This window comes from Nannobrachium achirus, assembly GCF_963921795.1.
Source record: "Nannobrachium achirus genome assembly, chromosome: 15".
NCBI lineage: Eukaryota > Metazoa > Chordata > Actinopteri > Myctophiformes > Myctophidae > Nannobrachium > Nannobrachium achirus.
The window spans coordinates 48,259,858-48,331,946 of record NC_137822.1 but is presented as its reverse complement, the minus strand read 5'-3'; the positions used below and the strand labels follow the sequence as shown (position 1 = coordinate 48,331,946).

Here is a 72,089-nt window from a genome sequence, read left to right as displayed (position 1 = left end):
GCATTCAATACTATGCTATTAAAATAATAGATTTTAGATTAATATATTCATGCTTTTATTTTAAACATGCATGTACAAGTGGCCAAACGTACCACAGCCATTTATAAACATAAAACGTATTAACTGAGAACCAATGTCAATACTATCAATCTATCAATCTGTCAATTGCACAATAATCATGTATAGAAGCTATTCAAAAGAGACAGAATCATGTTTTATATATATATATTTAAAGACATTTATTTTTTCTTTCTTTAAAAAAAATGTACAACATGGCATTTATTATGGCATTTCATATATTTTGACATTTCCTCACCAACACAGAGTGCCGATGAATTACAGATCAGACTTAAACTGCAGGATCACCTAGTATCTGACTTTATCCTAACAGGTGTGTAATTGTTTTGAGAGAACAATTATACACCACAATGAGAACACGTATGTTGTTCTCATTGTGGGCTTGCTCCAGACCACTTATGTTATGCCCATTTCTACATTTCATTTACTACTTCCAAATACTTTGTGCTAGAAACTTTGTTCAAACTTCAAGTGATGTGTGCTTGTATTTGTCTTTTACATTTTTGTAATACTTTTTACATTTTTGTACACTTGTACACTTTTTTCTACATTCCATAGAAAATCAATGGGATCTAAATGTATCTTGTTTTTCAGCCTCGTTACTCTGGCATACTTTTGCGTAGGAATGTGCGGGTAGATGGGCGTTGCTAGGATGGCGCAGTCACCTGAGTCAACGGTCATAAATAGGCAGTGGTGTGTTCTGGACTTTTTGGAGGGCATACTATAATCTATGATCCGTGGCTATTCGTGTGGCCAGGGCAGAAGCCAGTGCATAATGCCTATCAGATATGTTACTTTGAAAGGTTCACGAGGGCATACGCTTTTAAAAAAGAAAAGTCTTCACAGCATACAGCGTATACCTGTGTGACAGGTAGAACACAGCACTGTAAATACCGTTGGTCATTTGTGACCTTTAAGAGCTCTGTCACAGTGCTGTGCACGGCACGAAACCCTGTCTGGAAGTCCTCGAGGAAAGCATTTTCGTCCAAGAATGATTGAAGTCGGGAAAGAACACCTTTTGACAGGAAGGGGAGTTTGGAGATTGGGTGGAAGTTTGCTGGATCTGTGGGGTCCAGGCCAGGTTTTTTGATAATGTGTTGGACTATGACCTGAGATCAGGGATCTGTTGGTGACAGACAGGACACTGGGGTGGGGCCTAGGCTGTCAAAAGCCTCCTTGGCGAGGTGTGAGGGGATGATGTCCACTGAGCAGCTTGTGGGTTTCATGAGGGAGACAGTGGTCAAACAGGCAGGAGAGGGAGAGTGGCTTGAAGTGGCATAGAGTGGCAGTTGGCATGGGAAGGGTGAGATGGTGGCTGGGGGTGGGTGGAAGGTTTGACCAGATGGTGCTACCTTGTCCATGAAGAACAGGAGGAGATGGAGATGGTCGCTGGGGGTGGGTGGAAGGTTTGACCTGATGGAGGCTACCTTGTCCATGAAGAACATGAGGAAGACATCCAGGTTAGTATTTATAGGGGTGAGAATGAGATGTATGGTGTCGAACAGAACCTTTGGCCTAAGTCTGTTTTAATGATGAGGTTTGAGTAGCAGTGGGTTCTTGTAGCAGTGACTGTGGCTTGGTAGGTGGTCAAGGAATCAGCCAGTATTTCATACCTGTAGGAGGTAGAGGTAGAGGAGGTAGAGCGGCCGCTTGGGAACAGGAAGGTTCCCAGTTTGATCCTGGACTCCCCCAGAGTTACTGTAAGAGTCCTTGAGCAAGACACTGAACCCCTAATTGCTCCCAATGTGCAGGTTGTTGCCTTGCATGGTTTCCTCTGCCATACAGGTGTTTTATAAGGGCTATAAAGCTATATGTCCACTGTTTATACTCAAAAGGTATATTGTACATGTATGCATTTCCAGTCTTCCTATCAGGATGTAACAGGAGTAGGTGGTACAGCAGTCTTCTTATCATGAATTATTTGCTAGCAGTGAGGAAGCCAGAGGGACATGGACCTCTGTCAGAACAACTCATGGTAATTGTACCATAACTCCCTCTTTTCCAGTAGACGGTGTTGAAGATATGGTCTGGGTTTATGAAGATACCAGATCAATATGGTTCTTTGAACCTCCCTGTGTCAGATTGAGCATGAAACCTCCTTAGGTCAGGGGGAGAAGGAGTAAGAACTTCCCTATGAGGGGGAATATGGAGTAACATGGCTTTCTGCAGGCATCCTCCTCTTGTTTCTCATGAGAGCACATCTGCATGCGTTGTCCAAACATACAGCGCTCAAAGCCCCACTGTGTGTGGGTCTGATCTCTTGTTAAGGCCCATATATTTACATTTTGCTGTAACTGTTTCAACAGCAGGTAATTCAGGAACCCCCTTGGTGTGGAGCTCCCTACCTATAAACATACGGCTGGTGATTAGTACAGTATGTGTTCACACACTCCACTGAACATTGTCCAGGACCTTCATCAGGTGTCTGAATGAACCTTTTAAAGGCATCTGTCAAATCTTTGTTTCCTGAGGTCATGTGTTCTCTGAAACAGCCAATCAGTGTCCATGTAACACCAGTAAGACTCCCTAATCGGGAGATAAGCGACCGTTGGTCGCTTATCTCCACAAATAGGGCAAAAATGTGTTTTTCCAAAATCTTCTTGATCCATGTTGATGACATGAGTGTAGACATACTGTGTAGTGATTCTTGATTTTAGGGCAAAATCTGTAGGAGCAGTGTCCAAAAATGTGTTTTTAAAAATCGGCCTGAAGGTGGCGCTATATGGGACAGATTCATGTTGATGGGATGAGTGTAGACATACTGTGTAGCGATTTGCGTGATTTTAGGGCAAAAACTGTAGGAGCAGTGGCCAAAAATGTGTTTTAAAAATTGCCTGAAGGTGGCGCTAGAAGAGGGCCATGTGAGAAATGAGGGGTGGGGTCTCCGCGTTGCCTTGTTGGACGAATAGGTACCGGCCCCGGCTCTCCCGGACGCTCCTAGCCCGAGTTACGGCATTTTATGTGAGCTGCAGTGGAGGGGGTCCTCCACTGGGGGCGTCACCACTTTTGCATCCGTTCTGGAGCACCAGGAGTGGGTGGTCCCCAGGAATTCCCCGTGAGGAGCCCCGTTGGGGTGGTCATTTGGTCATTTTTGCACATTTGGTCATTTTTTACATCTGGGGGTCCCCCAGGGACCTGGGGGTCCCTGGAGCTCCGGGAGTCCTTGGAGGTTGTAGTTTGGCAGGTAAGGAGTGTGTGTGCCAAATTTGGCATGGATGGGGGCAACGGTTGTGGAGATATGAGCAGGGCAAAAGTGTGACGTGTGACGTGTGACAGACGGACAGACGGACAGCCGGTGGAGGTTTTGATAGCAGCCAATCAGTGTCCATGTAACAATCAGTGTCCATGTAACATCATGTGTTTAATAACAGCCAAGGCATTGCACCTGTCATTGCTTGTTTACTCTGAAGTTGCTCTGGATGATCATGTTGTAAAAAAGATAACAGTTACTGTAAATAAAAAGATCCAACTTCAGTGTGTCCAACTCAAGTACATTGGTAGAGTTTCACATCAAGCCAAGATCCTCAGAGAGGGTTGGGTCGGTTTCACATAGAAAAGATATCAGTTTTAAACTGGCAGTAATGCCTTTGCTCCTCACTGTGTCGATGACACAACGTGCATTTTCATGGATCACTTTCTCCGCACGGGCTTCATCATACTCTCCTTGGCTTATCACCCTCTTCTCCAAAAGTTTGTCCAGGACTTCGTCGAGAATGGGACGTGAAACTCTGTTGATGAAGTCGCTGCGCACAGACAACAGCAGTCCGTCTTCTGCTGGATGACTCGATGGACGCTGAACTTGTTGTTTTCTTAAAGCAGCAGCTGAGAGTTTCACGTATCCTTCCCAAGCACAGACAGAGGTGCTACTGTTGCTTAGAAGCAGCCTAACATGGCTAAAAGGTCCCTCTAAATTCATGACAAATGTTGGCATGTAATTGTGGTAGGATGATTCGTCTACTTCAAATTCTGCCTTATTTGGTAGAACTATGATGGAATCATCTTGAGGGGAAGTGGTGAGGGTGTATTCTTGATTTGGGATTAGTTTACACGGAGGCACTTCAATGTAAATCTCTTCTCCATTGATCTCCCTCCTTTTGTTCTTCACTTCATCCAGTCCAACGTTCCGAGGCAGCAGCAACACTTTCAGAATTGAACTGGGATCATCTTCAATCGGTGGTGTATAAAACAGTGACACCAATGCCTGGACAGGACTGGGCCTGAACAACTTCTCGATGACGATACCAAAGAAAGATAACTCAGTTACATCTATGATAACATGAGTTTCAGTGATCATATGGGGTTTGATCAGCTCAAAGCCATCATCATCCATCACATGAATAACAGACAAGAATTTGCCTGCACCCGTGGAGAGGATCTCACAATGTGGAAAGCGTAGCTGACACACAGATCCCTGAGAAGCGTTTATGTCAAACAGTGGTCCTGCAGGCCTCTTGCCTTTTATCTGGGATAGAAGCCTTCTGTGCCATGGGACTGTCCTGTAAGTCACATCTCCCTCTGCCTCCATCTTAAACCCCAGGTCGGTCACGCTGCATTGGAACAGTCCTGCTTGGGTAGAGTGGAACCTGTAGCTTTCCTGGTTTTCCACAACAATGATATCAGGTGTAATTTTCTGAGTTTTGCCCAGTAGTGAAACATCATTTAAGCTGTGGGAGCGCTTTGCTCTGAAACCTGTCTTGTTCTCTAAACATGGAATCAGTGAGGGTAAGCTGTGAGAACGAGGCAGAGAGATGGATTCTTCTCTCCTCAAACTACTAAGATCTGTTTCATCTTGGAGCTCCAATGAAGGATGTGGAGAGGACCGTGGCTCTATAACAGGATGTTCTTCCATCTCACCATGAATAGTTCCCTGAAAACAAAGACAATTAAATATATTCAAGGATATTAAATATTCATAAATAAAGAAGAAACGCAATCGTTTTAAAGTTAGGTATTCAGCAGACGCTCTCTTGAGGTAAAAACACATGCATAGAATGCAGAGACAGTGTAGTGGCTCAGTATGCTAGGATCACAAGTAAACCAAGAACCTAGCATCGGTCTAAACCAGAGGTTCTCAAACTATGGGTTAGGGTTATAAATTGGGGCAGTGGGAACGTAGCCTGGCATGGCCAAGGATTTTTTTTCTTTCTTTTTATGTTTAGGGCCAAGCACGAAGTACGCTTTTTCCACAATCGCAGTTCAATATTAGGGTGTTTTGGGGTGTTTTTGGCGGGAAGCTCCTTTCTAGAGTGAATGATTAGCAGAAGCCAGAGTGAAGCTGAGGTTTGTTTTTGCCCAGATATTTTCTGCATACTGTATATCGTCCTCATGGCCAAAATATTCAACTGTCTTTTGCATAATAAAGAACAAAGAGAGCATTGCCTGGGACTTTGACACTCCAGGTTACATGTTTTATTTTCTTTGGTTTCTGTTATTCTTATTTCATATGAAAAAGTTGAATGCTGGTTAAAATCAAAACAAAGCTGTGAACACTAATATGTTAGGCACATTTTCAATGCTTTCTGACTGAAATTAGGGAATATTATTGATTTTGTACTTCTTAGATTAGAGCTTCATGCATGTTTTTTTTGTAATAGCCCTTTTCAGGTAGATATTTGTATAGAAAGGCCTAACCAGGGACTTGGGTTGCTAAGTAGCCAAGAATATAAACCCTATATACAATAAAACGGTTTCATGTTTTATAACTTAATACATTGTTTTTTGTATTTTCCCTTTAGTCTTGTGTTGATCAGGTGTCACTGTGTAACTGAGGTCAATGTGACTGTGATGAAAGTTGTTAAAAAGACATGAATCGGATTGGATTTACATTTTACACACGGTCAGAATAATGATTTAGGGGCGCCCGCTGGCCTAGTGGTCAAGGCGCACATCACATACTAGGCTATGATGCCTGCTGGCGTCGCCGGTTCGATTCCCGATCCGGACGACCTTTGCCACATGTCATTCCCCATCTCTCTCACCATTTCCTGTAAGCCTACTATCCTATCAATTGAAGGCATAAAAAAAAAAAAATCTTAAAAAAAAAAAGTATAATGATTTAAACATCAATGTTCTGACCTACAGTATATGTAACTTCCAAAGTACTTGAATAAATACTTTCTAATTAATTGAATGTGTGTACATAATTGTTGATATTGATTGATATTTTTTCTTTTCTTTTTTTTTTTCAATGTGTAAGTTACAATATCTTTGCATTACCGCAGGAAGTACAGTAGGGGCACTGTGTCTCAGTGTTGGTACCAAGAGATCCATATACAGTATACTGTATATATAGCCTATAACCAGTAAGACTCCCTAATCGGGAGATAAATAGGCCAAAAGTTTGTTTTACCAATTATTACACTCTGTGAACATTTACATCAACAAATCCCAAGTACGTTGAAGGTTGAATTTCCAGATATGGAGATAACCAACACATCCCTCCATATATGGAGATAACCGACGAATCTCACTAAGTCTGACCTCCCATGCCCCATATTTGGACACGAACAACATATAACTCCATATATAGAGACATAGCTGCTGACATCAGTATGACATCACACTGCTGACATCAGTATGACATCACACCGTACACAAATGACCCTTATATAAGACCGGCATTATATACCGACAGATTAGTAACAAGATGTCAAAATCGTTGAAGGTTGAATCTCCAGATATGGAGATAACCAACACATCCCTCCATATATGGAGATAACCGACGAATCTCACTAAGTCTGACCTCACAAGCCCCATATTTGGACACGAACAACATATAACTCCATATATAGAGACATAGCTGCTGACATCAGTATGACATCACACTGCTGACATCAGTATGACATCACACCGTACACAAATGACCCTTATATAAGACCGGCATTATCTACCGACAGATTAGTAACAACAAGATGTCAAAATCGTTGAAGGTTGAATCTCCAGATATGGAGATAACCAACACATCCCTCCTATATGGAGATAACCGACGAATCTCACTAAGTCTGACCTCACAAGCCCCATATTTGGACACGAACAACATATAACTCCATATATAGAGACATAGCTGCTGACATCAGTATGACATCACACTGCTGACATCAGTATGACATCACACCGTACACAAATGACCCTTATATAAGACCGGCATTATCTACCGACAGATTAGATGCAAGCAGGGTCCGAGGCAGGTCATCACTGCCAGCATGACTCACACCATCCTTCCTAGACGATTTTGACATATTGTTACTAATCTGTCGGTAGATAATGCCGGTCTTATATAAGGGTCATTTGTGTACGGTGTGATGTCATACTGATGTCAGCAGTGTGATGTCATACTGATGCGGAGATATGAGCAGGGCAAAGGTGTGACGTGTGACCGACCGACGGACGGACGGCCGGTGGAGGTTTTGATACTAAACTGCGACCTGACGGTCGCAATAATATCCTGCTAGCTGCCATCAGATCAGTGGCATGGCCACTGTGCGCGCCTTTTTTTATTCTCCACACTGTCCAGAGCATGTGTGGAGGGGCTAAGGGAATGTGTAGTGTGCAGTTCCTGATTGTGTAACATTTAGCTAAAAAATGAACTGCGGAAACACAAATAAAACACGAACAAAACCGCATGAAACCGGTAATTTTCAGTGTGCGCTGCGCAAACGCGAGTCGCATGCATGCGTGTTTGACAGCCCCTCCTGCTTTAAATGACTTCCCGCGGCTATGTATCTTTCTATGTTGTCGTAATGAGATCGTTGTCAGTTATATTGTAGATGGCATCATGATTGTATATTCATATTATTGGTGTGATAATTGTTCTTAACACCTTCTAAGCCTGGCCGCACTCCCTCGGACTTCCTACTGGGTCCCATCAGCCAATCGTCTATTCCCGTACTTCGCCGTAATTTATGAAATTAATCATAATTTTTTGAAAAATACAGTCGCAGGTCGTGCTCTGTCTCTTTAAGAGATGTTGTGCAATCGGATCACGTCAGAAACGTGATGACGTCATCGGCTGGCTCTGCCACTGGCTCCACGAGCGGCCATTACGTTCCCCTTCACTGTGTGTGCTGCAGCCTGGTTTAGCCCATCCCCCCTAGTATACCGACCAGACGACAGGCGAAATCAAGGCTTCGGAATGAGTGGAATACATGGAATTAGATCGATGTGCGTGCGACGAGGACGTAATGTACTTTCGAACGCTGTTTTTTCTCGCGGATTACCCCATCTCGCTCCATGCAAATGAACGGCAGAAATACAGCCAGCAGCAGCTTCTAAGTAAGTGGCCGCCCAAACACGTAGTGTGTGCACGTCCTGCTGGCTTGCACTGAACGACCCGCGCGCGTTGTTTATCATTTGGTGTGTTTGTTTTTTAAAATATGTTTATAAATAAAACGCTGATTGCACGGCAGTACCGGGGTTCAGGGGGTTCTGCCGCGGCTTAGAAGGTGTTTGGGGAAGACCACCATTTTCAATATTGAACTATATGTCATTAATATACCTTAGAGGAGTTGTGTGGAAATAGAAAAAAATTGATAGAAAAATAGAAAAAGTTCCCCCCCTTCTGTGTTGCCTAGAACTGGAGCATTGATTTTGGGGTTTGTATTGTAAATTACAACTTGATGACATCACACATTGTACTTTTACAATACAAACCCCAAAATCAATCCTCCAGTTCTAGGCAACACACCACTCCTCTAAGGTATATTAATGACATAGTTCAATATTGAAAATGGTGGTCTTCCCCTTTAATTGTCTGATTTCATATCTATGAATCATCTTCATCTCTCACACTCATCACCTCAAGCTGGCTGGCAACTTCACTTTCATATCCTGAAGAGGGCGCTATTGGTCCATGGTGTCCCTTCAGCTGACCATAAACCTTGTCACCATGTGGCCAGTGGTATGAAGTTCCTGCTTCAGATGGAGTTCCACCACTCACTGCAACACAAGACAACACACAACAATATACTGATTATTACTGTTATCAATATTAATATACCACCACTCACTGAAACACAAGACAACACACAACAATATACTGATTATTACTGTTATCAATATTAATATACCACCACTCACTGAAACACAAGACAACACACAACAATATACTGATTATTACTGTTGATTTGTACTTTTTAGATTAGAGCTTCATGCATGCACTTGTGCCATTTTTAGGTAGATATTTGTATAGAAAGGCCTAATGGTAAATGGTAAATGGTGCATTTATATAGCGCTTTTATCCAAGGCGCTTTACATAGATTGTGCATTACATTCACCCATTCACGCACACATTCATACACCGGTGGTGGAGGAAACCATGCAAGGCACCAACCTACTCACTGGGAGCAACTAGGGTTCAGAGTCTTGCTCAAGGACTCTTCGACATGAACTCAGAGGGAACCCTTCGTGCTCTAATAACGGTTTCTCAATCCCTGAGCTATGCCGCCCCTGAGCTATGCCGCCCTAATCAGGGACTGGGGTCGCTAAGTAGCCTAGAATATAAACCCTGTTAATGGTTTCATGTTTTATAACTTAATACATTGTTTTTTTGTATTTTCCCTGTTAAATATAAACATACAGTATAACTACAAATAAAACATACTACTTTAATCTTGTGTTGACCAGGTGTCACTGTGAAACTGAGGTTATTGTGACTGTGATGAAAGTTGTTAAAAGACATGAATCTGGTTGGATTTACATTTTACAGACGGTCAGAATAATGATTTGACATGTATGTAACTTCCAAAGTACTCAAATAAATACTTTCTAATTAATTGAATGTGTGTACATAATTATTGATATTGATTGATATTTTTTCTTTTCTTTTTTTTTTCTTTTCAATGTGTAAGTTACAATATCTTTGCATTACCGCAGGAAGTACTGTAGGGGCACTGTGTCTCAGTGTTGGTACCAAGAGATCCATATACAGTATACAGTATATATAGCCTATAATAATATCCTGCTAGCTGCCATCAGATCAGTGGCATGGCCACTGTGCGCGCCTTTTTTTATTTGTCTCCACACTATCCACAGCATGTGTGGAGAGGCAAAGGGAATGTGTAGTGGGCATTTCCTGATTGTGTTACATTTAGCTAAAAAATTTACTGCGGAAACACAAATAAAACACGAACAAAACTGCATAAAACCGGAAATTTTCAGTGTATGCTGCGCACACGCGAGTCGCATGCACACGAAATGACTTCCCGCGGCTATGTATCTTTCTATATGTTGTTGAAATGAGATCGTTGTCAGTTATATTGTAGGACATGTTGACATATTGTATCGGTCGTTTTTATAAGTAATATTAGACCACCATTTGATTACATTTAGCCACTCAGACCCAAAACTATTGTCGTTGCCCGTAAGGATCCATTGGGTTTCATTTTACAGTCACGAGTTAAAGATCTTATAAAGGGTCCATTTGATTACCAAATCTCCATCATTTTGCTGGAGACCACATGGAAACCCCTCAAGTTTTTAGAAATTTGGGCTATTTATTATTATTTTATATTCTTACAAAACATCGGTTAAACATCGGCAATCCGTGGTCTAGTGCTAGCAAAAAATATGGCATCGGTCGGGCTCTAATCCCTACATCTGTGATGCTAGGGGAACAAATCCCTTTTATGCCCACATGGAGATCCCTGATGTCCACCTCGCCCTTTAGGGCGAGGTCGCTTGTCACCCTGAGGCGTCTTACTAGTGCTAAATATACTCACTGCTTGGAGGAGTAAAGTCTTTGCTCTTCCTTCTTCTCTTGGCAGCTCTTGGTGTCTCACTCTGGCTGGGAGCTTCACTCATGGTGTCATATCCTGAAGAGGGCGCTATTGGTTCATGGTGTCTCTCCAGCAGCCAATCATAAACCTTGTCAGATGACCAGTATGAACTTCCTGCTTCAGATGGAGTTCCACCACTCACTGCAACACAAGACAACACACAGCAATATACTGATTATTACTGTTATCAATATTAATATACCACCACTCACTGAAACACAAGACAACACACAACAATATACTGATTATTACTGTTATCAATATTAATATACCACCACTCACTGTGTGTGTGTGTGTGTGTGTGTGTGTGTGTGTGTGTGTGTGTGTGTGTGTGTGTGTGTGTGTGTGTTTTCACAAAGATATATATATATATATATATATATATATATATATATATATATATATATATATATATATATATATATATATATATATATATATATATAAAGTGTGTGTGTGTGTGTGTGTGTGTGTGTGTGTGCGCGCGCAATATAACTGATCTGATAACACACTTCAATGTGATCGCTTCCTACAGTATAATAATTGTACTGTATTTTATACAGTAAATGTAACATTTCTTCATCAGATAAACTCACGCACACACATTGATGACCCCTGGCTGCCAGCCACACACACACACACACACACACACACACACACACACACACACACACACACACACACACACACACACACACACACACACACACACAGAGGGAGGGAGGAAGAGAGAGAGAGAGGGGGGGGGGGGTGTATTACATTGTAATCAGTGTTCAGTATCCCAGAACAGCAGTAGTGAAATGACTCAAAGTCATGTTAACAAGCTGTTCATAAACATGGTGTTGAGTGATTTAAAACCTCCAACACATAGAAGAATCATTATTGACAGAAAGTGTTTCATAACTAACATGACAACACATAGAAGAATCATTATTGACAGAAAGTGTCTCATAACTAACATGACAACACATAGAAGAATCATTATTGACAGAAAGTGTTTCATAACTAACATGACAACACATAGAAGAATCATTATTGACAGAAAGTGTTTAATAACTAACATGACAACACATAGAAGAATCATTATTGACAGAATGTGTATCATAACTAACATGACAACACATAGAAGAATCATTATTGACAGAATGTGTATCATAACTAACATGACAACACATAGAAGAATCATTATTGACAGAAAGTGTTTACTAACATGACAACACATAGAAGAATCATTATTGACAGAATGTGTATCATAACTAACATGACAACACATAGAAGAATCATTATTGACAGAAAGTGTTTACTAACATGACAACACATAGAAGAATCATTATTGACAGAAAGTGTTTACTAACATGACAACACATAGAAGAATCATTATTGACAGAAAGTGTCTCATAACTAACATGACAACACATAGAAGAATCATTATTGACAGAAAGTGTCTCATAACTAACATGACAACACATAGAAGAATCATTATTGACAGAAAGTGTTTCATAACTAACATGGCTACGGTGGATTTCTTTTAAACAAAGTCTTGACAGAGACAAAGAGGATAATCCAAGCTGTCTGTAAAGGTTAAATATTGATTATTTTATCATAATTTAATACAATCAGATGGACTTCTACGTTTCATGAAGGGCTGTCAGTGGAGGGAAGTACAACTTAGTGAGTTGTCACAGACTCTCTTCCTCCTTGTTTTAGACCCGCCTCCTCTCAGAACCTATTTTTTTTATTTTATTTTTTTACAAATGTGTCACTTTTTTTTTTTAAATAACAGATCTACAAGCTCACAGTGCAGTGTAATGTGGTGTGTTTTGCAATATCTGATGATATCAATGATCTAAATCTCTAAAGTAGTAGCCTAAATAAAGCTGTAAAAAAATATTGTAGTGGACTAAAAATTACTATATTTTCCTCTATGAGAAGTAAAACAATTAAAATAACCAAGTTAAGTAAAAGTAGGCCTGCCTACCATAATGTCAGAGTTAAGGGGAGACGTTGAAATGTGAAAGTTTGAGAAACACTGCTGTGTAGACCACACACTATGAGAGCATGCACGCACACACGCGCACGCACGCACGCACGCACGCACGCACACAAACACACACACACACACACACACACACACACACACACACACACCTCTTGCATTAACATGCCAGTGAACTCTCTTCCCCTCGCTCTACTCCCCCCCCCCCCCTCTCTCTAGTGAGATCATCATAATCTTACGCATTGACTTTATGCAGGCGCATATCATGGTATTGATAATTGTACTATCATTGTACTATCATGGTATTGATAATTGTACTATCATTGTACTATCATGGTATTGATAATTGTACTATCATTGTACTATCATGGTATTGATAATTGTACTATCATTGTACTATCATGGTATTGATAATTGTACTATCATTGTACTATCATGGTATTGACAATTGTACTATCATAGTCTCTATCATAGTATTGATCATTGTACTATCATAGTCTCTATCATAGTATTGATAATTGTACTATCATAGTCTCTATCATAGTATTGATAATTGTACTATCATAGTCTCTATCATGGTATTGATAATTGTACTATCATAGTCTCTATCATGGTATTGATAATTGTACTATCATATTCTCTATCATGGTATTGATAATTGTACTATCATAGTCTCTATCATGGTATTGATAATTGTACTATCATAGTCTCTATCATGGTATTGATAATTGTACTATCATAGTCTCTATCATGGTATTGATAATTGTACTATCATAGTTTCTATCATAGTATTGATAATTGTACTATCATAGTTTCTATCATAGTATTGATAATTGTACTATCATAGTCTCTATCATGGTATTGATAATTGTACTATCATAGTTTCTATCATAGTATTGATAATTGTACTATCATAGTTTCTATCATAGTATTGATAATTGTACTATCATAGTTTCTATCATAGTATTGATAATTGTACTATCATATTCTCTATCATGGCAGTGATAATTGAGTACCTGAGACGAATAACAGTATCCATATTTTAATTTTTTTGAATATATATTATATATTTGGATTTACCAGACTGTAAACCACAAACTAGTCATTTTTAATCTGTTAAATTGTTAATGCAATCTCCCCTCATTTTGTTTAATTGTCGGTTTTAATGTTATCTGCTCCCTTTGTCTGCTGAATATTGCTTGTATACGGACTTAGACTGTTGTTCCACAAACTGCTGGAGATATACTGTTTTTCCACTTTCCATAAGTATTATATCTTATAATTCCTAATATATATGATTTAACCCTTAAATTCTGTTCAGATTCACTACACCTTCGTTCTGTTCGGGTCATTTTGACCCGGTGGATATTTGGTTTAAAAAAAACAACACTAATATAAATGTTAACTTAACAAATCATCATGATACATTGACTTTGACTCAATACCAAACAATTCATATGATATATTTGGTAAATGTTTGCATTTCTGCTTTGCTATATCACATTAAACACTGAAAGAGCTAGGCGTTTTTACTGATTTAGCTGAAATCCATGTAAAAAAACTACTTCATTTAATACTGGGCAATATTGCTCATGCTTATAGAAAGGGGGGGGGGGGGGGAGGGTTCGGAATGGGGCTTCGGAAGGGGGGTGTTAAAAGTGGGGGTGACTGTGTGTCTGTGTTTTGGCATAATACTGTGTATTTCTGTGCTTCCGGGTCAAAATGACCCGAACAGCACTTAAGGTTCAAAAAATATGAGGGGGGTGTAGCATGGGTGTAGTGCATAAATATTTTTTTTACATGTTCATCTCAGAAGACTTTAAGGCCAGTGAGTTTCAGGTGGAAACATTTTTAACTTCTACCTTTTTTTTCCAAATGAAAATGTAAAACGGGTCAAAATGACCCGAACAGCACTTAAGGGTTAAGTAAAAAAATCTAATTCAACAACATGAGAGGGGAGTACATTAAGACTTTAAGAGATTAAAAACTTCTAGCTTGTGGTTTACAGTCTGGTAAATCAAAAAAATATCTTTATCCAAAATGTTAAAATACGGACTTGGACTGTTATTCGTCTCAGGTACACAATTGTACTAGTCATTTCTGTCTCTCTGCCTTTACCATAAAAGGTCGAAGCGCCTGTCAGCAGCAGCTGTGTGTGTGTGTGTGTGTGTGTGTGTGTGTGTGTGTGTGTGTGTGTGTGTGTGTGTGTGTGTGTGTGTGTGTGTGTGTGTTTGTGTGTGTGTAACAACATGCTCTCTATAGCAGGGGTTCCCAAATGTTTTTGTCTCAGGGCACCCCATTAATATTTATTTTCATCCGAGGCATCCCTACATTATATCATCGTTGTCGGGTGGAAACCTTGTATGTCCAAAACCTTCTCTTTTTGTGTTATTATTTAAAAAAGAAAAACGATTTAAAATAGTGAAAATAGCCAATCTACTCGCGAGACATTCTGTGCTTCCAGATGTGCTATTTTCACTACTTGTGTGACACTTTTGTAAGTAGGGCTTTTATTTTACCAAAAAACACACACATTTGAAATTTGGAGATACAAGGTTTTTGCCCGTCAGCGACAATAGCCTATTCATAGTTTTCACTCCCAGCACCTTATATTTATAGCATATTTTAGCGATTATGTTGTGAGGAAAACATTGATATGAAAATAACTTTGTACTTCAAGCTTAAAATGATACTTTATGTTCTTTTAAGTGTCCAAATAAATTCCAAATATTATTGAATTATCTCGCGGCACTCCTGGACTGCCATCACGGCACCCCAGGGTGCCCCGTCACCCACTTTGAAAACCCTTGCTCTAATAGTATGTGGTCTACACAGCCGTGTTTCTCAAACTTTCACATTTCAACGCATCTCCCCTTAACTCTGACAGTGTAGGCCTACAAATGGAACCAAATGAACCTGTTTTACGGTTCATTTGTACACTGTCAGAGTTACAGACTTGTATGGGTCCGGAACCCACAGTCCCTGGATCACTGCTCTAAAGGCTGACTTGATTTCATTACATTTATAACATATGTATAGAGGTTGAAAGATTACTGAAACATCCTACTCAAAGTAAGAGTATTGTTACTTGAGTGAAATATACTTGAAGTAGGCTAGGTTACAATTAAACTAGTCCAGGAAATTACTCACAGAGAAAGAGTAAAGAGTAGCCTATTTAAAACTACTCTTTTGCCCCCGTTTTTCCTTTTTTAACATTAATTAGGCCTATGGTTACCTAAGCTAGTGGTTCTCAACCTTTTCAGGCTGCGACCCCCAAAATAACCATATTTGAACTGGGGACCCCCAAAATAACCATATTTGAACTGGGGACCCACAAAATAATTATATTTGAACTGAGGACCCCAAAATAATTATATTTGAACTAACTGGGGACCCCCAAAATAATCATATTTGAACTGGGTACCCCCAAAATAATCATATTTGAACTGGGGACCCCCAAAATAATCATATTTTAAGCATGAAGAGAAACCCACTTTTAAGAAAATATATGTAAGCTGTATGTAGGCCTACAGTAGGTAAAAAAAACTGAATTTAATTTACTTATTTACTGAATTTAAATTACTTTACATGAAAAGCAACAACGTACAAATATTTACTATTTAAATTTCTTAAACTAAGAGTAAAAGCAGAGCACTAAAAAGAACTTTAAAAGAAAAGATCCTCAAAATAACCACTCTTGAGCAATTAGTATTTTTACAAAGAGTATTTTCCACCTCTACATATTATGTAGTATATTGTCAGATCAGTGCTTACCTTGATTACGGTCTACAGAGATAGAGTGAGTCTTTGAAGAAACAGAAGTCCAGACTTTATTAACTCAGGGCACGTTCTCACCCAAAGTCCGCTTAAAAGGTCCGGATCAGGGACCAAATGTTTACATTGTTGCATTTTGAATTTGGTCCGGTTAGCGTTCACACGGGACTTTTGTTAAAAGAACCAAATATGTAAACAACTGACACGTGGTCATACAGGCGGCTGTTGATCTAATAGGCTATTCCTATGGAAAATTACTTCACCTATTCCAATTAATTTTGTGTTATTAATCACAGCCGCTTCCTATATCTCTTTTTTTAAAAGAAGCGAAACCCGCATTTCAGGCAGTAATTAGCGATGGATGGGTGGAGGAATCTCTCTCTCTTTCTCTCTCTATCTCTCTCTCTCTCTCTCAAAACATAGCCTGTATAAAGCCTTCTCCTTGATTCATTTAACAATAAATAGCGCAAGAACGCGAGAACATAATATAAGCATCCCCGTTTCCACATCAAATCTCTCTCTGTCTGTCTCTTTCTTTCTTTACAAGCAAGTGAAGCAACGGGTCCGTAATGATATTTCCTATCCTTATCAGGTTGGAAATGTGAAGCTAAATGAATAAATAACCTAAATAAAAACAATAAAATAATGTATAATCCCAAATGTTGAATCTATATGCGTATGAGCCATAACTTTATATGCGGTGGCGCATGCTTACAAAGAATATATTAAATATTAATGTAACGGGATGCTAACCCACATCTCTCCTCATTTAGCCATGAAACATAACAGCCGTGCATCAGACACTCGGACAGTGTTGTAAGCTTTTAAATCCGTTATTTTTGTGCACCGCACCCGATGACATGGACATACTGCCGTCCCAGCAACAACGTGAAGAGTTTGACTCGTGCACGCCCGTCCTCAGGGAACAGCGAGAGAGCGAAAAGAGAGCGAAAATCCTAATGCCTCGAAAGAAAAGCCAAGTTTGACTTTATTTTGTGTTGTGGTCGTTTGGATGGAGGTTGTGCGCGCAGCGCGCCCGCCGCGCCGCCTCCTCCTCCTGTGTTATACACAAGATGGTGACCTTACTTTTATTTGTGACTGTATTTGTGTCAAAACAAACACTGATCACCGTGTTCGGAGAGCGACCCCTGGAGTCACCGCACACGATGGGTCACCAGTTTCCATGTAACCTCGCAGTTTCCATGTAGCTAACAAGACACCGCAGCGCTTGCTCACAGGGAGAGGAGATGATACAATTTTTAACGTGTAGCCTACTGCAGGTCATGAAGACATATCAGCGGTCGGGTCATAACTATAATGATTCCCGTAAGAAATTCATGCTTTTAGAACTAATTATTAATCCAGCTTCACAACTGCAGTTAACAAAGATTGATGAGTGTAGTCTCTTGTAGCCGAAGTTACAATTGCTTCACGAGTAGTCGTTTATTATTTTTTCCATATTGTTTTTCAATGAACAACACACAATGCAGAATGTAGTAGGCTGATCAGACATAAGTTTGGTCCTCTATAAAGTCCGGCTCCGTTCACACCAGCAGAGGACCGGACCATGGTCCGTTTGGAAGGGGACCGAGTCCTGCCTTTTCAAGAGGACCATGGTCCGGACCAAACAAAGGGACCATGGTCCCTTTGCACGTTCACACCAGCGGACCAAAGGAGAAAGAGGACCATGGTCCCTTTTAAGCGGACCAAATAACCCTGGTGTGAACGCCCCCTAAAACTAACTGCACTGCTGCTCCGAAGGAGAAAATCAGAAACTAACGGCACTGCTGCTCTGAAGGAAGAGAGTGTGAGTGAGTGAAGTGAGTGTCTGAAAGCCGAGTGTAAAGCCAGCCTTCTCTCTCCCTCCCACCCTAGTCTGACTGCAAACCAAAAGTCTGGGTTTCCGAGGCTACACACAAACTGAATGGTGTTTGGCTGGGGAAAAACATGTGGTATTACCATTGCTTTGCCACCTTTGGCGTGTGAATGTGGGAAGTGAGGACGTTGGCGTCGACTGTTCACCGATTCTCCTCCCAATGTATGAATAAATGAACCATTATAAAGCGCTTTGCAATTCATTAAAATAAATGTCAACATGTCCCCACTTCAGTTACAGTATAGACAAGACTCATAGTCATTAGAATTTATTGAACAGAATAATAATATCCTTTAATAGACATCGACTTAAATAGTTCCCAGTATTTATTTAAGGCCACTTGTGAGCTACAGTATCTCCTTAGTAAAACACAGGACGTTTGTACATTTTCATTTCATAGTTCAGTTGAGTCACTGATATGGCTTTGGTTTTAGACCTGCACTCACAGAAACAGCAGTACACAATGTGACATCTGCTATAGAAACAGCAGTACACAATGTGACATCTGCTATAGAAACAGCAGTACACAATGTGACATCTGCTATAGAAACAGCAGTACACAATGTGAAATCTGCTATAGCTCAGCAAAACAGCCAGTTATAAATCAGTGTTTCTCAACGCGTGGGGCGTGGGCCTCGAGTAAGAGGGACCCCAAAATATCTGCAAAACAATTTTAAAGATAATTTAACATAAATAATGTTTAAAACCATTTCATGGTGTGTTTTCTGTAAAACCATGGGGGAGAAAAAATACTTTTCATTGTGAGGCCAATAAATTAAAGTATTCTACTCTAGTGTCACTCACTTCAGCCTGAATGCACTCTGTGCCGTGCTGTGAGCTTGTATATCTGCTATTTTTCAATAGTTAAAGCATAGAATAATTCTGATGGGTGGGAGATTGTCAAGAAGGCCCTGATCCAAAAAGGTTGTTGAGAAACACTGCTATAAATTAACACTTTGTAAGCCGGGCCGTACTTGCCCGTACTTGCCCGTACTTGCGCCGCTTCCCTATTGCTCCTTTCCCTGCTTCGCCGCACGGAAACGAATGGAAGAGATCTCCCCGCCGCGTCCTCAAAGTAAGCACGTCGACCTCTCCAGGATGAATATACACGCTGTACCGAGCACTCCATTACGTGTTGTTATCATGTGGGCTTTGTTTTTTTAAAACATGTTTGTAAATAAATAGCTTATTTCTTCGGCAGTACCTCTGTTCAGGGGGTTCTGCCGCGGCTACCAACGTGTTAAATTAAAATTGAGAAATAAAATGTCAAAAAATGAAAATAGAAAAAAAAGAAAAAAAAAAACACAAAACAAGGCCACGTTAATAGAGCTGAGATGACAGGCATCAGAGTTTAAACGCCCCAAAAACTAACAAATAAAACACGTCACAGTAGTTTGATACCAGTTGTAGACCGCATCTCCTTCAGTGCATTGATGCTGTGACATTGATATCATATTCAAATTAAATAAGCTCTTCTGGGAGTGAATTATCATCGTATTCATCTCAAGATTTACACATAATGTAGCACTTTTATGTATCAAAAATGGGTCTGAAAAGTGCAAAAGTCCTCCGTCTTTTGAGAGAATAACAAACACGTGGTCTGCAGGAGTATCGTTTATAATCTACTGGACGTGCTAAGCACTTTCAAAATGGCGTCTCTATGTCGGGTATGTCATTATAGGCAAAACAAAACACTGTGATAAATAGCCCATGTTACAAGCTCACATCGCTTCACAGCGAGTTGTGAGCTTGTAGCTTGGCTATTGTAAAATGTCTTTGAATACAGGGCTTAAGTGGTTAAAAGGCTCTTTGTTATTGGTCTGTTCAAGACACAGTTATGACAAAACATTTTCAAAATGTCGTCCCAAACACGGACAAACTGCAACAATGTGCAACGGAAACATATGACTCACGCCAACATAAAAAAACAAAACTAACCAAAGGTTTGAATATCTTTAAACATCATTATCAGGGTTTCCTGAAGCCAGCAGAACATTGTGCTCTGTTGTCCTTTCAAAATGTCACAATGTGAGTAAAATCACATCATAGCCGCAGAGTCAGTGGATTCACTGAGGACCCCCAGGTTCACTGTTGTAGCCTGATGTTCACAATACACCACATTCTGTTCATTTCAAGGACCCCCAGAACGTACATAAGTGGAACCAAATGAGCCCTGGGGGCCCCGCTTCAGGAACCACAGGAACCAGACGTTGTGTCCTGACGTCATCGTACGGCGGACCCAACACCCGTCCAAACTCCCAGGATGCATCACTGTCGTCACGTCTTGGATGTTTCTGACAGGTTGACTTTAGATCTGATAGAAAAAAAATAAAAATAAAAACATGAAGGTGAAACTGACTCACTGCATAATCACGCACACACTGAACAGAGAGATTGCTTTAAATAGAAGGTATGCGCGTGACAACATCATCATACCCGGAAGTTATGCGGGAACGCCAACTGAGTGGCAAAAAACGACTTTCTGGCCTTGACAGCCCATACATACACACAGAAAAGACCTATCTGATAGCCTTAAACTGCATTAAACGACGTTAAACTTATTTTGCAACTCGATTTGCCACTCACTTTATGCATGTGCATTCCCTCTATTAGAGGTGGTGCAATCGGTCGCCCATCGCATTGATCAGCCTGATATGGAATGTAAAGAATGCCATCGGGACATTCTAATCACAGGTAAATTCACTGATCGGATCGTTAAAACAGTGGTTTTCTCTCAGGCTGCACTGCAGTGTTTTAGACAAATTGTGTTGCTACAATATACATAGTAAAATAAAATCGAAATGCATAAATAATAAAAAAAAAAAATTACACATGTGAGAAAAGTTAAATGAAAACAAGTTTACTTTAGGTGACATAAATGTTCTCGGACCTAAAACGATAGGTTGGTTTTGATCAGACAATTGTACAAGTCCCTCTGATCCGAGTCCAAGTCGAGTAGCAAGTCATTTGGTCCAAGTCTCAAGCAAGTCTCAAGTTTTTTCTGTTGTGGGCAAGTCAAGTCGAGTCGAGTCACAAGGTTATGTCAAGTCAAGTCGAGTCGAGTCACAAGGTTGTCATGTCAAGTCGCGTCGAGTCAAGTCGCGTCGAGTCAAGTCACACGCTTTTCAAGTCGAGTCACAGGTTATATCTCAGGTTTATATCTTGAAGAGAGAAACCTTTCTTCCTAAAGTAAATGTAAAAAAAATACCATGCAGATTAGTCTGCAAGCATGAATTAAACCAGTATACAGCTTAAAAGCTATTCATTTATCCATTACATGTCTGATCATTTAGAACCTAGGTAGATGGCAAAGGCTACACTCCATTAAATAAATGGCATGTTTGACAAATGTTTATTTTCAACATTTTGCAACATTTATTTAAATGTATTTAATACTGCTACAGGCCTATTGCTTTAAAAACAAAAACAAACAAGACACAATAGTGCAAAAGTGCATGCTTTGTTTTGTACTACTAGTACTGTATATTAATGTCATTTCTCATCAGGCACACATTTAGCTGCCTATACTCCACTACACGTGCATTTGTTTGGGGTCCCACCATGTTCCAAAAGGATACGGGGCAATCTCACTTTTCCGAACGGACATTATTTCGACCATAGAGTCAGGTGTCGAAAAGATGACATGTAGTAACAGCGACACGCTCCAGCGACAAACTGGAATATAACAGAGTGGAGTGGACTAAATTCAACTCTAGCTAAGCAAAACTTGTCGGAGGCTAAATGAGAAGGAATAAAGCTTTTGCGTGGGAGTTATTTAGTGAAGTTCTTAACCCTGCTGACAACTGGATGTATGTTATGAAAAGTGATAAAGTGTTGGAAGACGGAGGCTTGCTACAATGATAATTGGATATTATTTATGCAGTCATAGATCAACGTTCGTGACAGTGGTGAGTGACATTGTTGTCTTATTATTAATGTTCAAAAAATGTACGACCGACAGTATATCACGAACACACACATGCACACGCGCACACACTTCTAATAATGTTATGTTCTTATGTTTGGTTTCACTTCTCTTCATGCGCCGTCTTCAAGTGGCGGACAATGTTTGACGTCGCTCCCTCTTTGTCTTTGAGTTTAGCGTTGCATATCTTGCATTGAGCGATCCTCTGTTTACCATCGGAGTGGAAGTTTTTATATGCAAACTGCACAACTTTTGGAACTGCAGCAGCAGAACCGGCAGTGGCTGTATCAGGCTGGGGGGCAGCAGTAGCCATTCGTGCTGTGTGTGTGTGTGGTCGGTGCGCAGTCTGATCATAGTGCTTGTGCTCTTGCTTACATGCCTGTCTCCAATCAATCAAATCAATCAATCAATAAAAGTGTGAACCTATAGCGTGGCGTTCACGACTGCTTTGGTGAGTGGCGTAGCGGCAAGTCGTCCGAGTCGGCGTGTCTCAAGTCGAGTCGAGTCGGGAGTCATTGTCTTCCAAGTCAAGTCGAGTCTCAAATTTTTGCCCTTAATGTCCGAGTCAAGTCACAAGTCGTCAAATAGGTGACTCGAGTCAGACTCGGCTTGAGTCATCATGACTCAAGTCCAATTGTCTGGTTTTGATTGATTGAAAAAGAACAGTACAAGTATAGTCAATACAAAACAAAAGTACAGTTAAACACTTTGCCTAAAAGGAACATCCCAAATGAGTCGTTTTACGGTCTTTTTTATGTTGGAAATCCTTGGTATTCCATTCATGGACATGGTTGTCTATTGCAACCACACTACATGGTTGTCTATTGCAACCACACTACATGGTTGTCTATTGCAACCACACTACATGGTTGTCTATTGCAACCACACTACATGATTGTCTATTGCAACCACACTAACTGGTGAAATCGGAAGACAGAAAATAAATGAGCAAATACAATTGGAACTGAAGAATGATCTTTGTGGGGTTCTCTCTTCTGATTGGATGAAATTGGTATCCCGACTTACTATCACAATATAGAGCTTGAACAAAAACACTTTTCTATAGTAGTTTACAAACGCATCACTGTGATGTCATTCTAAGGAGACTACATCACTGTGATGTCATTCTAATGAGACTACATCACTGTGACGTCATTCTAATGAGACTACATCACTGTGATGTCATTCTAACGACACATACACACCTGTTGTGGGTCATGTGACTCTGTACCAGGTGACCTGCCGCCAGGGCAGCCATGAGTGACAGCTCTCCTGCAAGCACCGCCCCACAGACCACGCTGGCCAATCGCCTGGCGTTCCTGCCTGGGTGGTCCTGGACGCTGCCCTGGACCCCCAGCATCTACACACACACACACACAGACAGACAGACACAGACACAGACACAGACACAGACACACACACACACACACACACACACACACACACACACACGCACACACACACACACACACACGCACGCACGCACACACACGCATGCATGCACACACACACACACACACACACACACACACGCACACACACAGAGTTAACAAGTTAATACCCAGCATCTATATGCACGGACACACACACAGGATCTTCCCGAACAGATTCCTTTTCTTTTAATTAAAATTTTATCCCACGATTTTGCTGTGGTATAGTGTGCCAACGGTGACGCAATTGTAGTCCTAAAGCGGACATATTTTGGGTCAAACACAGGTATATGAGACTATAACCCACACCTTAAAGTTGATACACCATGCATTTAAAAAGTATTTATGTCATATTGTTTGTCCTAAAAACGTTTTTCAAAAGGTTTGAGGCTAAATTACCACTCCTTCGACTTTGTGAGGATAGAAAGTGCTAGTGGGACCCCAAAAAAAGGTTTTAAAATAGGAAAAATGACAATTCATGGTGTATCACCTTTAAATCAGTTTATATCAAACCCAGGTGCCTTATTTCCTTCCACAGTGTCCCACAGTGCACCAATTATCTGCACCTGTGTTGTTGGCAAAAAAGCTGGGGACTACTTTCTTGCAGACCATGAAGTGAATTATTAGTGAAACAGAACAGTTTTAATTGATACATGTCTATTTTTCATGTTGCCATATTGTAACCGTTTTAGAAAAGCAATAAGCCACAAGAGGCATGTGGTTACAAGGAGGCAGTATAGAGACCACGATTACTTTTTTGGAAGGTATCTACCCTAGGAGACACACAAGGAGAACATGCCAACTCCACATAGAAAGGCCCTTTCGCCAACCCCACCTAGGGTGTGGGCGCTGATGACGTGGAGGAGAGAACACGCCCCCAGCGCCACACAGCGTCCCCCGGCGGGAATCGAACCCAGGACCTTTCTAGCTGTGAGGTGACAGCAGTACCTGTAGACAGGCCTGTTGAGGTGGTAGGTTAACTCATTTGTAGCCGATCCCGAGTATACTCGCGAAATATACTCGAGTATTTATAGTGCCGATCCTGAGTATACGCGCGATATTTACTGTATATACAGTAAAGCTGGCAAGGGCTACGTACCGTCCGTTGGAAAGTGCTGGCACGGGTGGACTCGCCGATTCATCATCATCGCGCATCCACGTGCACACAATAGTGATCCCATAACATGGAAGCCAACGGTCATTCTCATCTTTGATGTCCAAAAAACGCTTTTGATGCCAAGGATGGCATTGGATTCTCGCTAAAATAGTACAAGCTGAAAGGCATCGATCCGCCATTACTGTTTTCGCTTTGGACGGCAAGACTTCCGTCAAGTAAGGAAATGTGAGCGCGATCTACTTCCGGCCTTCAAAATAAGAGACTGGCCGCGGACGGCGCAGGCGAACGGCAGCTTGGACTTTTAACCCGTTCATGTCTGGGCTCTGGGGCACTAAATGGGTTTAATAGTTACCTGTAGACAGGCTTGTTGAGGTGGTAGGTTGGTGCCTCCTCCCACCGTTCCCAGCTCTATAGAAGGCATGGTACAACTGATGTATAGATCCTCTCTATGAGGCCCTGCTGCTTCCATCTGCGTGATGCAGTTAGAAGAGCCTACCGTCTGAGCAGCGTCCTGGAGGACACATGACAATGTAAGGACTTTTCAGAGCAGTTTAATACCTACAGAATTTAAAAGGGACATTTACTGCATCAAAGGTAATCAACAAACACAACAACTATGGTCAAACATCGGCCAAAAAGGTCAAATAATAGATAAGAAAGAGACAGAAATTGTGAAAATAGCAGATATAGAATCTCACACCGCCTCGCTTTGATCTGCTATTTGTACAATATCCATTCACTCACTCACATGTGTTTCGGACCAGGCAACAACAGAGGAAAAAGAGAGGAACAAGTTGCATATCGTCGTTGTCGGGTGGAAACCTCGTATCTCCAAGTTTCAAATGTGTACGCTCTTTCGCAAAGTAAAGCCATGCTTCATCGTACAAGGCCGTCGCACAAAAGTGGTGAAAACAGCCGATCTGCAAGCACACAACGTGTGCTTGCAGATCGGCTGTTTTCACTAGTTTAAATCATTTTAAAAATGATAAACGCAAAAACGAATATTGGACATACAAGGTTTTCATCCGACAACGACGATATATCAGTTTTGGAACAGGAAGGGAGAGGGGAGACCCCTCCCGAGCGGAGGTGTGAGTGAGTTACCATGGCAACGGAGTGGCCTTGAGATATTACAAAGGGCCAGTGTGAGAGGAGACGCTACTCCTACTGATAGAGACAAACTAAAGATAGGTGAAGCAAACCGCCCTATGAACCAGTAGTCATAAACAAGTCACAGCAAAACACTTAAAGTTCACATCTGCATCATGAACGGAGCGTGACCTGTGCACACGTTTGGAGTTGATAGACAGAGGCCAAAAGGTCAGAATCTGTACTCCCTTTTCACTGGTGTTGTAATTAGAACATCCAAGTCAGTAGAACTGAGTGCGTAGCTTACAATCTACAGCAGGGTTCCCCAATAGGTGGCCCGCGGGCCATTTGTACTAAAGTACAACTTGATGACATCACACATTGTACTTTACAATACAAACCCCAAAATCAATCCTCCAGTTCTAGGCAACACAGAAGGGGGGGAACTTTTTTTCTATTTCCACACTACTCCTCTAAGGTATATTAATGAGTGGTCTTCCCCTTTAAGTACCAAAAGTAAAAGTACTCATTAGGCAGAATGTCCCTTTTCAAAAACAAAAAAACAAACAAAAAAAAAAAACATTTGAAAAAAGCAGATATACAAGCTCACGATGTGCTGCATCGCGTCGCATTGTGAGCCTGCAGATTGGCTATTTTCAAATATCCAAAATGTAAGTGGTCCGTTAATGTATGCTTTGTAATAAGAATTTAAATCTACAATCTAACTAGTAACCCTCAGCTTCTGGTCGTCTCGGAGGTGTGTTTGGGCCGTTATCATGTTGGAATACAAACTGCCCTGCAGCCCAGTTTCCGAGGGGAGGGGATCATGCTCTGCATCAGTATATCACAGTACATGTGGCCATTCATTATGGCAACACAACGTTATTTTGAGGAGACAATAAAATTACACTGTTATCCAAGCTGTAGACGGACTAATTTAAAGTTGTACTATGTAACTTTTTTTATAAAACAAATCTTAAAATTCTCCTAACTATTAAAACACAAAAGTTTTAGAAGATCCGCGCCGTGAATTTCAGCCTGTAAAGCCTTCTCTATATGTAAACTGAGATCCTTGCCGTGGACCGGATCTCGCGCCAAAATTGCGTCATCACACTACCGGCCAATCACAGCGAGGGTTATACAACTGCCGGCCAATCACATCGCATCTTGAAGTGGGGTCGCCATTTTGTTGTCGCCGGTTTGTACCATCCAGTCTCTAGGTAATTTCGCCTACCAGGCAGGGTGAAGGAGTGTATCTCTGGAATTACTGAACGCACAGGAACAAGGGACCCCTCCAAAGATAGATCTCAGCGAGGTGGAGGCAGACGCGGGGGTCTGAAGGTACGAAAAACGGCCGAAAGACGCGGACGCGACCGCGGTTCGCTATAGGGCTAATGACCACTAGGTGAGCAACTTACACAGTATGGCTTTAACTCGTATCAAAGTGTCATTTCTTCAGTGTTGTCCCATGAAGAGATATCATTTAAATATTTGCAGAAATGAGAGGGGTGTACTCAATTTCGTGAGATACTGTAGCATCTATGCACATATTAACCCATTTCGAACGGGTACACATTTTGTGTTTCATTATTTTATGCTTTAACTATTGAAAAATAGCAGATATACAAGCTCACAGCGCGGCACCGAGTGCCGCACTGTGAGCTTGTAGATCTGCTATTTTTGAAAAATCGTGAAAATTTGAATTTTGACCCGATTCTATAAGTGTCTTTTGAATCCTTCTAAGGTTTTTTGAAAAACCCGTGTTTCTATGTCAGCAATCTGGCCAGCCATCGTCAAAGAAAGGGTCCTTTTCACTTAACTGGAGCTCAGTTAGTCTGTTCTTGAGAGACTACTATGTCAGTGGTTCTCAAACCTTTTCATGTGAAGGACCCCCAAACTGATATTTATTTGGCCAAGGACCCGCATTTCAAAATATCTAGTTCCAGGGACCCCCCAGAAGCAACACTTTAGTTATAAACGTTCGCTCTAAAAATAGATATATTCAAAGATTTGCACACATTTTCACGACCTTTTTTCAAAAATAGCAGATCTGCAAGCTCGCAGCGTGGCACTCGGTGCCGCGCTGTGAGCTTGTATATCTGCTATTTTTCAACAGTTAAAGCAGTCAATAATTCTAGGCCTGAATGGGTTAATAAAAAAAACACAAGACAGATCTTGCTCATTGTTCATGTTTCAATATGGTACTGCTGCTCATAAAAAAATCACACCCGTGTGAACTGAGCGGTGGTTTACCCACAACCCCCCCCCCCCCCCCCTGGCAATGTAAACGATGTTTTCTCATGCCAATAAGCTCCTTTGAATTGAATTGTGTGTGTGTGTGTGTGTGTGTGTGTGTGTGTGTGTGTGTGTGTGTGTGTGTGTGTGTGTGTGTGTGTTGATGCACAGGCCAGGCTAGACTCAACAGCACCTCTCTGGTCACCCAGGGTACTGAGGCTACATACACCAGAGGCTACAGACACACAGACAGACAGACAGACAGACACACACGCACGGATACACACACGGCCACGCTATGGAGACGGTGTGACCACCGCTCAAAAATAGCCACATCAGTAGGTAGGCCTATGGGACGATATGAAAATGTCATATCACGATTATTGTGACAAAAGAAATCGCGATTTACAATATTATCACAATAATCAAAATCCATTATCCTGGGGTGGAACATTTACCAAAAAAATAGCAGTTTGTAGATCTTTTTTTTTAAAGATTTGTTTTTGGGCTTTTTATGCCTTTATTCGATAGGACAGTAGACTGACAGGAAATGGGGAGAGAGATGGGTAATGACATGTGGCAAAGGTCGTCCGGATCGGAAATCGAACCGGCGACGCCAGCAGGCATTGTAGCCTAGTATATGGTACGTGCCTTGACCACCAGGCCAGCGGGCGCCCGAGCAGTTTGTAGATCTGCTATTTTTTGGCAAAGACATTTGATAGAGTGGAAAAAAGACTATCAAGTACGAATATTATAAGTACCTTTTACCAATTCTAGAGGGTTTAAGTGGTACCAGATAAGCAGCTCGGCAAATAAAAGGTGAATTGATCGTAGTGCATGACGGAGGACCATATCACGATATATTAAATCTCCACGATACGATTATTGTGAGTGTTTTTTTTTTTATCACGATAAACGATAATATCGCGTAACGTCCCATCCCTACACATCAGAACCTGTCCACAGGAGATGTCAATTAATTTACCATAGGACAGGGGTCTTCAATGTTTTCAGGCCAAGGACCCCTTAGCTGAGAGAGTTATGAAGCAGGGACCCCCACTACCTGTTCATAGATTCCATATTTCATCGTTTGACAGCATGGTCATCAGTGTATTTTGGATTCATGTCAATTTGTGTTTTGCTGTTTTCAGATATTTAACCACTTAGACTGTCAATACTTAGTAAACTTAACCTTTTACTCTGTACTTAGTCTGCTCTTTTCTCCCTCTACACCAAACCTCTTTGCCGAAAATAGCCGATCTACAAGCTCACAACGCCTCGCGCTGCGAGGCGTTGTGAGCTTGTAGATCTGCTATTTTTGGCCAAAGTTCTCAGAATATGGACACTAGGGGGTTCAAGTGATTAATATAAAAAAGGAGAAAATAAATCTCTTACACAAAGATTTGGAGGACCCCCTGTAGTAACTCTGAGGGGTCCCGGACCCCCTGTTGAAGACCCCTGCCATAGGATAATAAATCCATGTACAGTAGGACAGCAGGAGTAGCCTACCTGTCCACAGGCGATGTAAATAGCAGCTACGATGTTGGCAGCGTGAGCGTTGAATCCTCCGATGCTTCCAGCCATGGCCGAACCCACCAGGTTCTTATTGATGTTCAGCTCTACCAGAGCAGCTGTACTGCTCTTCAGTACCTGGACAATACAATATTATTATTATTATTGTTATTGATGTTCAACTCTACCAGAGCAGCTGTACTGCTCTTCAGTACCTGCACAATACAAACAGTATTCATTATACACTGCATTTGATAAGCAAGAGATATATTTTGTCTAATTGTTTAAACACAGAGGCGAAGTCAAGGTGTTTAAAGGGCCAGTTCACCTCTGGGACAACCAGATCTTATTTTATTGTTGTTTAGGAAACGATCAACACAATCCTTTATTTGTTGTGTTCAATCTGTGTTTTTAGATATTTTAGTATTTCAGCATGAATGATGATGCATTTTGCATCATCTGGTTGTCCCAGAGGTGAACCGGCCCTTTAATGACAACACAACAAAGCATGGCCTTGCTTCTGGTCATGAAAGGAATACTTATTCCAATATGGATAACACGGTAACACGGTAGCCTCGGAAAACATTGGTCATTTCTATTTCTCGCTTCAAGTGCTTTTGGAAACATTCTTGAGAGCAACGTTTAGTTGTAAATGACACTGTGTGTTTGTTTACATGGCTGACATGTTGGATACAACATAAAATCAAGCAGCAGGTGCTCTGAGTCTTTGATTAGACAGAGGTCAGTTATAGAGCGGAGCGGCCTGTTATCCAGAAACAACACACCACTGGATTCAGCGATTAACCTCTGAAACAGGGACTGTACCTCTATGACATGAGGCAGCAATGGCTCAGGGGTAGAGATACCGTAATTAAAACATGTAGGCAGGCCTGGAATTTCATCATTTTAGGGGCAAGGCCACTTGGTGTTGTCCATTTTTTGAGGGCACAAAGGCCAAATGCCAGGGCAGGAAGGCCATCAAATAAAACAAGATTTTAGTCCATTGAAAGAATGTGTTGAATTTAAGGGTTAGGGATGATAACCTAATCTACAGTGAAGTAGATAAATGATGGTATTTACAATCTGATCCATGCTCAGCCCTGCACCAATCAAAGTCACTGGATTGGTTTAAAGATGGGGACTCGGGGGAGTTAACAAAAAACACTGGTGTCTTCTGTCTACATAATTGTAAAGACAGAGACAGAGGAGAAAGTGGTACAGTCAGCTGGGGCATTAAGGCCACTGTGGTCTCAGGTCATGCCATTGGTTTGAGGGGCACAAGGCCAAATTGAGGGGCAACGGCGGCCATGGCCTTCATGAAATTCCTGCCCTGCACAGAGGGTTCCCGAAAGGTACCCAGTTCGATCCCGGGCTCCCCCAGAGTTAGTGTGGAAGAGTCCTTGAGCAAGACACTGAACCCCTAGTTGCTCCTGATGAGCAGGTTGGTGCCTTGCATGGTTTCCTCTGCCATCGCTTTATGAATGAATGAATGTAATGAATGTGTGTGTGAATGGGTGAATGTAATGATCACATTCTCTGTAAGCACCTTGGATATAAATGCACCATTTACCACCTCACAAAACACACACTACTGTACATTCTACTGTACATTCTACTGTACATTCTACTGTACATTCTACTGTACCTCTGTGACCACCCTAGCAGGTATGGTGGCCTCACACACCACAGACTACTGTACATTCTACTGTACATTCTACTAATTCTACTGTACAGTCTACTGTACATTCTACTGTACAGTCTACTGTACAGTCTACTGTACAGTCTACTGTACATTCTACTGTACAGTCTACTGTACATTCTACTGTACATTCTACTGTACATTCTACTGTACCTGTGTGACCACCCTGGCAGGTATGGTAGCCTCACACACCACAGACTTCCCCCTCCCCAGGATCCAGTTCATGGCTGCAGGCTTCTTGTCCGTACAGTAGTTCCCACTGACCGACAGAACCTCCGTGTCGGGGAAACGCTCCTTCAGCGTCAACACAGCCTTCTCCGTTCCCTGGAACCAAACACAGAACATAGCACCAGTAAGACTCTCTAATCGGGAGATAAGCGACCGTCAGGTCTCATGTATACATACAGCCTCATGCCGGCACTAGAAGAGGGCCATATGAGAAATCAGGGGCGGAGGTTGTGGTTTGGCAGCCAAGGAGTGTGTGTGCAAAGTTTGGCATTGATCGGGGCAACGGTGGCGGAGATAAGAGTAGGGCCAAAAGCCGGTGGAGCTTTTCATAGTAACGTGCGACCTGACGGTCGCAATTAAACAATTTGGAAACCTGGTAGCATCACACATTACAGAATCATCTTATTAGATTCTCTTACAGTATAAGATCATCTTAAACATGCACACACTAAAAGAATGTAAAATAATCAGAGGGCATGTTTATGCCCATAGCAATCAGATCTACAAGCTCACACAGGCCTACCTTAGACATCAGATCTACAAGCCCACGCAGGCCTACCTTAGACAGCAGATCTACAAGCCCACGCAGGCCTACCTTAGACAACAGATCTACAAGCCCACGCAGGCCTACCTTAGACAGCAGATCTACAAGCCCACCAGGCCTACCTTAGACAGCATGTTCATGCCCATAGCGTCTCCTGTGTGCGACTGGAAGCGGACGTAGAGGTTCCTTCCTGCTAGACCAACCTGCAGCTTCTCTAGACGGGCGTACCTGCAACACAGTCACGTTCACATTCACTTTAAACCTACTAGACAGACATTGCAGCTTCAGAAAATAGACCATTACTGCATCAAAGGTAATCAAGAAACTATATCAAAACTGGTAAAACAAATTGTAAAATAATAATATAAGAAAGAGGCACACATTTTGAAAATATCCTCACACAGTCCATATACAGTATCTAGGTGTGCCCTGGGATCTGTTGGCTATGAAAAGTGTTCTAGACCAGTGTTTCTCAACCTTTAACGATCATATTTCAACCGGGGACCCCCCCCCCCCCCCCCCCCCTCCCACCCCACCCCACCCTGACGAGCACTTGGAATCGTAGGAGTTGGCATTACATTTACTTTGACTCCATCTGTTCCATTGTGAAAAATAGACGATCTAGATGTGACAGTGGACAGTGGTCTAACATGTAGTTAAAGGGACAGTGGTCTAACATGTAGTTAAAGGGACAGTGGTCTAACATGTAGTTAAAGGGACAGTGGTCTAACATGTAGTTAAAGGGACAGTGGTCTAACATGTAGTTAAAGGGACAGTGGTCTAATATGTAGTTAAAGGGACAGTGGTCTAATATGTAGTTAAAGGGACAGTGGTCTAACATGTAGTTAAAGGGACAGTGGTCTAATATGTAGTTAAAGGGACAGTGGTCTAACATGTAGTTAAAGGGACAGTGTCCCACTGACCTGCTGGTCTGGTCGAAGGTGTGTTTGAGCAGAGAGAAGCCCTCCTGGCTCTCCAGCCAGGCCTTGACCTCCGCAGCCCGGCAGGCGGAGGGCAGCCGAACCACCGGACCCCTGGTCATGCTGTCTGCTAGGACCCTGCTGACGCACCCCCCACTCAGCTGAGGAGAGAGAATACACACATTACTATACTAGTGAGGACCCTGCTGACGCACCCCCCACTCAGCTGAGGAGAGAGAGACACATTACTATACTAGTGAGGACCCTGCTGACGCACCCCCCACTCAGCTGAGGAGAGAGAATACACACATTACTATACTAGTGAGGACCCTGCTAACACACCCCCCACTCAGCTGAGGAGAGAGAATACACATTACTATACTAGTGAGGACCCTGCTGACACACCCCCCACTCAGCTGAGGAGAGAGAATACACACATTACTATACTAGTGAGGACCCTGCTGACGCAGCCCCCACTCAGCTGAGGAGAGAGAGACACATTACTATACTAGTGAGGACCCTGCTTACGAGAATACGCACGCACGCACGCACACACACACACACACACTAGTGAGGACCCTGCTTACGAGAATACGCACGCACGCACGCACGCACGCACGCACGCACACACACACACACACACACACACACACACACACACACACACACACACACACACACACACACACACACACACACACACACACACACACACACACACACACACACACACACACACACACACACACACACACACACACACACACACACACACACACACACACACACTCTCTTAAGCCTGACTTAAGGGATGGCAGTGGCTCACCCCTCTCACAGCCTTATCTCCCTGTTGCCGTCTGGCAGGAGATACAGGAGCATCGGTGCCAAGACGGAAAGAATGAAAAACTGTTTCTTTCCCCAGGCAATCAGACTCTTGAACGCCATATGAATAGGAGGAGCATATGAATTTGATGAGGGCATGCAATGCTAAAATATATGAACTTGAATTAATTCCGTTTTTTAAACTGTTTTTATTTGGGGGTGCTTTTTAATGACTATAGATTTTAGGATTCATTTATATTCATTCATATTGGTAATTTTTAAGGTAGAGAATTATTTCTGCACTGTTTGGTTTTATTCTTTTATGAATTATTGCCGTCTCAACTGGGCGAAACATAATTGTGTGTTTTTCTTTTTAACTCTGCTTGCAGACAGAAAAATGAATGACAAATAAAGCAAACTTGAATCTTGAGGCAAAGAGGCTCCCCCAGAGTTAAGGGCTTTGCACACAGGTGCGATTTATTTTCAACAATTGCGTTTTTTTGTTGTTTTTTTTTTTTTTTTTTTCGTTTGCTGCATGATTAAAACTCATTGGATTTGGTGTGCAATGCTGTGCGGAATCCACACTGCGGATCCGAAAAGGAGTCATAAAAGGAGTCAATGAGTTTTTACCGCATGCGACAAGACGCACGAATCGAACTGGGTTCGATCTGGGAAAAAAACGCACAGCCGCAAATTCAGAGCCGGTGTGCATGAGGTCATAGAGAATCACTGTTTTCTTTAAAAAAATGTGTGCAAAGCCCTTTAAGCGGTGGCAGAGGCTCAGAAGGTAAAGTGCCAGTCCCGGGCTCCCCCAGAGTCAGTGTGGAAGAGTCCTTGAGCAAGACTCTGAACCCCTAACTGCTCCAGATGAGCAGGTAGGTGCCAAGCATGGTTTCCTCTGACATCGCTGTATGAATGTGTGTGTGAGTGTTTATGAGAGCACCATTTACCATTTTTACTGGCACGTTCTCACCCAAAGTCCGCTTAGAAGGTCCGGATCAGGGACCAAATGTTTACATTGTTGCATTTTGAATTTGGTCCGGTTAGCGTTCACACGGGACTTTTGTTAAAAGAACCAAATATGTAAACAACTGACACGTGGTCATACAGGCGGCTGCTATTCCTATGGAAAATTACTTCACTGCCTATTCCAATTAATTTTGTGTTATTAATCACAGCCGCTTCCTATATATCTTTTTTTAAGAGAAGCGAAACTCACGCATTTCAGGCAGTAATTAGCGATGGATGGGTGGAGGAATCTCTCTCTTTCTTTCTCTCTCTCTCTCTCTCAAAACATAGCCTGTATAAAGCCTTCTCCTTGATTCATTTAACAATAAATAGCGCAAGAACGCGTGAACATAATAAGCATCCCCGTTTGACTCGTGCACGCCTGTCCTCAAGGGAACAGCGAGAGAGCGAAGAAAGAGAAAATCCTAATGCCTCGGCTCGGAAGAAAAGCCAAGTATGACATTTCTGTGTTGTGGTAGGTTGGATGGAAGTTGTGTGCCCAGCGTGCCTCCTTAATTCTCCTCCCGTGTTATACACAAGATGGTGACCTTACTTTTATTTGTGACAGTATTTGTGTCAAAACAAACAATGATCACCGTGTTCGGAGAGCGACCCCTGGAGTCACAGCACAAGATGGGTCACCAGTTTCCATGTAGCTTACAGACAAAGACAACGCAGTGCCGGCTAACAGGGAGAAGAGATGATACAATTATTAACGTCTAACGTGTAGCCTACTGCAGCTCATGAAGAAATATCAGCGGTCGGGTCATATCAATAATGATTCCCGTAAGAAATTCATGCCTTTAGAACTAATTATTAATCCAGCTTTACAACTGCAAAACATGAAGATTGATGAGTGTAGTCTCTTGTAGCCGAAGTTACAATTGCTTCACGATCGTCGTTTTTTTAAATTATTTTTTCCATATTGTTTTTCAATGAACAACACACAATGCAGAATGTAGTAGGCTGATCAGACCTACGTTTGGTCCTCTATAAAGTCCGGCTCCGTTCACACCAGCAGAGGACCGGACCATGGTCCTTTTGGAAGAGGACCGAGTCCTGCCTTTTCAAGAGGACCATGGTCCGGACCAAACAAAGGGACCATGGTCCCTTTGCACGTTCACACCAGCGGACCAAAGGAGAAAGAGGACCATGGTCCCTTTTAAGCGGACCAAATAACCCTGGTGTGAACGCCCCCTTAGTCAAAATGGTCAATCTGCTAATGTAATTTTTCTTTTACAATATAATGTAAAAAAAAAAAAAAGAAATATCAGTATATCTGATGTATGGCAAATTGCAAAACTTTTCTATATTACTGCACAATATGGCAAACTTATCATCAGTCAATTCACCAGGTTTCGATTTGCATTGTGATAACTGAATTGAAAACGTGAGGGCATTGCCAACATGCACACCACTACAATCTGCAAGCACAATTTACAGCAATGACATACAGTACACTGTATGTATTTGTGTCCTCAGTGTGCATCCACACAGCAAAGTGACACCATTTCCAGTGGATCATTCATGTGTATGTATAAACGTTGTACTCACTGCCACCGCTCTGCAGCCTCGGTTGGTGCTGTTTATGTACAGTATGTTTATGTACAGTATGTACAGTATATACAGTATGTAAACTCACCGCCACCGCTCTGCACCCCCGGTTGGTGCTGGCCACCAGGCAGCCCTCTGTGGTCGCCATGGGAACGTGGAACTGCATCCCGTCCAATAGGAGAGGCCCGGCCACGCCCACAGGAACCGGCATGTAGCCAATCACGTTCTCGCAGCAGGCGCCCATCACCTAGGAAACGCCATCAACAACCGCTCAGTCACATGATCCTGATGATACCATACCATAACATGTCAGAATAATGATATCACAGGATCCTGATGATACCATACGATAACATGTCAGAATAATGATATCACATTGCACAGTGTTTCTCAACCACTGTGCCCCAGACCCACACTGTGTCCCTCTGAGATGCAGGCGTGCCCTTTGAAATTTGACAGTGAAGTCACAATTTAAGGACTTTTAAAAACGTTTTAATTCCTCAAGAAAGAAAAGAAAAAAGACCATTACTGCATCAAAAGTAATCAACAAACTATATAAAAAAACTGTTCAGACATTGGCCAAATTGTAAAATAATATAAGAAAAAGGCAAACATTTTGAAAATAGCCACACACACACCCCGTATATATCTAGGTGTGCCCAGGGATCTTTTGGCTATGAAAAGTGTTCCCTGGCAGAAAAAAAGGCTGAGAGACACTGACCTAGGAAACGCATCAACAGCTGCTCAGTCAGTCACATGATCCTATACCATACCATAACATGTCAGAATAATGATTGACTTCCATTATCCTTCCATTATCCTTTGAAAAGTTAAATATCTTATATTTAAGTATCAAACATAATGTGAACACATGTACTTCTGTGGCCTACTGAGAGAAATTGACGGTAGAATTATGTGTGGGACACATCCGCAGAACAGCTGACATACAAGCTCACACACCTTCTGCGCAATGCATGATGGGACGTTGGAAACTAGTGGATACCAACCATAACATGTCATACTAATGATTGACTTCCATTATCTTTTGTAAAGTTAAATATTTCATATTTAAGTAACATAGTGTGAACATTACTTCTGTGGCCTACTGAGTGTACAAAATCATACTAGGGGTGGGCGATATGGTGATAAACATCGTTGAGACGAAACAACGTCTCAGCGATATGCCTTTTCAGAGCCATCGTATATGTCGTGATACAATGAGGGAGCCTTATAGAAAATACTGTTGAATTGTTAATACAGAGATTGATTGCAGTATGCATTAAACCTACATTTTGGTCTAAATCAGTAGTTGTCTAACTTTAAAATGTCAAGGTCTCCCCTTAACTCTGACAGTGTACAAATGGAACCAAATGGACCCATAAGGGTCCATTTGGTTCCATGTGTATACTGTCAGAGTTACATTCTCGTAAGGATAAAATGTTGACCTCCCAAAAGGACCCCAGAGAGTCCCTGGACCCCACTTTGAGGACCACTGGTCTAAATGGTCTGTTACTCCTTTTTCTTTTAGTTTTTGTTACCTTGTAGGTGGTTGTACTGTTAAATAACTAAGAAAAATAACCATAAAAACCAACATGAAAAAGTATCGCGATAAGATCGTGTATCGTGATACAGCTTGGAAGAATATCGTGATATTGTATTTTTCCATATCGCCCACCCCTACTAGCTAGGCCATTCAGCCACACTGTAAACGTATCTATCAATTCACAAACACCAGAGGCAGCTCCACTAATCACGTTCAACCCAGATTTGACTCTAAAAAAAGGCTCTAATGTGTTCTCCTGCTACACCACCAATGTAGAACACCCTACCGCAGGCCTTAAAGGTCCTACACCATGCATTTAAAAATAATTTATATAACACTGTTTGTGTCCCAAAAACGTTTTTGAAAAGGTTTGAGGCTAAATTACCACTCCTGAATACAGAGCCCCTGTCATTTCTGCCTGGCTTTCAGAGCATTCTCAGCTGCAGTACCACCTTGTCCTGAGTGGGAGGACTGCGCTATTGAGCCAGTTTTGGCCCCACACTCCTCCCCACCTCCTGCTCAGCAGGCCTGCCCACCCCTCCCCAACCCTCTCCCAGCTCCTCCTGCCTCCTTCTCAGGCCTGCCCACCCCTCCCCAACCCTCTCCCAGCTCCTCCTGCCTCCTTCTCAGGCCTTGTGACATCATAAATCTGACATTTCACAATCAGGACCGTTCTGAGACATGCTAACATAGATCTGCCCATAAACTGAGTAGGACACAATGGTCAGAAATAGGACTTTGTGAGGATAGAAGTTGCTGGTGGGACACCAAGAAAATACATAAAAATTGGAAAAATGAAAATTCATGGTGTAGGCCCTTTAAAGGAGTGCAAATCCCTAACCTCTTTCAAAATCGGTCTGAAAAGTCACCTACAGACGGCTGCTACTCGAGACTTGTAATAGACCAAACCCTAAATATCTATTTTTTCCCCCCTCCTTTTAGTTATTGATGATATCCTATACAAAGTACTGTGTTCTGTCCGTCTGTCTTTCAATGTTATATGAGATACATAAAGTACTGTGTTCTATCTGTCTGTCTTTCAATGTTATATGAGATACATAAAGTACTGTGTTCTATCTGTCTGTCTTTCAATGTTATATGAGATACATAAAGCACTGTGTTCTATCTGTCTGTCTTTCAATGTTATATGAGATACATAAAGTACTGTGTTCTGTCCGTCTGTCTTTCAATGTTATATGAGATACATAAAGCACTGTGTTCTATCTGTCTGTCTTTCAATGTTATATGAGATACATAAAGTACTGTGTTCTGTCCGTCTGTCTTTCAATGTTATATGAGATACATAAAGCACTGTGTTCTATCTGTCTGTCTTTCAATGTTATATGAGATACATAAAGTACTGTGTTCTATCCGTCTGTCTTTCAATGTTATATGAGATACATAAAGAAGAACTGTGTTCTATCCATCTGTCTTTCAATGTTATATGAGATACATAAAGTGGGTCCTGTGTAAATAAGCTGAAAAGCTTACTATGATCTCCTTTTGGTTGACCTTGTACCAGTGATTTGTACCGTCATGAAACTGTACTTTTCCAATCAACCTTCTAATAAATTCTTCAATCAATCAAAACCATACTGTACAATTCAATTCAATTAGCCTGGTTTGTATTAGTGACACCTTGTGACGAAAACATGTCACTACAGCTGCACTCAACCAATGTTAAAAGCCCCATGGAGGATTTCTCTGATGTGATATGATTGTCACGTTGTTTTTGTCTATGAAGGAGACCTGGGGTCATGGTTAGCATCTGAAATGCCAGGCAATCTGGAAACAATAAGTGTATAAAACCCTAGAACAAGACCAGGTCAAACTAGAAATGTGAAATTGTGGGGAAATTGCAAGTGCAACAGAAAAAAAGTCCATTCAACTCAATGGACTTTTGGGCTTACAGAAAAAAGTTATGTGAAAACAGTTTACTTTAGGTCAGTGGTTCTCAACCTTTTCAGGCCGCAACCCCCAAAATAATCATACGGTATTTTAACTGGGGACCCCCCACCCTGACGAGCACTAAGAGTTGAGGCATTACATTTTGTAGAACACGGTTCTATTGTGAAAATAGCAGATCTACATGCTCAAAATGCGAGGCGTTGTGAGCATGTAGATCTGCTATGTTCACAATTTCTGCCTCTAATATTTGACAATTTGGCCAATGTTTAAGTTGTCATTTTAGAGGTATTAAAAAGCCCTTAAATTGTCACTTTAGAAATGTGCAGATACCCTCTAGTCTATACACTTAAACTTTGTGTTGGTTTGTTTACTGTTGAGTGAAAAAACAATGTTTCACATTAAGCCAACACCAGATATCTGTCTAAACACCTGAACGTGGTCAGAGCACTCTGTCTTCTGGTCTGTGGAATGTAAAATAAAACAATGTGCTTTTTTCACTGTTGCTACACTTAAAAATATAAAATACGTGTGAACCAATAGTCATATTCAATCATAGCTACGTAGGAATGTGGATAAAAATGTAAATTTTTCGTCGCACAGCCCCAGAAAGTAAATAAATAAGTGTTAAATTGAGCAGTAATTAAAATGTTACCTATCATTTTATAATGAACGATTTACTTCTCAAGCAAGAAGTAAATGGTCGTAAAAACCACGGGCAAGTCCCTCTGAGACCTTAGTGTCAAGCCCTGTAGTGGTTTAATTACCTTTGAACAATCAAGTCCTTGTAATGTCAGTGTTTTCATTACCTTCTGATAGTCGTAGTCCTTATAAGGTAGCAGCTTCCTTACCTTCTGATAGTCGTAGTCCTTATAAGGTAGTAGCTTCCTTACCTTCTGATAGTCGTAGTCCTTATAAGGTAGTCACTTCCTTACCTTCTGATAGTCGTAGTCCTTATAAGGTAATAGCTTCATTACCTTCTGATAGTCATAGTCCTTATAAGGTAGTACCTGTAGCTCATTACCTTCTGATAGTCGTAGTCCTTATAAGGTAGTCGCTCCAGGGCTGAGGGGTGGGGCAGGTCGGACGACAGCATCTCTCTCCGTATGGCCACGCCCCTCTCCGGGGTTTCCATGGTAACCTCCAGCTTATAGGGCAGGATGTTCCGTGACCTCACCAGGTTGACCACCTCCGCATCGCTGAGGCACCGAGGACCCCTCTGGAGAGACAAAATAAAAACACCAGTAAGACTCTCTAATCGGGAGATAAGCGACGAGGGTTGATTGGCAATGGTAGCCAATCAGGAGGGAACATGGGAAACGGGACAGATCCATGTTGATGACATGACTTTAGAGATACTGTGTACCGCTTTGCGTGATTTTAGGGCAACATCTGTAGGAGCAGTGTCCAAAAATGCTTTTTGCAAATATTGGCCTGATAGTGGCGCTATAAGAGGTCCATGTGAGAAATGAGGGGTGGAGGTTGTGGTTTGCCAGCCAAGGAGTGTGTGTGCAAAGTTTGACATGGATAGGGGCAACGGTGGCGGAGATAAGAGTAGGGCCAAAAGCGTGACGTGACGTGACCTCATGGTCGCAATTACACACTGGCAACTCGCCCCTCTGGAGAGAAACTAGACTTAATGTTACACCAGGGGTCGGCAACCTTTTTGACATGAAGTACCATGTTTTTATTTTCTTGATAAGCCATATCAACATCATGTTTAATTGTGACACCACATCAAAATATTATATTTCCAACAGATTTGGATTGTTTTCTCCTTCGTTTGAGATCAGGACAATGATCATTAGACTCGGAGCAATAACCCCAGACTCCCTCCTCAGTCAGAGTTCAGAGTTTGAATGAATGTAGAATTATGTGCAGGATGTCATTTGCATTACATATTTGAGGGGACTTTTTTTTTTATATATTTGTATTTTAAACCAAAGATCCTCTCTCTCACACTTATGCAAGTGTGCCAGTGATTAGCCAACCCTGTGCCAATGTTGGCACCCGTGTCTAGGGTTTGCCTACCCCTGTGTTACACAGATCTACAAAACATCCCGAATGAATCCTCACAGATCTACACACATCCTCGACTAAAAACATTGGTGGGAAATTCAATTAGCCAATGGCAGTTACACTTTTTCCATCTCTTTTTTACGAATGGTTCCAGTTCCAACCCAACTTTTAGGGTTCAGAACCAATTCAATTTCAGTGGAAACACAGCTTCAAAATCACGCAGGAAAACTGTCAACTTTAGGAGAGCAACGCTGCTCATTTGATTTGATCCTCCTCATTGTGACAACCTGGTAATTATCGACCCAACACTGAATCGTTACCACAACCCTGACCATATCCATGTTTACGTTGATTCAGCCAATGATATGAGTGCTAATAACACACAAGACAGGACATACAGGAACAGGTTGATCGGTTTGGAATGTTGAGGATGTCAATAAACGCTGCATGTGAGTGCTTATGGACATGATATCCAAAGCTGTTGACTTTCTTTTCTTTATCGGTTTATTTGTTTGGGGCTGGTTACCAGTGGCTTTAAAATCATTTTATGAAGATGATTAAGAGGATGAAAGAAAAGCTGCTTCTTTGCTTCTAGAAGTGACCGTGAACGATCATGCATGTATTTATGAACACCTACTGTACCTGTGGATCTGTGAGGATGGATAAGCATTGGTCCAGGGTTCGAGGCTCAGAAGGGAGGTGGAGTGGAGAAGAGGAGGGGCTCTCTGTCACCTCTGTATAAAACAACACAGATGTAAAGGAACAACATGAGTCACATTCTGATATGCTGGATGAAAATGAGCTCCCAGACAAGGCATGCAACATTGCAGTGTTTGCTGCTCAAAGTGAGAAAGATGCTGTCCTCAGTGATTGTGATAGTGATGTGTCAGACATGGACTATTAGGGGCAAACAGGTTATTAGGGGCAAGCCAGGCTGTTCAATGCACGTTCTGAATTCATGCAAGTAGATGAGTGGAACATGACATGACAACATAACATAATAAATACTAAAAACAACAAAAACAAAAAATCAACAGGGTGATATTGGTGTCTAAAGTATATATGATCTTTCACTTTTTAACACTTAAGTTGCAATCAATTAAATCTCTTTGAAGGTCCAAGATGCCATGGTCTCCATAGACTTCCATGTAATTCATAGTGCATGGATCGTGCACGCCCATGCCTAGATCATGTGCACGCTGTTCACAGCTTTCAAACAAAAAAATCCGCTTGGAAATCCGTTCAGGCATTCATGATGTAGCAGCTATTATGTTTTCACCAAGAATGCTTGAAAATAGCAAATCTACAAGCTCACAATGCGTTGCGCCCGCGAAGCATTGTGAGCTTGGTAGGTCAGCTATTCTCAGCTTGGCAAACTATGAATCGGGGCTGAAGTCTCACCTCTAGGGTTGTGGTTGGACAGCGTGTCAGGATCAGGTGTAGTGGAGCTGGATGAGGAGGGAGGAGCAGAGGACGACGAGGGTTGAGGTGACCACGACTCCGTCTGACGACTCTCTGTCTCCGTCCCTGCTCTGTGTCTCAGAGACTGAGGAGGAGGACAGTGTTCTGTCTCTGTCTCTCCTCTGTGTCTCAGTGACTGAGGAGGAGGACAGCTGGAGACTGGACTCTTCAGAGACAAGGATTCTGTCTCCGTTGAGGATGAGGTGGTTCTGGTCCTGCAGCATTCCATCTCTGTTTCAAAGTACAATTCAGATCATTTAGCAGACACTCTTAATCCAGAGAGACTTACAGTAAGCCAGGTGAACACGTACAGTACATAGAATTAGGGTTGCAATGGTACTTTTACTTTACTTGCACACCGATAACACCGTTAAATACAAAGAAAACGCATCCGCTGCTCTGCTCTGCCCCAAGGAGCGCAGTAGAGATGTGACATTCGCCAACGATTCCGCTCTTTTGAACAGCTCTTTTAAATGAACGATGGGATTCGGTTCTCAATCGCGGGAGGCCGGGAGCTGTTCCTTGTGTGGGAGTGTCGAGAACAGATTCAGAATCAACGGATCATCCACCGGGCGAAGCACAGCCCATCAGACTGCATGATGTCTCGTCCCCACTCGCAGCGCACATTCCAGGAGACTAGTTATGGCTTTATAATGTCACAGCGCGCAGAAGGCGGAAAACACAACGATTAGCCAAACAAGAAAACGCAGGGCTGTTGTAACACTAACAGTGTTGTTGCTTTTTTACAAAGCTGAATTTTTAATATGGTCGGATGGTTGTTGTTGTTGTAGCTTGAGGTAGCATTGGCTGCTACTGAGTGCTCACAAGACGACAAGACACGCAATGGTGGTTGAAACGGTGTTAACGATAACCGCGGTGATGACACGGACGATATTTTCGGTGTTAAAAATCTCATACCGCTGCAACCCTACATAGAATGCAGAGAGACAAGTGTAGTGTATTTTTGTACGTAAGCACGATTAGAGTTGTCTTAGGGGCCTTTTCCAACGGCAAAGAACCGGTTCTAGTTCTTTCTCCCGCCTATGGGATGAACCAGAGGTGAGCTTTTCCACCGAGAACCGGAGTTGGTTCTGAACTGTAAAAGTTGGTTCCGAACGGAAACCACAGAATCCTTGGTTCCTCTGGTTCAATCATGGTTCAATCTGGTGGAAACGCAAGCCGGTTCACAAGAACGAACCAAGGTTCCAAGAAAGTTGAACCGGCACTGGTTCTGGAACCCGTTCTTTGCCGGTGGCAGAAGAACCTTGGTTCAAGAACCAGTGCCGTTCAACTTTCTTGGAACCTTGATTCATTCTTGTGAACCGGCCACGAACCGGCTTGCGTTTCCACCAGATTGAACCAGAGGAACCAAGGATTTTGTGGTTCCCGTTCCGAACCTACTTTTACGGTTCGGAAAACCAACTCGGTTCTCGGTAGGAAAAGCTCACCTCTGGTTCATCCCATAGGCGGGAGAAAGAACCTGAACCGGTTCTTTGGCGGTGGAAAAGCGCCCTTAGTTCCACTGGATCTCCTCTCCACTGGTCCCTCCACTAACATTAAAACACCCTTAGTTCCACTAGATCTCCTCTCCACACTGGTCCCTCCACTAACATTTTAGTCTAGTTTTAGTTTTAGTTGACGAAATAGTTTTAGTCATCATAGCTTAGTTTGAAGTTCTTTTCGTAAGTGGAAAAAGGTAGTTGACAAAACATTTTCCGTTAAATGTTTTTAGTCTTCAAAATGAACCGACCTGTCCCTCTGTGGGAGTTCTTCAGAGACAGAGAGGAGTCTCTCTTCAGAGACAGAGAAGACTCCGCCTCCGTCTGCTCAAAGAAGACGTATTTCACAGCCAGCAGCAAGGCCAGACCCAGAGTGATCACCTGCTCCAGATCCATGCTGGAAACAACAACAAAACACAACAGTTAATCAAACTAATTGAGTGGATCAGTTACAAATAATGATTGCTAATCAATACAAAAATGTATTTAACAAGATAGATGATCTATAAGCTCAATAGCTTTCCACAAGACATGGATGTACAGTATGACATTTGCGGATCGATGATAGTCTCGGACACTTTCTCCAAATGGACACTGGAAATCCGTACAAATAATATACAGTAAAGTATTTAGGGGCGGCATTGGCTCAGGGGTAGAGAAACCGTCCTTAGAACACAGCGGGGTCCCAGTTAGATCCCGGGCTCCCCCAGAGTTAGTGTGGAAGAGTCCTTAATTGAGCAAGACTCTGAACCCCTAGTTGCTCCTGATGAGCAGGTTGGTGACTTGCATGGTTTCCTCCACCAATGTAATGCACAATCTATGTAAAGCGCCTTGGATAAAGGCGATATATAAATGCACCATTTTACCCTGTAGCCTCGGATGTAAACAACACCTTTCAGAACCTGTGTGCACTGACTGTATTAGTCCTTATGTTTCAATAAAGAGCGTTTTAACCCTGTTTGTGCCTAAATTTATTTCCTTGTTTACGTCGAGCGTAATGCCGGCTTTCATGATGCCCCCCACCACGGCCACCCATTGGAGGAATACAGGGAACGTCCGACACGGATGTGATTGAAACACAATCTTTATCAAAACGTATTGACTAATACAGTGCACATTGGTCACACGAATGTGCTGATCTAAAGGGTCGGCACTTTATTATGTTGATTTTGTACATGTTTGGAGAAGCACAGACTTTAGAGATGGATGGAACTCCAGTGAATATCGGGAGAAAGCGTCCAACCAAGACAGTCATAGATACGCAAATGTCAGACTCGCTCAAGGCTACAACAAGTGTGTCTCTACATGACTCTTTCAGGGTTACCTGGAGATGTTCAGGGGCCACATGGGGGCGCTGGCCTCCAGTCTTACCTGGAGATGTTCAGGGGCCACATGGGGGCGCTGGCCTCCAGTATGTGGGCGATGGGACCCTCATCCTCTGAGGTACGGTTGTGACCGGGTTCCTCTGCAGCAAGACGACTGTGAGCATGGACCAGGACCAGGCCTAGAGACTGGAGAGAATATTATAATTATTATTATTAATGGACCAGGACCAGGCCTAGAGACTGGAGAGAATATTAATGTTATTAATGGACCAGGACCAGGCCTAGAGACTGGAGAGAGAGAACAACTAGAGATGTTACCGATCAATCGGCAATGGATCGGATCGGGCCGATCAAAGCGTGATCGGCGATAATCGGTGGTTTAGATCAAAAGGTAAATTCACCGATCCGATCGGATCGGTGCATCCGATCAACCAGCCGTTCAGTATGCCCACTTGATGCCATTTTGGGGTATTGATTTCCACAGTGCTGAAGGAATAATTAGTTACTGCTATGATAATAAATACATAGTAGTGCTGGTAAATAACTATGAGGCAAATATATAAATGAATTCATGAGTGAATGAATGAATTAAAGTTAAAACATTAACATTTAGAAAATATAAATAATAACTTGATCGGATCGGTGATTGATCGGTATCGGGTGATCAAACTTTTGTGCTCGGTTATCGGTTCCAAAAAACCTGATCGGACCATCCCTAAGAACAACCTAACATTTACTACCCAGATTCATTACATGAACTAGAACCAAACATTAATAAATCAGAACTAAACCAAGAGACAGAACATTAAAAGCATGTGAATGGACCAGAACAAACAGAATAAGGCCTGGAGAGAATAACAGAACATCTCATCTCAGAGCTCCATCTTTGCCAAAGCTCTTCACCAGTTCTGCTACAGTATCTTCTGCCAACGTTCCCCACAAGAACACTGAAGTGGTTCATGTAAAACAAATAATAGCTTAAAAAGAAAACAGAAACCCCAGAAAGATGGTTCTTTAAATGTCCTCTACATGTATGAGTCTGTTCATATTCAATGTCTTTAAATTAACTGGATGGTTCTTTTGTGTATATGTGTGTGCGTGCGTGCGTGCGTGCGTGCGTGTGTTCTTTCTCACCATGATAATTTTTACCCTTTGAGTGACAGGGTTGGGTTTGTTGCCCTCCTCCTCTGCCAGGACTGAAGCAAAGTGGCTGAGCTGCCAGATGGGACGGCCTTCACGACTCTCTCTGGATAGCTGGAGACACAGTATAAATACTCTATTACATATACCTGGATAACTGGAGATACGGTATAAATACTCTATTACTGTACAGCATGTACTGTCGAATAGGACAACACTCATGGCTTTCCCTGGATAACTGCCTACACCATGTAAAGCCCTTTGCACACAGGCGCGTTTATCCGCACGGATAAAACGGACAATTTCACTTTTTAAAAAGAAAACAATGATTCTCTACGACCTCATGCACACCGGATCCGAATTAGCCGTGCGACGAGTGGCTGCGGCCGTGCGTTTTTTTCTCGATCGAAGTTCGATTTGTGCGTCTTGTCGCATGCGGTAATGAATGAGAACTTTATTTCAGACGCATCAGACAGGTCCATATAAAAATAAAAACATACAAATACATATACAGTACAAAAGTAGAAAAAGTTAAAAAAAAAAGAATATAAACATGTGCGCCAATGGCACCATAGTCTGGATGTGAACCGAACAGAGCTGCGTCTTGGGTTACATATAACCGCAATTATATCATTATCAGACACAGCCACTCTGCACATGAACTTGTACATCAAGTGTCTAAGTAGGGCAGGGCAAGTTGGTACCCCCACACTTACAAACATATGACTAGCACTGCAGCTTCGAGGAGCTCTAAGTAGCAACCTCATGCTGTCATTATAGGCCACCGTAAGTCGTCTCAGGCTACTTTGTCTATACCTGCAACCAAAGGTGAGCCGTATACAAGGGAGTGCAGAAACTTTTAAATAGGGCTATTTTGACAGGAACGGAGCACATGCTAAATTTACGGCACAGCATATTAGCTTGGCCATATCATTTGCGACATTGCCTATATATGTCTTTATCATCTGATCATTTGTGATGACATGTCCAAGGTATTTAACACTTATGTTGCAATGATTTTTTCTCTTCAATGTCTCGCGTTGCCATGGTTACCATAGACTTCCATGTAATTGTGCAAGTGTGTAAAATGTGCACGCCCATGCCTAGATGATGCACCACGTGTGTAGATGCTGTTCACAGCTTTCAAACAAAAAAATCCGCTTGGAAATCCGTTCAGGCATTCATGATTTATCAGCCATTATGTTTTCTACAGATGTAAACAAACATGGCTGCCATGTTTGAAAGAATGGGTTGGTATGGGGGTTAAACATGCAATTTCGCGATCGCGATCATGCCTAATACATTTCTGGAGGTCCAAAAAAAAATGTTGAAAAAACTTTTTTTGAAAAGATTTTTTTTTTTTTTTTTTTCAAAAACGGCCCAAACTCAGGAAACTCGGGGTTGGCACCATATGTGTTAAACTCCTTGGATTCACTGAGGGCAGAGCTGCTTTCATTTACTGCTTTCTATCGTGTTTAGCCATTTTAGTGTAGATGCGTACAAGTGGCTAAAGATGTATTTGCCAGACCCAGGGGGTCGGCCTACAAAAGGCTTTGTCGGTCGGTCGGTCTGTCTGTCTGTCGGTCGGTCGGTCCCTCTTTTCCTCACTGTGCACACACAGGTGACGGCACTCAAGGCAATCAGCCGAGCAAGGGAGGGGCAGATGCGTGTGTGTGTAACACACACACACACGCACACACACACACGCACACACACACACACGCACACGCACGCGCACGCGCACGCACACACGCACACGTGCACACGCACGCACTCACACGCACGCACTCACACGCACGCACTCACACGCACGCACGCACTCACACACACACACACACTCATACACAGCTGCACCCCTTCCTTGCATTCTGATTTTCATTGCGGGTCTGGCAGAACCAGGTGACCTGGTCTAGTTTTAGACACAATAAGCCCTTTCCCAAGATGCACCGCAATATTTCATGGGCAGATGTGACTTATGGGGGCTGGTAGTGTTACTGTAAAGAAATCGCCGGCTTATTGTGTCTAAAAAGACACATTTAGCCACTTTCACCCACTGAAATCAAGGTAATTAAAATCGTTAAAACAATAGAAAGAAGTAAATTAAAACATTTTTAACACTCATCTTTTCTTTTCTCTAATTACAATATAAAATATTAAAATAGTTGTCCTTTAATACACAGACATACAGTACACGCATCCTCATGAAGGTTGCATCTTAGTTAACAGTCATAAATGTATTCCTCGTGAAAGCTGGTCTGCTCTGTCCCTTACCTCCAGCACCAGAGAGACGCAGGCAGGGAAGAAGGTCATGAAGACAAAGTAGTTTGCCAACACCGACATGCAGCCAAAACAACACATGATCTCCAGCTGAGGAACACCTGAGGAAGACAACAAGAGGATGTTATTGATTATCATTGATTGTAGATCTGTTCTTTTTCAGAGAGACACATGCAGAAAAGTAATGTGTGAAATAATTGACAGAACTGCAAGCAACTTAAGAGGGCATCCATAACCTCCAAGGATGCAATTCCCTCCATTGACAGCCCTATTCCTGAATCTGATTGTAAATTAAACAACCACAAACGGACCAATACTGCACGTCTACAGACAGCTTGGATCATCCTCTGTTCCACTGTTGTCATGTTATGAGCAACTTTCTGTCAACAAACATGTCAAAAAGCCATGATTCTTCTAATCTTGTTTAATACAGATTGGACAAAACTGAGAAAATGGCCACTTATCGGATGAAATTATTTTTATTAAACAATACAGAGGGTATGGGTACTTCTGCAGAGCTGCACAATACTGTAAGGTTTATGTTGATGTGTGGGGCAAATGTGGAGGTTTGAAGCAGATCCATGACTGTCCGGATAGAACAAAAGGCGTAGCATATGCACATCCCCACAACTCTTTTATACGGTTCTGGATCCAGGAACAAACTAGTGAATAAAAAAGGCAATAATATAATGCTCTCCCGTCTTTTCTTGTATTATTTCTCACACAAACAACAGCGTTTTCGCCCAGCAGGGCTTTTATAACAGTCATGTTTCAGGCCTGACTCTATGAGTTCTGACCTGGCATGGTCCTCTAGTGACATCTAGTGGATGTATTGTGTACTGACCTGACATGGTTCCCACTCCTATGACCAGACACTCCACCAGAGCATCCAGCGTGAAGGTTGGACCCAGGATGGACATGCCCTGAGAGATGTTCTCCCTCACCTCCTCCTGAACAGAGCACGCACACACACACGCACAGAGAAACACACACACACACACACACACACACACACACACACACACGCACAGAGACAGACACACACACACACGGTTTGTGAGACAGTGATTTTATGAATGCCATTTTGTAACCACAAGCCTGAAGCCGAAAAATAGCAGATCTACCAGCTCACAAGCTTGTAGATCAACTATCTTTTGGCACACAACACCCGTGTGTTAACCAAGTGTAGATCAGGCATATGTCTGTGTCTGATCCCTTGAACAAACATCTATTATAGTACATGTCTAATCTTAAACCTAACATCAATCTTTTTATGCATCTCTAAACATCTTTTTATAAAAAAATCTCTGATTCTACTGCACTTTTGGTCCTCTCACGTATAGTAATAATAGAACTGTCAGGATTACAAATTTAAACTGACAATTAATTGTCACAGAAATAATTGCGATTAACGATTTAATTGTGTTTTGGGCATTGTGGACACATGAATACAAGCTTAATTTCTCTTTGTCATTTAAGGCTTCATAATCACAAACTGCACGGGGCAGATTACTGACATATTCAATCATTTTATACTTAAAACATTTGTGACGCGTTGTAAGCTTGTAGATCAGCTATTTCCAATATTTGATGACGATTATGCAAAGACGTCAAGGTCACCAACAGTCTGTAAATATAAATAGTCTGGTGTTGTGTTTGCTGGGGGTCAGGGGTCAAAGGTTACCTGAGAGTTGGAGCTGAGGGCGAACTTGGCCAGAGTGCAGGCTTTAGAAAGGTCAATGAGGAGGAGGAAGAACGGTAAGGCTTCACTGGAAGGAAAACACAACAGTTACTTATAATTACTGCATTTAATTGTATCAATATATATCTAACATGAAAACTACTGAGGAGGGATATACCACTGTATAGCTGTAATGCCTTCTAAGTTATATTTTTACAACAAACAATTGGCATATGATCTAAACTCTTCCTCAGGCAGCACAATTATCAATGTAAATCTTCCTCTTGTGAGGGTCCCTACTCCCTAGCACAATCCTTTTAAATTGGGGATCCACGTCTTCGTCATCTAATGCCAATCCCGCGAATACTCAGGAAATATTAAAAGGTATCTAGAGTGCCGATCCCGCGATGTCACAGGCTATTTACTGTATATACAGTAAAGCTGGCAATGGCTACGTACCGTCCGTTGAAAACGGACGGTAACCTTTTCATGTCTGGAGCAGCAAATGAGTTAATATACTAACGGTTGCCTGGCTGCCTGGTTGCCCATGGCAAGCAAATAAAAGGTTGGGCGAAGTTGAGTTTGATTTCAGGCTCATTCTGTCTGGATTAAATATTATCGGCTATTCATGAAGGAATAATGTGACCTTTTACAACTAGCAGCATGCACTCATTCTGTTTTTTCAAAGTGACTATAGTTATCCATTGGATTTGTTCTACAAGCGAAACTTTTAACTGTCATTTTATGATGGACGATTTACTTTTCGGGGCAAGTAGGCATGACCTTTGGGCAAGTAGAACATGACCTGCCCTTGCCTGACAGGCTCTGAGACCTCAGTGTCAACCCCTGCTTAACACAACGTTGTAGAACCACTGATGCTGCATGCAGAGACTTACTTGAGGCCCGTCAGCTCTTTCCCCAAGAAGTGAATGACCACCGTACTGAAGATGAAACTGGAGAACACAGTGAAGAGCCCTGCGATGCCTGCAGAGAATATGTTGAAACATCAGTGATCATTTATAATAATGATATCTGGAGATGTTGACTACATGTTGAATCATCAGTGACAGCCACAACACCAGAGGGAGCGCACACAACGATCTGATAACTAGGGATGGGTATCGTTCACCTTTGAATCGATACGATACCTTTTTCGATACCTGGGAATCGATACGATACCCTTTTCGATACCATTTTTGATACTTTTTTATTTATTATTATTATAATTATTATTTGCCTTTTTTATGGGCTATTTTAGACCCCAAAATAGGTTATTAAGCCAGTTATTCAGCCATTTTCATGTCAAGAGCAGAGAGTATAGACGTTGGCTAATCATCATAATAATAAACATTATAGGATATTGTCGGCTATTTTCCACAGTAACGAGTGTAGCCTACTAAAGCAGTCATTAAACTATCAAACTGTTACAGATGCGACCGGCCAGGGGTGTGTTCAAGAGTATCGAAAGGAGGTATCGTTCATTTTTATGTGAACCGATACCCGATAGTATCGACGTCATGAGATCGATACCATTAAAAGTATCGCAGACGATACCCATCCCTACTGATAACACAAACCCATAAGACAAATATGGGTAGATTCTCCTTCTACAACACTGCCACCCAGGTGTGGAATTCCTTGACTACTTCCCTTAAAACATGTAGCTCGCTGGCATCCTTCAAAACTGCCCTGAAAACTCACCTTTCAGGAGGCCAGAGAATGAGGTAGTTATCACTTCTCCCCCCGCCCCTTACCTTAGCCCCACCCCCTTGTTTCCCCGATCCTGTACATATAGTGTTTTTATAACTGCAATATTATTGAATGTTTTCTTTGCTTGCTATTTATTATGTCCATGAATTAAATACCGAGGGCTTCCAACGTAAAACTAAATGTTTTGGGATGTTCCTTTTAGGCAGGTACTTGTACTGACCAGCAAAGGTCGTCCTGGGGATCAGGATTCGAACCCGTGACACGCTGCATTAGCCTGTATGTGGCATGCGCCCGGACCGCTAAGCAAGCGGGCGCCCCAATGTCGACTACCTTTTTACCACTGACAAACAGTAAATACAAACTAAGCAAAATGACTTGAATATGACTAAATGTATTGAACAATTCCGTCGACAAATGAAAACTAGACTAAAATGTCAGGGAGGGACTAGTGGAGAAGAGATCCAGTAGAACTACAAGACAAGTCATTTTATGTCTGGTTGCGTGCTGGTGTCGTGCGTTCTAGATCGTACTATTCTCGGCACGTAGCTAAGTATAACTCAGACTTTAGGAGGCCATCGAGGCCTGACAAACTACAGTTTAGTTTAGTCCACTAAATCAACTGTAGATGTACTCAACTGACCCAGGACGTACTTGGGTACATTGACAGGATGTAGTTAACGCATTTAGAACGGGTACACATTATTGTGTATCATTATTTTATGCTTTAACTATTGAAAAATAGCAGATATACAAGCTCACAGCGCGGCACCGAGTGCCGCGCTGCGAGCTTGTACATCTGCTATTTTTGAAAAATCATGAAAATTTGAATTTTGACCCGATTCTCTAAGTGTCTTTTGAATCCTTCTAAGATTTTTTGAAAAACCCTACGTTTCTATGTCAGCAATCTGGCCAGCCATCGTCAAAGAAAAGGTCCTTTTCACTTCTGTTTCACAGTCTGTTCTTGAGAGACTACTATGTCAGTGGTTCTCAAACCTTTTCATGTGAAGGAACCCCAAAATGATAATGTATTTGGCCACGGACCCCCATCTCAAAATATTTAGTTCCAGGGACCCCCCCAGAAGTAAAATTTGAGTTACAAACGTTCGCTTTGAAAATACATTATATTCAAAGATTTGCACACATTTTCACGACTTTTTCAAAAATAGCAGATCTACAAGCTCGCAGCGCGGCACTCGGTGCCGCGCTGTGAGCTTGTATATCTGATATTTTTCACTGGTTAAAGCATTCAATAATTCTAGGCCTAAATGGGTTCAACAATACTCACCCAGGATGTACTTGGAGCCCAGCTGTCGCAGGTTCTTGAACTGGAAGTAGATGTAGACTATGGCCATGCAGCGAGTGACCGTCAGGATGATCAGGTCACTGCTCAGGACCTTCTGTACACAGAGATGTATGGTACAGTAGTGAAATGGTACAGTAGTGATGGTGATGGCGTTGTGTGCTTGTAGATCGGCTGTTTACACTAGTTAAAATCATTTCTAAAATGATAAATACAATACTGGCTTTCAAGCAGTTTCAAGGGGCACACTTGACCCTTCTCAGGGGCACATCAAAGGACCAAAAATAGCAGATCTACAACCTCACAACGCCTCTTACTGCGAGGCGTTGTGAGCTTGCAGATCTGCAATCTTTGGCTAAAGTTACCCTCGGATTAGGGATGCTAGGGTTCAAGTGGTTGGTGTAAAAACATTGTCCTGTCACTAGGGATGGAGCTCGTACATTTTCATTGATAATGAGCACCTTATCAATCCTGCTTATTGAGCCGGGCTTTTATGGAGCCCACTATTGAGCGTTTTCTAATATTTCGTGCTAAGATGTGAGACGACAAATTCAGGACAGAACTGGTATGGTTTTTTGAGCGGTGGTCACAACGCTCCTATACGTGGCGGTGTGTGTGGGTCTGTCTGTCTGTCTGTCTCCGTCCGTGTCTGTATGTAGCCTACAGGTACCTTTTATGACCACACATGTTAAGGGAGGGGCGCTGTTGTTCAGGATAGGCCAGGCACACTCTCTCACACACACACACACACACACACACACACACACACACACACACACACACACACACACACACACACACACACACACACACACACACACACACACACACACACACACACACACACACACACACACACACACACACACACCACGACCACCGCCCATTCACACGGGTGTGATTTTTGAGCGGTGGTCACACCGTCTCCATAGAGTGGCCGTGTGTGTATCCGTGTATGTATCCGTGTATGTGGGTGGGTCTGTATGTAGCCTCAAGCCTGTGGTGTAGTACCTTTTATGACCACACATGTTAAGGGAGGGGCGCTGTTTTCAGGCCAGGCCAGGCCAGGCACACACACACACACACACACACACACAGGGGGGAAGGGGGGAGGGGTTGGTGGGTAAGAGGGTGCTGTTGAGACTAGCCTGGGGGGGGGGGGGCGGGGGGGAGGTGACAGAATTCATAGATCTAGAACACATCGAATTCATAGATATAGAACACAGAATATGTACAGTACAGTACAGTTAGGTACAGTATACAGTACAGTTAGGTACAGTATACAGTACAGTAAAGTACAGTAAGGTAATACGTAAACCACCGCTCAGTTCACACGGGTGTGATTTATTTATTGGCCAGTTGTTGTGACTGTGAGTTTGTTGCTGACCACCATCTATGAAGATGACAACTGACAAAAGTAACACATATTATCATTAAATATCATTAAAACAATCATTCATTGATGTGAAATAAGTGTTAAATGGCTTTATATTATGAATAGTACTGTAATAATGTCTTGATGGCCTCTTGTCTTGATTGTTTAAACATGACATCATGGGCTGCTATGCTGGATAACAAGCTTGATAAACCCAAAGCTTATTGATACCGGGTACTCAATACATTTGTTATGGAGTTTGTAGCGGGCCCTTGTTTTGAGCTCCATCCCTATCTATCACACAAAGATTCAGAATCAGAATCGAATCGTCAGATTAATTAATTAATACATTCATAATAATAATAGTTCTACAGTAAACTGACCTCTTGGACTATAGGACATCTGTATCACTTTATATTTGATCCACATTAACTATTAACAAATAACAGATATACAAGCGAAAAATCGTGAACATTTGTGTAAGTCTTTGAATATTTTTGACACGATTCAATAAATATCTTCTAAATCCTTCTTCATCAGCCAAATCAGTGGTTCTCAAACATTTTCATGTCAAGAACCCCCAAAATTACATGTATTTGGCCGCAGACCCCCATCTCAAAGTTTGTTGTTCCAGGGACCCCCCAAGAAACGAATATTTGAGTTACAAATGTCACTTTTAAAAATATATATTCAAAGCCTTGCAAAAAATAAATCAAGAATTTTCAAAAATAGCAGATCTACAAGCTCGCAGCGCGGCACTCGGTGCCGCGCTGTGAGCTTGTATATCTGCATTTTTTCAATAGTTAAAGCATTAAATCATTCTAGGCCTAAATTGGTTGATAATACGTTCTACAGTAAACTGACCTCTTGGACTATAGGACATTAATAACAGTTCCACAGTAAACTGACCTCCTGGACTATAGGACATTAATTCACTGACCTCCTGGACTATAGGACATTAATTAACGTACCTCTTGGACTATAGGACATTAATTCACTGACCTCCTGGACTATAGGACATTAATGAACGTACCTCCTGGACCTTGGGACACTGGTTCCAGGTGCAGACCTGCTGGCTGACCACCAGGCCGGTCATGGACATGAGGCAGACGGTCAGAGCGATGGTTCCTACGATCACCTCCCAGGGATGGGAGGCTACCAGCAGACCGTAGCGCCGGAACACCCCCGCCAGCATGGTGGGCTAGTCCTGATGAGTCACCTGGATGGAGGAGAACACCTTGTTATTGTACTGAACACCCCCGCCAGCATGGTGGGCTAGTCCTGATGAGTCACCTGGATGGAGGAGAACACCTTGTTATTGTACTGAACACCCCCGCCAGCATGGTGGGCTAGTCCTGATGATCACCTGTATGGAGAACACCTTGTTATTGTACTGAACACCCCCACTAGCATGGTGGGCTAGTCCTGATGAGTCACCTGGATGGAGGAGAACACCTTGTTATTATACTGAACACCCCCACTAGCATGGTGGGCTAGTCCTGATGAGTCACCTGGATGGAGGAGAACACCTTGTTATTGTACTGAACACCCCCACTAGCATGGTGGGCTAGTCCTGATGAGTCACCTGGATGGAGGAGAACACCTTGTTATTGTACATAATACTGAACACCCCCGCCAGTATAGTGGGATATCCCTAACCTCGCCTACCAGGCTTTCTGGGGGAAATCCTGGTGTTCGTTCACTACAGGCCGTTTGGTTTCTGCCTAAAGCACGGAAACCACTAGAAGAAGCGGCGTCGCTTTGATTTGGTTCCCCTCCGTTTGTTTCCCCAATCCCTATTAAAATGCTTGAGTAGCCTAGTGTAGTCTTGCCAGTCGCTACGAGTTGGACTAAAAGCTGCATATCCCAAACAAAATTTTCAAAAGCAAAACTACTCTGTATCAAGGAGTTCATTAGGTAGGCCCTAAAAGTGTGTCCTTGAGTGCAGGGGAATTATTTTGGCTTAAAACTGTTTCCGGTTCGATCGTTAATCACAATAGTTTGAATGACAATGAAATGGTCGCGTAAAATGTGATACTGGTGCCAGCCCTACAGCCAGCATGCTGTCTGGAGAAGCTTCATACATGTTAGAGCACTGGTTCTCAACCTGTGGGTGGGGACCAGGGCAGGGGTCGTCAACATGTCCGTACGGGGACAAATATGTCCGTGGCAAATTCTAGATTTTCTGTTTTACACACCAAATATAATGTTCTGATTTTGATCATAAGAGCCAATTACTGAAGGTTTTCTTTTTAACTCAGTGTTCAAAAGGAACCAAATGGACCTGGTTCCATGTGTACACTCTCAGAGTTAAAGAGCTGTTATGGTCATTCAAGGTTAGATCTTTATGTTGTCTTTGTCTTGTTGTTTGTCTTTGACAATCTTTATTGTCAGCATTTTGTATGTCCGTGACAAATATTTAATTTTGACAAAAATGTCCAACGGAAGCCAGCATGGCAAAGACCCCTGTGCCTGTGTGATAATGTCACACATATACAACTGAACTGTACCATCTTTATTCTAGTGGAACCTTCGCAGAACAATAAAATTGCTTTCGGTGTTTAGTAAGTGCTGAGTCTGAGGGTTCAAATGGTAAAATGTCTGAAAACACGCATAAACATGAATGCAGCAAAGTATTAGAAAGTATTGAATTTACACAACAAAAAACATGAATTTACATGACACTGATAGGGCTGTCACGATATGACATTTTACATGACGATTAATTGTCACTCAAATAATTGGCGATTAACGATTTAATTGTGTTTTTGTCGTTGACAACTACATTTCTGTTTGGCTTTTAGGCTTTGAAGTTGCACATGGTAGATATGACACATAACCTAAATATACAAAGAAATTACTGACATATTTGACAACTTTATACTTAAAAAAGAACATTGATAGTGGAAATAGCCGATCTACAAGCTCACAACGCGTCGCGATGCGACGCGTTGTGAGCTTGTAGATCTGCTATTTCCACAATTTTTGACATGGAAACGATTATGAAAAATAATCACGATTATGTCAAATAATCACGATTAGACGATTATGTGGTCCCTGCTTCATCTCTCTCTCAGCTAAGGGGTCCCTGCTTTATCTCTCTCTCAGCTAAGGGGTCCCTGCTTCATCTCTCTCTCTCAGCTAAGTGGTCCCTGCTTCATCTCTCTCTCTCAGCTAAGTGGTCCCTGCTTCATCTCTCTCTCTCAGCTAAGGGGTCCCTGCTTCATCTCTCTCTCAGCTAAGGGGTCCCTGCTTCATCTCTCTCTCAGATAAGGGGTCCCTGCTTCATCTCTCTCTCTCAGCTAAGGGGTCCCTGCTTCATCTCTCTCTCTCAGCTAAGTGGTCCCTGCTTCATCTCTCTCTCAGCTAAGGGGTCCCTGCTTCATCTCTCTCTCAGCTAAGGGGTCCCTGCTTCATCTCTCTCTCAGCTAAGGGGTCCCTGCTTCATCTCTCTCTCTCAGCTAAGGGGTCTCTGCTTCATCTCTCTCTCTCAGCTAAGGGGTCCCTGCTTCATCTCTCTCTCAGCTAAGGGGTCCCTGCTTCATCTCTCTCTCAACTAAGGGGTCCCTGCATCATCTCTCTCTCAGCTAAGGGGTCCCTGCTTCATCTCTCTCTCAGCTAAGGGGTCCCTGCTTCATCTCTCTCTCAGCTAAGGGGTCCCTGCTTCATCTCTCTCTCAGCTAAGGGGTCCCTGCTTCATCTCTCTCTCTCAGCTAAGGGGTCCCTGCTTCATCTCTCTCTCAGCTAAGGGGTCCCTGCTTCATCTCTCTCTCAGCTAAGGGGTCCCTGCTTCATCTCTCTCTCAGCTAAGGGGTCCCTGCTTCATCTCTCTCTCTCAGCTAAGGGGTCCCTGCTTCATCTCTCTCTCAGCTAAGGGGTCCCTGCTTCATCTCTCTCTCAGCTAAGGGGTCCCTGCTTCATCTCTCTCTCAGCTAAGGGGTCCCTGCTTCATCTCTCTCAGCTAAGGGGTCCCTGCTTCATCTCTCTCTCTCAGCTAAGGGGTCCCTGCTTCATCTCTCTCAGCTAAGGGGTCCCTGCTTCATCTCTCTCTCTCTCAGCTAAGGGGTCCCTGCTTCATCTCTCTCTCAGCTAAGGGGTCCCTGCTTCATCTCTCTCTCTCTCTCTCAGCTAAGGGGTCCCTGCTTCATCTCTCTCTCTCAGCTAAGGGGTCCCTGTTTCATCTCTCTCTCAGCTAAGGGGTCCCTGCTTCATCTCTCTATCAGCTAAGGGGTCCCTGCTTCATCTCTCTCTCTCTCTCTCAGCTAAAGGGGTCCCTGCTTCATCTCTCTCTCTCAGCTAAGGGGTCCCTGTTTCATCTCTCTCAGCTAAGGGGTCCCTGCTTCATCTCTCTCTCTCTCTCTCTCTCTCTCTCTCTCAGCTAAGGGTTCCCTGGTCAGAAAAACGTTGAAGACCCCCTGGTTTAAACACTTAAACCCCATTTCAAATGTAGCTAAAACTACAAACCTACAAGCTCACAGCGAGCTTGTAGGTGTGTTGTCTACTTTTAACGACCAGTATCACTAGTAGTAGCCTATAGTGGTGAAACAAGTTGAACATTATTGTTGAAGGAGAGAGTGAAGGAGGTTTAATAAGAATGTATAATAATCTGTCTAGATTTATGTTAGCATTATCTACAAGAGCATTGTTATTAATAATAACAACAGTTACTAGTATTAGCTTCCTGGTTAGCACTGCTGTTACATGACGTTAGCATCATGCTAGCCTGTAGTGCTAAGCTAACAGTCAGATCATCATAATAAACCAGGTGTTTAACTAACAGAACCACACAGTTAACTGTCATCATGAAGGTCAGTTAACCATGGAGTTAATAATCTTACCGTTATGAAGACAGAGTAGTGAATGTAACCTTCATGTGTTCACAGCATCGACCCCAGACTGGTATGACCCAACATCACAGTACACTCTGTACTGCTGCGTTCTGATGGCACATCTAACACTTCCACTTCCAATGCTGCATCTCTTCAGAATAAGAGTATACCTGAGGAGGCCATTGAAAAACGTTATGCGCATGACAAATATAGATTAAAGAGGCTAAACGGATAATTGCTGTTCACTGGAAAGTATTATAAAAGCCTTATAAATTGGACGCTGATTGATTGGTCACTCAGCCTGAATTGACATTTCGTTTCACTCCATTATTCAACAAAATTTTAAAGGGGCGTGGGTAGCGATTCAGCGTCTGGAACTAGGCTATATTTATATGAGATATAGCTATGAGATATAGGCCTATTCATGGGTTGCATTTGTAGTCCTAAACGGCCATGTTGAGGACCAACACAGGTATTTCAGTTTGTCTGATTGGCATAGAACTAATGTTCTAATCTAGGCCAATCAGAACACCTGTGTTGGTCCTCAACATGGCTGGTGTAGGACTACAAATGCGAACCATGAATAATGGTTCAGCTCAGCTGGGTTGGGCTAAAAATACTGAATTTCCCTCGCGGGAAGGGAGCAACTATCCTATGCAAATGTAGCAGGATGGGCGTCGGTTCACGACAGTCCCCACTGCCCACCCCCCTCCGTGAGGAGTTATTGTACAAAGGTGTGTAGTTGTTGAAGTAATTTTATAACTATTTCCGGGGGCGCAACTCCCCCGGTGGCGTATTCTGGCATAGCTTTAATTATACCACCTTGTCACACAAACTTCTAATAAACTCTTCAATCAATCAATCAATCAATCAATCAATCAATCAATCAATCAATCAATCAATCAATCAATCAAATGCTGTACAATAATTAGAGGCAGCTCTTCCTGTCGGCACTTTGGACACACGCACACGTTCAGGGAGACCTGCTCTGCCACACCACACTGGTGTAAACATTTTTAAAAAAAAAGGGAAAAAAAAGCGTGACAGGCCGTTAAGTGCTATGCAGCCTGGCGTCAAAAAGGTGCCATTTTCAGACTATACTAGTTAAAACATAAATTACTACAATCTTATTTTGAAGGCGAATCGAACAAACCGGAAGTTTATTATTTAGAACCGGATGTTTTATATTCGCTGTACAGTAGATGACGTCACGGATAGGGGGAGGAGGGGGACAGTGTTGCCAGGTTTATGAAAACAAGCCCAAAGCAAGCGTCTCAGGCCACATGTAGATTCCCTCTTCCCCAGGTGTTTACAGTTACATATTAATGTGTGGGGTCCTTAACATAATGTTTGAGAGCCACTGGCTTAAACAGCATTATTAGGAAAACAAGATCAAAATAAACAACTACAGGAGGAAAAAACAAGCCCAAAGTTACTTGTAATCTCAAAGGACATGGCAACATTGGGAAGCAAGCGTCACGGTCACGGCCATCACGACGTGGTGACGTCATGGAGACGGTTCGATTCAATTCAAAGGAGCTTTATTGACATGAGAAAACATGCGTTTACATTGCCAAAGCAAGTGTCACAATGTAATAAAAACAGTAGAATATGCATGGGTATACGCCTACAGTTGGAGAAGGTACAGCATTGTGTAAACGGTGCTATGTTGCATTGTGTCATTTTATATAGCCTACAGCAGGGGTCTTCAACAGGGGGTCCGGGGCCCCTAGGGGGTCCTCAGAGTTACTACAGGGGGTCCTCCAAATCTTTGTGTGATGGAAACTTTTCATCTTCTTTTTTTTATATGAACCACTTGAACCCTAGCGTCCATATTCTGAGCAGATCTACAAGCTCACAACGCAAAGAGGTTAGGTTAGGTGTAGAGGGAGCAGACCAAGTACAGAGTGAAAAGTCAAGTTTATAGTCTAGTATGTGGTTAAATATCTGAAAACACAAATGAATCCAAAATACACTGATGATTGTGCTGTCAAACAATGAAATATGGAATCTATGAACAGGTTGTGGGGGTCCCTGCTTCATCGCTCGCTTGACTAAGGTGTCCCACAGGCATTGACACTAAGGCTTGCCCACCTGCCCACGGCAGGTAAATATAATGTTAGGGCAGGTGAAGTTTGCTTTCAGGTTTAGTGGAGGCAGTAAGACACATTTTACTTCAAGTCATGATGCAAAGGTCCCCTTTGGTATGGAAGTACCTTAGGGCCAAAAAAAAAGGGAAAAAAAAGCGTGACAGGCCGTTAAGTGCTATGCAGCCTGGCGTCAAAAAGGTGCCATTTTCAGACTATACTAGTTAAAACATAAATTACTACAATCTTATTTTGAAGGCGAATCGAACAAACCGGAAGTTTATTATTAAGAACCGGATGTTTTATATTCGCTGTACAGTAGATGACGTCACGGATAGGGGGAGGAGGGGGACAGTGTTGCCAGGTTTATGAAAACAAGCCCAAAGCAAGCGTCTCAGGCCACATGTAGATTCCCTCTTCCCCAGGTGTTTACAGTTACATATTAATGTGTGGGGTCCTTAACATAATGTTTGAGAGCCACTGGCTTAAACAGCATTATTAGGAAAACAAGATCAAAATAAACAACTACAGGAGGAAAAAACAAGCCCAAAGTTACTTGTAATCTCAAAGGACATGGCAACATTGGGAAGCAAGCGTCACGGTCACGGCCATCACGACGTGGTGACGTCATGGAGACGGTTCGATTCAATTCAAAGGAGCTTTATTGACATGAGAAAACATGCGTTTACATTGCCAAAGCAAGTGTCACAATGTAATAAAAACAGTAGAATATGCATGGGTATACGCCTACAGTTGGAGAAGGTACAGCATTGTGTAAACGGTGCTATGTTGCATTGTGTCATTTTATATAGCCTACAGCAGGGGTCTTCAACAGGGGGTCCGGGGCCCCTAGGGGGTCCTCAGAGTTACTACAGGGGGTCCTCCAAATCTTTGTGTGATGGAAACTTTTCATCTTCTTTTTTTTATATGAACCACTTGAACCCTAGCGTCCATATTCTGAGCAGATCTACAAGCTCACAACGCAAAGAGGTTAGGTTAGGTGTAGAGGGAGCAGACCAAGTACAGAGTGAAAAGTCAAGTTTATAGTCTAGTATGTGGTTAAATATCTGAAAACACAAATGAATCCAAAATACACTGATGATTGTGCTGTCAAACAATGAAATATGGAATCTATGAACAGGTTGTGGGGGTCCCTGCTTCATCGCTCGCTTGACTAAGGTGTCCCACAGGCATTGACACTAAGGCTTGCCCACCTGCCCACGGCAGGTAAATATAATGTTAGGGCAGGTGAAGTTTGCTTTCAGGTTTAGTGGAGGCAGTAAGACACATTTTACTTCAAGTCATGATGCAAAGGTCCCCTTTGGTATGGAAGTACCTTAGGGCCAAAAAAAAAGGGAAAAAAAAGCGTGACAGGCCGTTAAGTGCTATGCAGCCTGGCGTCAAAAAGGTGCCATTTTCAGACTATACTAGTTAAAACATAAATTACTACAATCTTATTTTGAAGGCGAATCGAACAAACCGGAAGTTTATTATTAAGAACCGGATGTTTTATATTCGCTGTACAGTAGATGACGTCACGGATAGGGGGAGGAGGGGGACAGTGTTGCCAGGTTTATGAAAACAAGCCCAAAGCAAGCGTCTCAGGCCACATGTAGATTCCCTCTTCCCCAGGTGTTTACAGTTACATATTAATGTGTGGGGTCCTTAACATAATGTTTGAGAGCCACTGGCTTAAACAGCATTATTAGGAAAACAAGATCAAAATAAACAACTACAGGAGGAAAAAACAAGCCCAAAGTTACTTGTAATCTCAAAGGACATGGCAACATTGGGAAGCAAGCGTCACGGTCACGGCCATCACGACGTGGTGACGTCATGGAGACGGTTCGATTCAATTCAAAGGAGCTTTATTGACATGAGAAAACATGCGTTTACATTGCCAAAGCAAGTGTCACAATGTAATAAAAACAGTAGAATATGCATGGGTATACGCCTACAGTTGGAGAAGGTACAGCATTGTGTAAACGGTGCTATGTTGCATTGTGTCATTTTATATAGCCTACAGCAGGGGTCTTCAACAGGGGGTCCGGGGCCCCTAGGGGGTCCTCAGAGTTACTACAGGGGGTCCTCCAAATCTTTGTGTGATGGAAACTTTTCATCTTCTTTTTTTTATATGAACCACTTGAACCCTAGCGTCCATATTCTGAGCAGATCTACAAGCTCACAACGCAAAGAGGTTAGGTTAGGTGTAGAGGGAGCAGACCAAGTACAGAGTGAAAAGTCAAGTTTATAGTCTAGTATGTGGTTAAATATCTGAAAACACAAATGAATCCAAAATACACTGATGATTGTGCTGTCAAACAATGAAATATGGAATCTATGAACAGGTTGTGGGGGTCCCTGCTTCATCGCTCGCTTGACTAAGGTGTCCCACAGGCATTGACACTAAGGCTTGCCCACCTGCCCACGGCAGGTAAATATAATGTTAGGGCAGGTGAAGTTTGCTTTCAGGTTTAGTGGAGGCAGTAAGACACATTTTACTTCAAGTCATGATGCAAAGGTCCCCTTTGGTATGGAAGTACCTTAGGGCCAAAAAAAAAGGGAAAAAAAAGCGTGACAGGCCGTTAAGTGCTATGCAGCCTGGCGTCAAAAAGGTGCCATTTTCAGACTATACTAGTTAAAACATAAATTACTACAATCTTATTTTGAAGGCGAATCGAACAAACCGGAAGTTTATTATTAAGAACCGGATGTTTTATATTCGCTGTACAGTAGATGACGTCACGGATAGGGGGAGGAGGGGGACAGTGTTGCCAGGTTTATGAAAACAAGCCCAAAGCAAGCGTCTCAGGCCACATGTAGATTCCCTCTTCCCCAGGTGTTTACAGTTACATATTAATGTGTGGGGTCCTTAACATAATGTTTGAGAGCCACTGGCTTAAACAGCATTATTAGGAAAACAAGATCAAAATAAACAACTACAGGAGGAAAAAACAAGCCCAAAGTTACTTGTAATCTCAAAGGACATGGCAACATTGGGAAGCAAGCGTCACGGTCACGGCCATCACGACGTGGTGACGTCATGGAGACGGTTCGATTCAATTCAAAGGAGCTTTATTGACATGAGAAAACATGCGTTTACATTGCCAAAGCAAGTGTCACAATGTAATAAAAACAGTAGAATATGCATGGGTATACGCCTACAGTTGGAGAAGGTACAGCATTGTGTAAACGGTGCTATGTTGCATTGTGTCATTTTATATAGCCTACAGCAGGGGTCTTCAACAGGGGGTCCGGGGCCCCTAGGGGGTCCTCAGAGTTACTACAGGGGGTCCTCCAAATCTTTGTGTGATGGAAACTTTTCATCTTCTTTTTTTTATATGAACCACTTGAACCCTAGCGTCCATATTCTGAGCAGATCTACAAGCTCACAACGCAAAGAGGTTAGGTTAGGTGTAGAGGGAGCAGACCAAGTACAGAGTGAAAAGTCAAGTTTATAGTCTAGTATGTGGTTAAATATCTGAAAACACAAATGAATCCAAAATACACTGATGATTGTGCTGTCAAACAATGAAATATGGAATCTATGAACAGGTTGTGGGGGTCCCTGCTTCATCGCTCGCTTGACTAAGGTGTCCCACAGGCATTGACACTAAGGCTTGCCCACCTGCCCACGGCAGGTAAATATAATGTTAGGGCAGGTGAAGTTTGCTTTCAGGTTTAGTGGAGGCAGTAAGACACATTTTACTTCAAGTCATGATGCAAAGGTCCCCTTTGGTATGGAAGTACCTTAGGGCCATTGGAAAGAATTTATCCAAAGAGACAAGTTAGATCATCCTTCATTTTCTTTTTATAGCCATTTTAAAAATGGCCACCAACAATAAACCACTATTACACCAGACCCCATATCTTTGCTTCTGTTAGAGCTATAATAATAATATTGGTGTCAAAGTGTACATTTTTGGGGTCTATAGGAATTCAATTAAATAGGTTTCAAAGCAAAAAACCCAATACTTCACTGATTAACATGACAGCGGGGGGTAAAATATGCAAATTTCATGAAAAATAACACGTTTTAACAGGGTAACCTACCCCCCCACCCCTCCCCCTAAACTTTGATTCACTTTTCCTTTGGTATGGAAGTACCTTAGGGCCATAGGAAACAATGTATCCAAAGAGACAATTTAGATCACCCTTCATTTTCTATCTATAGCCATTTTAAAAATGGCCGCCAACAATAAACCACTATTACACCAGACCCCAACTTTGCTTCTGTTAGAGCTAAAATAATAATATTGGTGTCAAAGTGTACATTTTTGGGGTCTAGGAATTCAACTAAACAGTTTTCAATGCAAAAAACCCAATACTTCACTAATTAACATGACAGCGGGGGTAAAATATGCAAATTTCATGAAAAAGAATACGTTTTAACAGGGTAACTTACACCCCCACCCCTCCCCCTAAACTTTGATTCACCTTTCCTTTGGTATGGAAGTACCTTGTGGCCATAGGAAAGAATTTATCCAAAGAGACAATTTAGATCACCCTTCATTTTCTATCTATAGCCATTTTAAAAATGGCCGCCAACAATAAACCACTATTACACCAGACCCCAACTTTGCTTCTGTTAGAGCTATAATAATAATATTGGTGTCAAAGTGTACATTTATGGGGTCTAGGAATTCAACTAAACAGGTTTCAATGCAAAAAACCCAATACTTCATTAATTAACAGGACAGCGGAGGGTAAAATATGCATATTTCATGAAAATATAATATGTTTTAACAGGGTAACTTACCCCCCACCCCTCCCCCTAAACTTTGATTTACTTTTCCTTTGGTATGGAAGTACCTTAGGGCCATAGGAAAAAACAAATCCAAAGAGACAAGTTAGATCACCCTTCATTTTCTATTTATAGCCATTTAAAAAATGGCCGACGACAATAAACCACTATTACACCAGAACCCATAGCTACAATAATACAGTCTGTCTTGCACTTCCAATGGAGCGCATCACTGCTTAGTGGCATGTGATCAAAGTAGCTTCCTTTGTGAAGGAAGAGGGAGAGTCGAGCATTAGGACACAGTCCTAATGTCATCCCCGGAAACGGGAGAGTGTTTTCTGCTGGTGTTTCAGTCCGAGTGTATCAAAGGGTGCGTTCGGAAATGTGCACTGGGTCTGGTTAGGGTTAGGGTTAGGGTTAGTTTTAGGCATAGTTTTACTGAGGTTAGGGTTAGGGTTAGGGTTGGGTTTAGGCATAGTTTTACTGAGGTTAGGATTAGGGTTGGGTTTAGGCACTCACTACACTGAGCACACACCCGGTGCACATTTCCGAACGCACCCTTTGATACGCTCGGACTGAAACACCAGCAGAAAACACTCTCCCCCCCCGGAAACACCATACAGCTTCTGGAGAGATTTCTAGAGAATGGGTGTGTGGGTGGAGATCATCTCAGTGGTTGGGCTAGGGCCAGAGAGCAGCTGAAGAGGTAAGGTGAGTTCAGGCAAGGACTGCCACACAGACTGTCTTCTTGCCCTTGCCAAATCTTGTGTTGCTCCCCATTAAAGCATGGAATGCTGGCAGTGCCATTGCCTTGGATGGTCCAAGACTGTGAGCAATGGCATGTGCTGGAAGATACCTGGTAAGGGAAAAATTATCCAAAAGAAGGGGAATATCATAGACAAATTCGCTTCAGTCTGGGAGAACACCAGATCCAATCAGTCATTGAGAAGCCGGTGATGAGCCTTGGAAATGTCTTCAACCGCACTCTGAATGACAGAGATTCCATCAAGGCAACCAGTGCTGACCTGGAGGGGGCTCCCTGGAAGATTCAAGGCCTGTGTTTACCAGCATGAAATGCACCCAAAAATCCTCTGGCCTCTACTCATCTATGATGGCTGAATGAAGATGGCTATGGCCGCAGCCTAAGCAAAATCAGGCTGTACAGGAAGACCAATAAACTCAGGCTCTGTTTCAGCTCAGTCAGGGAGGAGTTTGTGGCACGGGCACAGGAATATCTGCAGTGCACATCCTGAGCACCCAGGTACCCTACATATCCTGAACATATCCTGAGCAGCTGCTCCAAGGCGCTGGGTGAGGCCTGAGGGCCGGTTTCTATTGAGGAACGACTAGGTCCTGAAATCCATCGCTTAAAGGACCAGGTCACCTCTGGGACAACCAGATCTTATTTTATTGTTGTGTGGGACACGATCAACACAATCCTGAGTTATTTTTTGTGTTCAATCTGTGTTTTTAGATATTTTAGTATTTCAGCCGATTTCAGCATGCTACAACTGGTCATATGATGCAAAATGCATCATATGACCAGTTGTAGCATGCTGAAATACTAACATATCTAAAAACCCAGATTGAACACAAAAAATAATTCAGGATTGTGTTGATCGTGTCCCACACAACAATAAAATAAGATCTGGTTGTCCCAGAGGTGACCTGGTCCTTTAAGCAATCAGCAAGGGCATCAAGGGCATCCAATACTCCCAAGCCACAGCTAAGGCCATTCACTGTGTCAAGGAAGGGAAAAGGTCAGAGAAAACACCAAAGAACTGCTCTGCTGGTTTGCTCTCCACAGCCCGAGACTGAGTGATGACAGTTGACCTGGAGAGGCAGCTGAAAATTCCACCAAGTACCACATCTCCCTGTCCAGATTGAGACCTGACATCTAGCGGTCTGGAATTTGCCAGTCACTCCCTAAGCACAGCTACGCCACTGTGAGTGTGCATAACAGTTGCCAACAAAGAAGAGCCATAGGCAACATTGGGGATGCAGCAGAAAAAGCCTCCAGATTAAGAGGGGAGAGCAGTGGGGACAGAAGCATGCCACTTGGATACATAACGAGGTCTGATCAGCTTCAGTCGGGTCGCCTGAGGAGGCTGACTCTTGCAGGACCCAAAACACCCAGTGACTCCAGGAAACAACACTGATGATGTGTCCAAGTTTGCATCAGTAAATGATTTGTTAACTACTAGTAAGACACCTGAGGGTGGAATGCGACCTCAGGGTGACATGCGACCTCGCCCTAAAGGGCGAGGTCGCGCCAATTCTTGACTATCTGGCCAATCACAGCGTTTCTCTGACGATTCTAGTTGTTATCATTCTGGGGGGAGTTTGTTCATGTTTTTGTGAGGGTATCAACCCTAGGAGACACAGGGAGAACATGCAAACTCCACACAGAAAGGCCCTATCGCCAACCCCACCTAGGGTGTGAGCGATAGGGCCTAAACATGGAGATGTGGAGAACACTATATATGGAGATAGTCCAGTCCATCATGTCATATGGGACTACCGTCATAGACAGTAGCCATTGTTAGGCCGGAGTCAATGGCTGTCTGTCTGACTGTCTGTACAGGAAGTGATGTCACATGACATCATGACTAAGAACGTTTCGAGTACCAGTTTGATACAAGAGCGAATAAGCGCTACACTTCTGGAATCCTGTGCGTCGACTTAAAAGTCGGATCCAGGCCTAATAACTTTATCTAGCCGCCCCCGTTGCCACCTCCTTTTCTTTTCTGAGACACATTGTACCTCATCCACCCTTTCTTCTCTCTCCTTTTGGTATCTTTATCTATCTTTATCCTCCTCCTCCTTTTTTGTCTTTCTTAGTCTTGTGTATCCTTCTCTTTTGGCTACTGTCTATGACGGTAGTCCCATATGACATGATGGACTGGACTATCTCCATATATAGTGTTATCCACATTTCGTGTAGCCGCCCCGTACAGGAAGTGATGTCACAACTCGCTGACATCACACTGACATCACAGAGGTTACGGAAGGAAGGAAGGACACTCAAGCGACACAGTTTTTCAGAGTATATGCGACCTTCGGTCGCAATTGATGAAATGTGATTAATTATTTCACCTCCATTTTGAAGGTAATGAGAAAACTATTGTTTTTTTGTTGTCTTGAAACCAATGTAATCGGATTATTTTACCCCAGAAATGATATCTCTATCAGAAGCAAAGATATAGGCTGTGTTGTATTGCTGTAAGTGTAAATGATGGCTGCAATTTTTAAAAAACGTGTATATTTCAGAAATGAAGGGTGATCTAATCTCTTTGGATAATTTCTTTCCTATTACCCCAAGGTAGCCTACTTCATTGCCAAAGCGGGAGAAAAAGGAACATTACCCTGTTAAAACTCATTTTTCTTTGCATATTTTACTCCTGTTGAAACATATTGTTTTTTTCATTGAAACCTGTTTAGTTGAATTCCTAGACCCCAAAAATGTACACTTTGACACCAAAATTATTATTATAGCTCTAACAGAAGCAAAGTTGGGATCTGGTGTAATAGTGGTTTATTGTCGGCGGCCATTTTTAAAATGGCTATAGATAGAAAATGAAGAGTGATCTAAATTGTCTCTTTGGATAAATTGTTTCCTATGGCCCTAAGGTACTTCCATACCAAAGGAAAAGTGAATCAAAGTTTAGGGGGAGGGGTGAGGGGGTACGTTACCCTGTTAAAACGTGTTATTTTTCATGGAATTTGCATATTTTACCCCCCGCTGTCATGTTAATTAGTGAAGTATTGTTTTTTTTGCATTGACACCTGTTTAGTTGAGTTCCTAGACCCCAAAAATGTACACTTTGACACCAATATTATTATTATAGCTCTAACAGAAGCAAAGATATGGGGTCTGGTGTATTGGGGATTATTGTCGGCAGCCATTTTTAAAATGGCTATAAATAGAAAATGAAGGGTGATCTAACTTGTCTCTTTGGATAAATTCTTTCCTATGGCCCTAAGGTACTTCCATACCAAAGGGGACCTTTGCATCATGACTTGAAGTTAAAGGGATATTACACTTTCAAAAAAACTTTTAGGTCTAATCAGGCTTGTATGAACACCCTGAACAGTTTTTAATTTGCTTCATTCAGTATTTAGATATTTGAAGTAAATGTTACCAGCTCCAACACGCCCAGGCCCTCTCCACATACACACCCATTGTAACTTCAAACTCCATTTTAACCATGATAGATTCATTAAAAACACACATTATTTATTCTGGTGACTCATAATACCTTCCTAATACGTGAGCAGACCGTGTTTTTTCAATAACTTTTTTCATTTATTTTCAATAAAATATTATTGTATTTAATGTTTTCCATTTCCCAAAGAATTATTAAAAATAAAAGAAAAAGGTTATTGAAAAAACACTCTGCTCACGTATTAGGAGGGTATTATGAGTCACCAGAAAAAATAATGTGTGTTTTTAATGAATCTATCATGGTTAAAATGGAGTTTGAAGTTACAATGGGTGTGTATGTGGAGAGGGCCTGGGCGTGTTGGAGCTGGTAACATTTACATCAAATATCTAAATACTGAATGAAGCAAATTAAAAACTGTTCAGGGTGTTCATACAAGCCTGATTAGACCT

General features: G+C 42.3%; 1 protein-coding gene across 1 annotated transcript; it reads right to left on the bottom strand.

Annotated features, from left to right (window-relative positions):
- Positions 1–18,883: 18,883 nt before the first annotated feature.
- LOC308298854 (3-hydroxy-3-methylglutaryl-coenzyme A reductase-like) lies at positions 18,884–60,730 on the bottom strand. The gene is made up of 22 exons (XM_080742543.1): positions 60,653–60,730; positions 56,848–57,033; positions 54,425–54,536; positions 52,326–52,413; positions 51,433–51,517; positions 50,593–50,698; positions 49,743–49,849; positions 47,466–47,585; positions 46,378–46,517; positions 45,258–45,403; positions 43,448–43,738; positions 42,689–42,780; positions 41,052–41,246; positions 36,668–36,826; positions 33,199–33,356; positions 32,398–32,503; positions 31,657–31,827; positions 29,802–29,942; positions 25,321–25,479; positions 23,627–23,781; positions 19,730–20,810; positions 18,884–19,437 (listed from the first exon to the last, which is right to left on the bottom strand). Exons 2-21 carry the CDS (start codon positions 57,007–57,009, stop codon positions 20,774–20,776), a joined length of 2,730 nt encoding a protein of 909 aa, XP_080598669.1. The 5' UTR covers positions 57,010–57,033; positions 60,653–60,730; the 3' UTR covers positions 18,884–19,437; positions 19,730–20,773.
- Between the last annotated feature and the right edge of the window lie 11,359 nt (positions 60,731–72,089).

Excerpts from the sequence above, each read along its gene's own strand:
- LOC308298854 (XM_080742543.1), bottom strand. The coding sequence starts at position 57,009 with ATGCTGGCGGGGGTGTTCCGGCGCTACGGTCTGCTGGTAGCCTCCCAT. Across the intron at positions 47,586-49,742 it reads GCGTCTCTCTGGTGCTGGAG|CTATCCAGAGAGAGTCGTGA; the intron begins GTAAGGGACAGA and ends CTGTGTCTCCAG. Across the intron at positions 43,739-45,257 it reads GAACTCCCACAGAGGGACAG|AGATGGAATGCTGCAGGACC; the intron begins GTCGGTTCATTT and ends ACTTTGAAACAG.